At 42.6% G+C, this 68,609-nt stretch overlaps 1 protein-coding gene and 2 pseudogenes across 1 annotated transcript; all 3 read left to right on the top strand.

Moving 5' to 3' along the window:
• The first annotated feature begins 30,259 nt into the window (after window positions 1-30,259).
• On the top strand, window positions 30,260-41,899 carry LOC128467877 (ryanodine receptor 3-like). Its single transcript, XM_053449610.1, has 7 exons — window positions 30,260-30,328; window positions 31,398-31,487; window positions 39,104-39,246; window positions 39,759-39,821; window positions 41,059-41,134; window positions 41,383-41,506; window positions 41,641-41,899. Exons 3-7 carry the CDS (start codon window positions 39,220-39,222, stop codon window positions 41,807-41,809), a joined length of 459 nt encoding a protein of 152 aa, XP_053305585.1. The 5' UTR covers window positions 30,260-30,328; window positions 31,398-31,487; window positions 39,104-39,219; the 3' UTR covers window positions 41,810-41,899.
• A 5,108-nt stretch (window positions 41,900-47,007) lies between these two features.
• Window positions 47,008-59,251, top strand: LOC128468020 (ryanodine receptor 3-like; annotated as a pseudogene).
• A 3,816-nt stretch (window positions 59,252-63,067) lies between these two features.
• LOC128468017 (ryanodine receptor 3-like) lies at window positions 63,068-67,935 on the top strand (annotated as a pseudogene).
• Window positions 67,936-68,609: the final 674 nt, after the last annotated feature.

Raw genomic sequence — 68,609 nt, 5'->3', positions numbered from 1 at the left:
TACTTGCTGCTGGAAAAGCAAGAGTTCTGTTACATTTTTATTTTTTTTTAAGAAAACCTACGTGTCCATTGTTGTACAAATTCACAAAAATGTATTTGTTGTTGAAATTAAATATGGTGAATGAGAGAAATAGATATCTTATTTGGAAAGGTTGTTTTTTTTTTCAAATCTATAATAAATTATTGTGCTTTTTGTAACCAAAATGCTATTAATTATAAATTCCAATGCGTGTTTTACAAATTGTTGTTCACTTACCATGATCTCACAGAAAAGACTGTCAAGCAGGATGTTAAATATCTCTTGTGCTACTTATACATTGTTTTAAAAGACTGCATATGAACATTCAGCACTAGAAGTTTAAATTCTAATTTCTAAATAATAAATATTTCTAAATTATTAAAAATATATTTAGGATGAAGTGGAAGTGTCAAACATGTGATGCTGTAGCAGTGTCACTCCTCCTAGATACAGCACAACAGAATGCAAATCGTTATATTCATATCCATAAAATATATAACAATGTCATATGTATAAATTATAGGAGTAAATGTAACGATTGGATTTAATCGGTTTACTAAGGAATAGTAACGTATAAAATGTGATATTCAAAAAAAATCAAATATATGTATATTGATATAAATCATTATTTGTCTCATATTTAGTGCTTGTTCTGGCCTATTTTGAGTTGGAGTCCACTTCAATGGTGTTATTAATTAAATATTTATGATATAATTTAATAATATGATTAAAAGGTTTTGGTAACAAACACTCATATGCACTTCATATTTGTACATGGCCATCACTATAGGTTATTTGGGCATTGCATAATTACATTTTCTCACTCAGGTGTATGAGGACATCACATGGTTAATCATAATGATGAATGTCTGGGTGTAGACAGCACTTGGTTAACAGCCTGACTCAGGTTACAAGCTTTACAGCCCTCACCCTGCAAAGACTGGACTCTGTTGGTGTTGCAAAGACAACCACATGTACAAAATGTGCAACTGTGAGTAATGCAAAGTGTATTTACTATACAGTTTAATTGTATTTAAGACGATTCCATGTTCAAGCAGCACTTAGCTAGGGGTGGCAACATCATTCCTCATTGACACATTTTTTAATCACTGCATTTTTTTGAATAGTAGGTCTATTTGTTAAATCCCAACATGGAAGGGCTGTCAATGGGCAAGGGGGCATCTGGGGGCCTTCATTGTTTCCTGCACCCCCAGTATTCTCCAATAGAGACCCTTTAGGTTTTGGGGTGTAACAGGAGGGGACAAAGCTTTACACAGACCTATTTTATTTCACTTTTGTTTACAAGTTGGTAGCTACTTGGGTAAATGAAAGCATCCAAAAGAATAATGATGTTATTTAGACAATGCGATATATAATAACATTCTCTGCTGTTATCATTCACATTATTGTGGCTTATATGGCTTATCACAATGTGATGCACTCATACCCAGCAAACATTCTGAGCTCATCAAAGGAGCAATGAGGGCCACAGTGATTTGGATCTAAAAGAGGGACTGTGCCTCCGAAAGCAGGGTACTTGGAAGATATGCTATATGACTGTGCTGTATTATATTGACATGGAACTGCTGCCAAGCTCCATCAAAGCCTCCTAATTTGACATATCCATACTTGACCCTGACATTGATGAAATATTAACTCTTTTATAGTCAATTGGGAAGATTCTGTGTGGTGACATTCCAAATGTGTTACTTGAATTGTCATTATTCAAAGATACACTTAATTGAGTGATTCTAGGATTGGGGCAAAAACCCTGAGGCTCCAGGTATCTGATTGGTTGGGCAAAACTATTATCAAATCAAAAATTTAAAGGGAAAACCTTATAGTGCGCATGACATACATTAACGTTGGTCAACATATCTGGCCAGGTTTTCTCATCCATTGTTAAAAAAGTTTCTACAATGCATTGTATGCAAATTATATAAATACACTTTTATTTTTATTTTTATCCGTCAATGATCTTTAGACTTTTTCTTTATATGGTATCAAGACTGAGCTATTATGATGATTTTTCAGTATAAAGCACTGTTAGTTAAAAAAGAATCAAATGAATGTTGAATTGCCAAAACTTCACAATTCAGACATAGTTGTGTTTGCTGTAATTTTCTGGGAAGAAGCAATAAAGGAGTATATTTATTGAATTCCAATTGATACCACAGGTTTTTTTGATGAATGATGTCTGATTTAACCGCAGTGGTAAAAGTAACATTTAAATCTATGATTACCAAACTGAGCATTAATGTTAGACCGTAGTCAGTTAAAATTAGCATTCTGGTCAGTGGAGAATATAATATTTTGTGCGTTAGAAAATATTTGTCAGAGAAAAGATGGAGTATCTGCCCATAATTTAAGGCTTAAAATTCCTTGTTTATATTAAAGAAAAAAGGTCATTTATTTTCAACTGAGTCCTTCAGACCCGTTATCCTGCTTCAGAATCTGTTCAAGGAACATATCTGCAAACCGTTAACATGAATTTATTTGGTAAACTGGGGATTAAATATGCATTGTAATGGTCATGGGGCACTGGTTTCTCCTGTAATGTGAAATACTATTACGAGCTCAGTACCACCCAACTGTCCCAATTATTGGCACTGTCCTGCCAGGATGCCCCGTTGTCTCAGTATGCGCACATCGCAAAGCACATAAACGCTTTAAATGTCTCATAGTCCACTGTGATCTTCTATATTCGTGATTTAGGAGTACTTTCCCCAGGAAGCTTCTACTGCAAAGAGGACCATGCTGTTACACTACGCATGGTTAAATATTAAAGACATTTATATATTGTTAAATTGAGAAGATATTCAGGATGCAATTCTGCTTTATGCAGTTCCACCTCACCCTTCATACATTAGAACGTTTTGGTTTAGTAGTGAGATCTGTAGCTGCAATATATTCCTATTCATCATGGACAGTCTCGCCCAAGGTCTCTGTTCTCTTGTCCACTGGGGCAAATCCCAAAAGTGCTAAAATATTTATTGTTATATCCCTTACGAAAAAATTACTGCAGTTTTTCTGAGGTAATACTGCAGTTTTTGGACATGAAAAAATTGCAATACTGCACTTTTACTGCAGTATTACTGCACATTTACTGCACATTTACTGCATTTGTACTTCACTGTACTGCAGTTATTTTTGTACGGAAGTACAAATGCAGTAATACTGCAGTAAAATTTTAGTCTGCCACTCTTCTATATACATACAATCCCTTACCAAAAAATTACTGCAGTTTTTCTGAAGTAATACTGCAGTTTTTTTGGACATGAAAAAACTGCAGTATTACTTCAGAAAAACTGCAGTAATTTTTTGGTAAGGGATTGTATGTATATAGAAGAGTGGCAGACTAAAATAAACCAATTAGGTTGAGATGGCTCTACTCACATTATTTCATGAGGAGAGCAAAGATGGAGTGTCACATCTCTATGTGGATGGTCTTGATTGATGTCACGTTCATTTTGGGTGTGCTGGACAGGGGGAGCTACTATGAGCTGGGCAGACCGCAATAGTAAGTAAAAATTGAGGACTGAAAATTTGAGGCATTTTTACAGACTATCAAATGTTACTGTGGAATGAATGTGGCTACATTTCCATAAGCCTTTTCTGAGGATGTTGGTTTTTTTAAAGGGTTGTTTCTTTCTTTGAGCCTTCAAGCTATTTTTAGTCATTAAATCCTTACTTTTGTTGGCTCTGCTCTGATTAAATGCGTAATGGTTGTTTTGTCAAATTCTCCTGTGATTTCCTGGATGTGGTAACTTTTTACTGTACACCTAAGGGTAGATTAGAGGAACAGATTTAAATGTATCATTTTATTATAAAAGCTTGGGTTTTAAACCGTACAATAGAGCGTGGTAATTTACAGACAAGAACAGACAGGATTTAAAAACACGTTGGTTCACATGCACATTAGCAAATGATCAGACAGATATAATTCCAGGAATATATATATATATAGTTTTAAAAAAATAAATTATAAAACATTACTATTCTAAAGCCTTGTCTTATCCAAGTAATATTCTAGATTATAGGTGGGAGACTATACCTCCCATGATGGTCAATTATCATAAAGATGATGACAGTTCATAGATTTTGGGGTTCCATTTTTTTTTGAGATTTACAAGGAAAGACATCGGGTGGAAGGATTGAGGCATTGGGGTCTCAAGAGGAGGCTTCTCAAGAGGAGGCTTCTGAAGAAGGTATGCATGTGGTAAATTAGCAGATGCAGAATTTATTATTACTTTCTGCAGAAAGATCCTCCTTTCATTTTAGAAAGACACGTTACCAACTTTGAAGTGGCATGAAGAGACAGGAAAAGGGGTTGCCCGGCCCCCTAGAGAGACAAACCCCCATCGCAGTTGTGACCCATGTGTGTTTGGGTGTTGGTGTGGTAGAGCCTGTCTCGGTGTGTGTGTGTCTGGGTGTCGGTGTGGCACAGCCTGTCCTGGTTTGTGTGTCTGGGTGTCGGTGTGGCACAGCCTGTCCTGGTGTGTGTCGGTGTGGCACAGCCTGTCCTGGTGTGTGTGTTCGGGTTTGCCAATTAATAAATTCCATTTAAAAAATCTCGTCACCTCACACCAGGGGGCTCTTCTGGCAGCAACCAATGAAGAGCAGCTGCCCTTTATTGGTTGGTGCTTGAGGGGGCCCAAACACGAAGAACGTACACAAATATTCGCCCAAAAAGAACACAGGAACGGGCGAATATTTGTGGAATACGAAGGTTGTTTTTTTTTTTTTTTTTTTACATGAAGACTTGACCGGTGCCCAAGTCTACCTTAGCTGTAATTATTTTGTCCAAATTGTAAACCCATCTTGATAGAATATCGGTACAATTCAAATATTTTCCATCTAATTTTGGGCAACCTTATTTTAAAATAGTGATATTTATGTATATTTCTTCTTAGGGAAACAACTATCATGTAACACTGTTTTTTGGATTACTATGCCCCAATGCTGACATCTGGTGGCCAACCAAAGTTTTTTCCCCACTTAAAACAGTCTAGCTTTGGGAATGAGTATATCTTTAAGGACCGTAGAGGTCTGTTCTATGCTGATCAATCTACCACAAGGTATTTTTTAACCATTTAAATGCCAGATATTTCCCTCTGACAAACTACTATATTTTCTTATATAAATCATCATAATAGCCCTTTATATGTGTTTTAGCTCTGTTATAAAACCATTCTTCTAGACTTTATCCTGCTACCCGTGGTAAACAATAGAATAGCTCAGTCTAAACCATGTGGCTGGACACTGACTTTTCATTAGCTATGGGATAAGGATTTGCAGATAAAAAGTGAGAGAAAACTACGCTTTCATAAATGCCGACATACATTATTGTAAAAAAACAATGGATTTATTGCTCAGATTTCTTTTCTCAAATGGGACTTTCCCCTTTAAAAATCATTAACTGTTTCCCACAAACCATATGAACTACTGTACATCTTGACATGAGCATATCTGCTGGTAAAGCTAGTCCTGTTTTATCTTCTTGTAAAGTAATGATTTGATGGCACTGTCCTGTACCTTGTTAAATTGACGGGTAATATTTTTACGGTTATTTTTTGAGTTATTTTTCGTGTGGTGTTTCTTAGTGGTTTTTATTCTCCCCTTACAGTAATCTATTAACTGTTGAAATAATTAGTTTAATGCAGAAGTACCCTACAAATGCTCACTATTGAATGATGGGGACATTTTTAAAAACTGAGGCCAAAATAGCTTAATTGTAGAAATATCCGGCCTCAATTAATATAATAAAATCATTTTGGTTTAATCTGATTTATTTATAATTGTGTTACAAAAAATATATGGTAGTGGGGCTACAAAGCCATCTTGCGACAGAACCCTTGGCTCACTAAAAGGGAAGAAAGGGAAGGAAATAAACAACATTAAAACTTTGTTTCACTTTAACAAGTTGGAAACATTGGGTATGCCGCCATTTGCATGTAGAGCAATAAACTATATTGGGGTCCCTAAGAATGCATCACAGTATCTGCATATGATAACAAAATAATCACCACGGAACGTCAAAGTTCTTGAAGAACCACTAGATGTCACGATTGCTCTACATGTATCAATGCATTTTTAGCAAAACGCAGCACCATTTCAACAGCTTCCTTTGTGCATCTGTGCCATTACGATCGCATTAAGAACCTGGCAGCCAGAACGGCAGCTGCACTAAATATTGGCGCTAATAAGACACACAATTCATGCCGGTACTTAGTTATCTTCTAGACAACTAGAAAACTAGCACATTGCAGAATACAATGAATAATGTACAAATTATTTTGTTATCATATGCAGATATTTCAGTGCTCTTGTTTGGAGTAAAAGAAGCATCTAAGTGACGTCGGTAGTTGGAACTAAGAGAAAGTTCCTGCAGAATGGTCATTGATGGGCAACTTTGATTGGCAAGGGCTAGACAACCATGGACAAGAAGCAGGACAAAAGGAACTCTAGAGAGTGGAGTGAGGATTTAATAATTTCCTTTTATTCTATAATAATTGCTGTTGGTAATGCCGCTATTGGCTTTTTCTGGTGTAATCTATTGTTTTCTTATGCTACTAAAATAATACTTGTGCAGAGAAGGATAGGAAACGTAACTAGCTTCTGCAGAACAAATACATGCTGTATTTCTGCTGCAAGAGTACTCCCTAAAAGAATCATCCTAACCCTTTTTATTCAGTAGACCCCATTCTAAAGGTTTATAGTCAGCATTGCTATTGAATAGTAAATGGTATCATGCAGTGCTTTTGTTTTTTTCTAAAAAATAAATGAGTCCGAGACACACTAACTTGCCATTAGACACACTTTCCCTAACATACAAATGTAGAAATACAGTTGTGTGAAATAAAAAGTGCTCCCTCTTCTGGACACGCATCCAGACACTCAACACTAACACACATGCTCACACATACTAACATACACACACGCATACCCAGATATTCAAACTAACACAACCAGACACACACTAACATACCCAAAGAAAGACACATGCTGACACACTAACATACCTACACACTAACATAGCCAAAGACATATGCTCACACACTAAAATATCCCCCACACTCACGAACCTTACCAGACACAAACATACTAATGAGAGCCGTAGCTAGCTCCTTTTACACCCAAGGCAAGAATGGAAAATTGTGCCCCCAGCTATTTTTTAGAGGTTATTTTTATTTACACTGCCCTTACACACACCAGTCCATAAACACACATATACACTGCCCCTACATACGACTTCCATAACACCCTGCCTTTACACACACCTGCCCATTAACACACATATACACATACCCTGCCTTTATACACACACATATACACAAACACCACCTTACAAACATACAAATACCTACACTGCCCTTACACACACACTGCCCATACACATACACTGCCCATACACCTACACTGCCCATTCATACACCAGCTTACAAGCACACACATATATACACATAAACTGCCTTTACACATACCTGCCCATTAACACGCATATACGCATACACTGGCCCTACACACACTGCCTTTACACACACATGCATATAAACACACATATACACATACACTGCCCCTATACAAGCCTGTCCATACACACATTTATACACATACACTGCCCTCCCACTCCCCTGCCTTTACACACACGTATACACACACCAGCTTACAGACTCCTACACTGCCCCTACACCTTCACTGCCCTCACACCAGCTTACAAACATACACGTACACAGCCCTTACACCCCTTTCTCCCCCATCTCTTACTTTTCTCATCTTCTATCATCCATCATCTTCTATCTTCCATCCTGTAATGGGAGCGCGAGGTCTGTCACTCCGGGCCTCTGCTTTAGTGCGCCCTCATCACAATGCGCCTGCTATTGATGCAGAGCACAGGGGTGACTTCATATGATGGCGCTCTGCATCATTTGCCGGTGCGTAGTGATTAGGGAGCACGGAAGTAGACCTTGTGCTTCCTAATGTTGGGCCGGTTAGAGGGGTTTTGTGATCTCCCAAACAAGACCTCCTCCCCAGACCAGCGCTGATGGTACCTGGGTGTGCACTGCCCATGAGGACGCCCGATGAGCAGGGCTGGTTGGGGGAAGCACAATCGTGCAGTTGCCTCAGCACTCCCCTGAAGACCGGCCGAGGGGAGGTGGCCTCTCTGCTTGCCCCTCCCCTATAGATACGCTACTGTTTTTTAGGGGCTTTGTGGTGAATCACATTGCAGGCAGCAATGTGCTTCACAACAAGGCCCCTAGAACACTGGGCCCCTGGGCAACTGCCCAGTGTGCCAAATGCTTTTGGATAGCAACTTTAATGTTGGGCTGGTTAGAGAGATCCCAACCAGTCCTGGATGCTGCTGCAGCTGCTGATCGGGCGCATGTGTGCCCCCTCGCAGCAACGCCCGAGGCGAGTGTCTCTCTTGCCTCACCCTTCCTACGTCCCTGATACTAATATACGCAGACACCCATAAGACACATACCCAAAGACAAATGTTCACACACTAAAATACTCACACCCATTAACATACACCCACACTAGCATACAGACAATTTCACTAACATACCCAAATATACATGCTAATACACCCAGGCACCCATTCTAACATAGCCAAAGACGAATGTTCGCATACTAACATAGACAGACACACACACGCACGCACTAACATACCTATGCAGATAATCATGCATACACTAACATATGTAATATACAGCCACATACAGAGAATCAATAGCACATGGGATATGTAGACATATTTAAAGATCAGAAAAAATGATGGCAAAGGTCATTTTAAAAGATATTGTAAAACATTTTTTTTTTAAGAATGACATTTTCTATATGAGAAAATCAATAGCACATAATGGCCTCATCAAGGGATCAGTAAGTATATTTAAAGATCTTAAATCGGAAGTAAAAAAAACTTTTTTTAATCTTAATAGATCTTAAATATGAATTAAACATTTTTTTTAATCCTAAAAGATTTGGACAATTGGAACACAGAAGTCTAAACTGAAGTTTTCGTGATACAGAAATGTGACCTATGTATTGTGTATGAAGTCAAACAATACTTAAGAAGTGTTTGTCATTTTTTATTAACATTTATTTCGTTTATTCACATCCTTTCTGCTGAGTACATTGAAAAAACATTTTTACTTTTTGCTGAAATTAAATATGATATACCGTGAAAGAGAGAATGGGCATTGTCTATTTTAGTTCATGGGAACCTAAGATCAATACAACAAACTTTGAACACATGAAAGCATATCATTTGACAGTCCTTGGTTTTACCTTAGATTCAGGCTAGCTATTTGCTTATCCCTAGCATGTTTAAATTCCCTCTGTTTTTGCATCTACCACTTCTGCTGGGCGGCTTTTCTACTTATCTACTGCCTTCTTTGTAAATTAAGAAACATGTAGATACTGTATGTTGCAGCAGTCATTGAAATAGGTGACATTACATACGTTTTATTTGTTGTTTGCATCTCTGATATTTATCATCATCTTTGTTCAGATGAATCAGGCATTTGTTGCAAGTTGTTCTTCTTTTAAGCAGGAGGTAAAACATATCCTGCACTACTTGTTTTTAAAATTCTACTTTCTAAATAATAAATATTTTAGAATCAAGTGGACATTTCAAACATTGGATGCTACAGTGTCACTCCTAGATACGGCACAACAGAATATACATCATTATATTAATATCTATACAAGCTATAATAATTTACTATAATATATAGTGTGTGTGTATATATATATATATATATATATATATATATATAAAATTTATATAGGAGTAAATATGATTTCATTTAATTGGTTTACCTTTAAGGAATAGTAGATTATAAAATGTAATATATAAAACAAATCATATGTATATTGATACAAATCATTATTTATCTGATGTTTTATGCTTGTTCTATCTATTCCATTTTGAGTTGGGCTCCACTTCAATGGTGTTATTTAAAGTTTAAGATGAGCAGGCAAAATTAAATATTATATAGCTTAATATGAAAAAGGTTTTGGTAACAAACACTCATATGGGGACGTACTAAACAGCATATTGGGGATGATGGGATGATTGGCTGCAACTCTCAGCACTATCAATAGGTGTCAGTACACATTTTACACTCATGGTAAATCAAAGTATGGTATGTTCTTTTAGGTAGTTCTTGATACTAAATTGCAATGAATACATTGCAAAAAGAAGCTGCAAATGTTTAACTATTTACTTGCTGAAATATATACAGTTTAATAACGGAATCATAGTAAATTCTATAGAAATAATAGAAAAAGGTTATGTAATCAAAATATTGATTTAATATGGTACATGTATGTGCAACACCATATGTTACCTGTTTTGATTGGCACAATATGGGAATACCGTATTGGCTTGGATATAGGCCGCCCCCGTATATAGGCCGCACCCTAAAAGTTTGGTGCTTTTTTAAAGAAAAAGTTTTTTCCCCGTGGGAAGTGCTGGCAGGGGAGGCTGTCTGAGTGTATCGGGGAGTAGGATGCAGGTCCCCTGCACCGCTGCGGGGGATCTGTATCCTAACCCCGCTGCCTGCCCGGCGCCCGGGACATGCAGTCCCGGGCGTCGGGCGCTAGACCCCGAATATAGGCAGCACCCCCACTTTAAAGATTTAAAGTGGGGGGAAAAAGTGCGGCCTATATTCGAGGCAATACGGTATATATTTTAAACATGGGGATTATGGGTGGAATATTATAGTTTCACATGCTAAGGAACACATTTGACCCATTTCTGATAAGAATATGGGTATAATATTTTTTTACATGGGGATTATGGGTGGAATATTATAGTTACACATGCTAAGGAACATATTTGACCCATTTCTGATAAGAATATGGGTATAATATTTTTTTACATGGGGATTATGGGTTGAATATCATGGTTACAGATGCCAAGGAACACGTTTGACCCATTTCTGATAACAATATGGGAATTTTATTATTTTTACATGGGGATTATGGGTGGAATATTATAGTTACACATGCTAAGGAACACATTTGACCCATTTCTGATAAGAATATGGGTATAATATTTTTTTACATGGGGATTATGTGTGGAATATTATAGTTACACATGCTAAGGAACATATTTGACCCATTTCTGATAAGAATATGGGTATAATATTTTTTTACATGGGGATTATGGGTTGAATATCATGGTTACAGATGCCAAGGAACACGTTTGACCTGTTTCTGATAACAATATGGGAATTTTATTATTTTTACATGGGGACTATGGGTGGAATATTATAGTTACACATGCTAAGTAACATATTTGACCTGTTTCTGATAAGAATATGGGTATAATATTTTTTTACATGGGGACTATGGGTGGAATATTATAGTTACACATGCTAAGGAACACATTTGACCCATTTCTGATAACAATATGGGTATAATATTTTTTTTACATGGGGATTATGGGTGGAATATTATAGTTACACATCCTAAGGAACATATTTGATCTATTCTGATAAGAATATGGGTGTACTCATTTTTTTTACATGGGGATTATGGGTGGAATATAATAGTTACACATGCCAAGGAACAGATTTCACCCATTTCTGATAAGAATATGGGTATAATTTTTTGTACATGGGGATTATGGGTGGAATATTATAGTTACACATGCTAAGGAATACATTTGACCCATTTCTGATAACAATATGGCTATTAATATTTTTTTACATGGGGATTACGGGTGGAATATTATAGTTACACATGCTAAGGAACATATTTGACCCATTTCTGATAAGAATATGGGTATAAGATTTTTTTTACATGGGGATTATGGGTGGAATATTATAGTTACACATGCTAAGGAACATATTTGACCCGTTTCTGATGAGAATATGGGTATAATATTTTTTACATGGGGATCATGGGTTGAATATCATGGTTACAGATGCCAAGGAACACGTTTGACCTGTTTCTGATAAGAATATGGGAATTTTATTATTTTTACATGGGGATTATGGGTGGAATATTATAGTTACACATGCTAAGGAACACATTTGACCTGTTTCTGATAAGAATATGGCTATCAATAATTTTTATATATGGGGATTATGGGTGGAATATTATGGTTACACATGTTTAGTACCTTATTTAACAAGTTTCTGTTAAGAATATGGCTACAATTATTTTTCTACATGGGGATTTTGGGCGCAATATCAAGGTTACACATGCCATGGAACATAATTGACCAGTTTCTGATAAGAATATGGGTAAAATCATTTTTCTACATGGGGATTATGGGTGGAATATTATGGTTACACATGGCTAGTGATGTATTTCACTTGTTACTGGTAAGAAAATGGGTATGATGAATTTTTTTCATAGATATTATGGATACTATGATATGATTGCATGTGCCATGTAACATATTTGATCTATTTCTGTTAAGAAAATGGTTATAAATGTTTTTCTACATGGGGATTATGGGTGAAATATCATGGTTACACACCCTTAGTAACATATTCGACCCATTTCTGATAAGAATGTTGGTATATTTTTTCTACATAGGGATTATGGGAGGAATGGCATGATCAAAGGGACACATTTGACCTGTTTCTGATAGGAATATAGTTTTAGATATTTTTTACATGGGGATTATGGGTAGAATATCATGGTTACACGTGCCCAGTAACATATTTTACCAGTTTCTTTTAAGAGTATGGTTATAACTATTTTTATATGTGGGTTGAATGTCAAAATATTTTGTTTGTGTACAGTGCAAAAAAAAATAGCGCAAAATTTTACCTAATGTATTTTCCTTTTTGTTTGCCATATTTGGCATAAACCATGAAAATCATATTCTTTTTATCTATGTCCAAACACCATAAAAAGAATAACTTTCTCTGAAGAGGAAGTATTTTCATGAGTAAGGTACCAACCTATTCAGTGGCGCTGTACAACTTGTCAGTAAGTTATGAGGGTCTGGCCCCTGCGCAGTCTGTCTGTTTCCCAGTGTAGTCCTGACCAAAACCAGGATAAGGTGGAAGTGCCCACTGTAGATTGCAAGCTCTTTGGGCTCAGGCGTATTGCATTGTGTGGTTACAAAGTATTCATCTAGTAGAACTAAATCCAAAGCCTCTGAGAACTCATCCACCAAACTGGGGTGAGGTGATTGTGGGTGACTGTAAAGCTGCCCTCACCTGCCTGCTCCAGGTCACATTGTGTGTGTGTGTGTGTGCATGTGTGCGTGTGTGCGAGCCCATGTGTACATGTATGTCAGTCTGTATATGTGTGTGAGCGCGTGTGTGCATAGAGGAGGAAGAGGGGATCAGCTGGTTAGTGACAGGGAACGGTTCTTTCTAACAAGGAGCCTAAAAGTGATCTGAATAAGTAAAGCGGGCTTGCCGCTTCCCTCGACATATCAGGCAGTCGTTGACATTGAAGTCCGGCATCAGACATCCGTCTCCAGCCTTTCGTGTTTAATTGGCCGACCCCGGGGCCCCTTGCTGGATTTTTCTTCCGGTGCCGTGTATTGGATTGGGGCAGAGTGTCCCCAATCGGCCCCCTTATTACCTGATCTAACAGGGCAGCCGTCGGATCTCCATCCGCCCATTATGTTACCCCACCAAAGGTGCCCCCATGGGGAAAAAAAAAAAAAAACTGCACGCCCTTCCCACAGGCCCCCCAGGCAGACCTCCTTCTGCCCCCCCCGGTTACCCATACTCCCTTGGAAGATACTGTCCAGGTATTCAGTGCAGGGATATTGGGGGCAGCAGCCGGGGGATGCCGGAGGTCCATCTGAACCTCAGGTGGCAGCTTCCTTTGTGTATAAAGCTAAGGTCCCCTCGTGTAGACTGTGTCATGTGTGTGTCTGTACCCCCAGCTCCTAACCGACTTATGGCTCTGGGGTAATAAATGGTACATTAGAGCGCCCACAAGCCCCTCGGTACCCACCAGGGGAGGGCTGGCAGCGTAAAGGGCTGGGAGGCAAGTCTTGTCAAGTGGCCCATTGCGCCACCAAAGTGGCTGCGAGCGACATTGAAAGCGGCCATCGTGCGGCAGTCACTCCACCGGCGCCTAATGAAATTAAAGCGGCCGGCGTGCACGCACCGCGCCGCCCAATGGCCTTGCCTCAGTTCTTCATCCCACCCCTTTGAAGACGCGGGACGAAGAGCTGAGGCACGGCCATTGGGCCTGACTGCCGCATGACGCAGGGGCGTACCTACAGTATTTGGCACCTGTGGCAGATCCTGTATGTGGCACCCCCCCATCCTGGGTGATGTCATCGGCCACACCTGGAAGCCAAACAAATTTATTTCTCAGACAGGACAAATAAGGACCTGAAATAAACCATATCTCAACATGTACTAAACCCAGTTACTTTTCCTTCATTCCTCAATGGTTCTTTATTCTCTGTTTAATTTTAAAGTGCAGCGTTTATATGCCTTTTTATTTGAACTGTTTATGTCTATTATTGTTTAGGCATATATTTAGTTATTTATGTAGATAAACGAGGCTATGAAATAATTCCCTTACGAAAAAATTACTGCAGTTTTTCTGAAGTAATACTGCAGTTTTTTGGACATGAAAAAACTGCAATACTGTACTTTTAGTGCAGTATTACTGCACATTTACTGCAGTTTTACTGCATTTGTACTTCACTGTACTGCAGTTGTACTGCAGTTATTTTTGTACGGAAGTACAAATGCAATAAAGCTGCAGTACATTGAATTACAACTGTAGGTTTGCAATATAAAAAAAAAGTGCAGTAAAACTGTAGTACAGTGAAGTACAAATGCAGTAAAACTGCAGTAAATGTGCAGTATTGCAGTTTTTTCATGTCAAAAAAACTGCAGTATTACTTCAGAAAAACTGCAGTAATTTTTTGTAAGGGTTGGCGTGATACTGATTGTTTTTCTTCTTGCAGGACAGAAACCAACGTCCAGGACGAGCTGGACAGGAGGACCGGCCAACAGGACACCGTGTCAGGCAACGCTTCTTCTACAGAGAACGGATCTCCCCAGACAGCTTAAAGCAGAAAGCATCGAATAAGACGTATAACGATCGGACATTCTGTATGTTGGTGGAGAAGTCCCTGTCAAGTGAAGAGTGACTCTAACCTCTCTACCCCCCTAAAAATTAGAGAGGTGCTGCGGCATTGGGATCCGTCATCCCGACCCACCGTGTTTATCCCAATGACATTCGGATGGATAGAAAATCAACCATGTTGTTTTGCAGATTTCAGAGGGCTTCCAGGGACCCTCCATCAAGACTTGAGGGTGTTTTGTTATCAGTATATAATTACCTATTCATTAAAACCATTGATGGACATATTAATGAATTAAAGAAACCTTGCAGAATTTGGTAAATAAATGCTGCGGCAAATTCAATTTCCAACCGCGCATGGCTGCGGTGTCATTATTGGCGTGGTGTCATTTTGGGGGATCTCCTCCAGGAACGGGTAGTGGAGGGGTCGTTACAGCAGAAAAGCTTGGATGTTGGAATAGAGGTTTGCTGTAAGTTTGGGTGAGGCATTTGTCCCCCCCCCCATCCTGCCACACATTTGCTGGTTATTGCGGGAATGAAAGGGTCTTGTATGGGCAATTTAGGACTTCTTTTATGTTGATTGTCACGGACGAAAGTAAAAATGCATTACAAATAGACTCATCGCCCACAATGTGCCCTTTCAATGTGCCCGCTTTATACCGCTGGCTCCCCCGCCTTCCCCGTTATACCCAGTGGTCTGAGCGTCACTGGGATTTGCTGCTTCAGTGTCACTTTGCGCTGGTCTCAGATTTGGTTTGCTCTCCCATGTATTACAGTATGTATCAGATATTTGATTCAATTACAGCTCCCAAAATGACAGGGACAGCAAACATAGCGTCAGCGTGCTGGGGAAACGCTGCCAATCGGTGACCCCCAAAAGAAAATGAAAAGATGCCAATTAATGTAAAGCCTCAATTCCATATGTTCAGATCAACTAGAGGAGACGGAAGCCCTGGTTTTAAAAAGAAATACGGAAGTAGCTGGGGTCCTGGGCTTTTCCTCTAACCCGGTATTGGGATTGTTTTATTTCCTTACCTTGTAATGATTTTCCTTGAAAAGTCTATATTTTTAACAGAACATCGCGTAACACTTCACAGTCCTTGGTCCTGTTACAGAGTAGAAACCAGGCGGGAGCTTCTTAACGCTGGTATAACTAAAGAGGAGGGTGTTTCTGGCTTCAATAAACAATCATCGCAGTAACCCCCGTCTGCGTGTGCTTATTTGTAATAATTTCAGAATGTGACGGCGTCAGGCTGTTCGTTCTAGTAATAACGCTTCTTATTGTATGGACTGTAAATAACTCTGCTGAAATTACCGTATTTGCTCGATTATAAGACGAGGTTTTTTTCAGAGCAAATGCTCTGAAAAATACCCCTCGTCTTCTAATCGGGGTCGTCTTCTAATCAGACCTCAAATAGAGGTCTGATTAGGAGACTAAGATCCAGATCCCCTGCACCGCTGCAGGGGACCTGGATCCTCCTGTCTCACCCCCCCCCCCCATACACACACTTACCGGTGCTTCGTTCTGTATTGCCGGGGCAGCGATCCGCGCAGCCGGAAGGAGGTGGAGTTGGCAGCGGGGGTTTGTCTCCGTCCGTCGCGTATACCTTCCCCCGGCTGTCAGAGATCAGAGTTCCCCGCACCGGTGCGGGGAACACTGATCTCTGACAGCCGGGGAAGGTATTCGAGACGGACGCAGACAAACCCCCGCTGCCAACTCCACCTCCTTCCGGCTGCAGCAGAAAGAGACGTTAACCCGCTGCCCCGGCAAAACAGCATGAAATTGGAAGCACCGGTAAGTAAGTAAGTAAGTGTGTGTGTGTGTGTGCGTTAGTGTGTTAAATGGGGGCATAGGGCATTTCTGGAATGCCTTATACCCCTATTTGCCACAATGGCACTTAGGGGGTTAAAAAGCATATTATGGGGCAGAGTGGCATATAGGGCATTTCACCTCCCTATTTCACTCTGCCCCATAATATGCCTTTTAACCCCCTAAATGCCAGAGTGGCATATAGGGGTATAAGGCATTTCTAAGGGGGGTAAAAATGCCTTTTAACTCCCTTAATGCCACTCTGCCTCCTGGAATGCCTTATACCTCCCTATATGCCACTCTGCCCCATAAAATGCATTTTAACCCCCTAAATGCCAGAATGGGATATAGGGGTATAAGGCATTTCTGGAGGCAGAGTGGCACATAGGGGGTCAAAAGGCATACCATGGGGCACAGTGGCATATAGAGGGTTAAAAGGCATATCATGGGCCACAGTGCCATATTGGCGTGGCAAGCCTGGGGGCAGATGTGCGTTACTGGGGGACAGGTTGGAAAATACAAGGAAATAAAAATAAAAAAAATATTTTTCTCAATCATAGCTTTTATTTAAAAAAAATAGTTTACATGAATTAACATTTACTGGTAAAACTTTTTTCCTATAGGGTCGTCTTATATTCAGGCTTTTTCTTTTTTTCCTAAGTTAATATTCAGATTTTGGGGGGTCGTCTTATAATCAGGGTCGTCTTATAATCGAGCAAATACGGTATATGCACCGTATAAATGATGATTATGTGTGTATCGCCCTCTTGTGGTGGAGTGGAGTACTGATTCCTATAATGTAACTTTGGTTATGTTATGGGGTTAAATATTCCCTACAGTCATATTGGAGGATGGCAATTCAGAAATGCGTCAGTGTTATATTATATCACCCCTCCAGGGAACGTGAGCTGGGTTTAGACCGTCGTGAGACATGTTAGTTTTACCCTACTGATGATGTGTTGTCGCAATGGTAATCCTGCTCAGTACGAGAGGAACCGCAGGCCGCAAGGACCGGTTCGGGACCGGAGCGCGGACAGAAGGGGGCCACCTCTCTCCCGTAGCGCACCGCACGTTCGTGGGGAACCCGGTGCTAAATCATTCGTAGACTACCTGATTCTGGGTCAGGGTTTCGTGCGTAGCAGAGCAGCTACCTCGCTGCGATCTATTGAAAGTCATCCTTTGAGCCAAGCTTTTGTCCGGGCAACGGCCAGCGACCGTGCGGTGGTGGCGGGGTGCCTTGCCGGCTCGCCCGGTGCGCGAGCAACTTGGCCGGCCGGCCGCCTAGAAACTTGTCTGGCGGCTCGCGCAACTTGGCCTGCCGCGGCGCGGGCTTGAGGCCGGCCAGCGGCAGAGAACACAAGTCAGGTGGCGGTCAGTCGAGGGGGCTTAAGGCTGGTCGGGGGGGGGCTTAAGGCCAGCGGAGGGCTTAAGGCTGGCTGTCTGGCAGGCAGGGTACTTAAGGCCGGTGGCAGGCAGGCAGTCCGGCGGCAGGGGGCTTAAGGCTGGCAGTCCGGCGGCAGGCAGGGTATTTAAGGCCGGTGGCAGGCAGGGGGCTTAAGGCTGGCCGGCGGCAGGATGCTTAAGTCCGGCGGCTGGCTGGCATGGGGCTTAAGTCCAGTGGCAGGCAGGCATGGTGCTTAAGGCCCGCAGTCAGGGGGCTTAAGTCCAGCGGCAGGCAGGCAGGGGGCTTAAGGCTGGTGGCATGGGGCTTAAGGCTGTCTGGCAGCGGTGGTTGGGTGTGGAAGCGTGTTTTGGTTGCCCTTTATTCATTTGCTCTCTCTCTCTCTCTCTCTCTCTCTCTCTCTCTCTCTCGGTCACTTGGCTGCTTACTTAGTTCTTTTTAATTTGTTTTGTCGCAGGCCCACTCCGAGGTCTGAGATCCAGAGCTGTTTGCAAGCAGGGCAGTTGTTGGGCTTTTCACCTCTTCACTGCTGCAGACTGCGGAGCTCAGGTAGGCCTCTCTCTCTCTCTCTATATATATATGTATATAGATGTAGAGATATTGTTGTGAATCCTGCCGACTACGCCGATTGCTGGGAAAAATCATTAATTTCCTAACAGATGTGTATATAGATGTAGCGCTGTAGACGTAGCGCTGTAGATATATAGATATGTATATAGATGCAGAGCTGTGGATGCAGAGATGTCGATGTAGAGATATGTATGTGGATGTAGAGCTGTAGATATAGAGATATGTATGCAGAGCTGTGGATGCAGAGATGTCGATGTAGAGATATGTATATAGATGTAGAGCTGTAGACGTAGAGCTGTAGATATATATGGATATGTATGTAGAGCTGTAGGTAGATGTAGAGCTGTAGATAGATGTAGAGCTGTAGATAGATGCAGAGATGTCGACGTAGAGATATGTCTACAGATGTAGCGCTGTGGATATATAGATATGTATATATAGATGTAGATGCAGAGCTGTCGATGCAGAGATATGTGTGTAGACGTAGAGCCGTAGATATATATAGATATGTATATATAGATGTAGATGTAGAGCTGTTGATGCAGAGATATGTCTACAGATGTAGAGCTGTGGATATATAGATATGTATATAGATGTGGATGCGGAGCTGTCGATGTAGAGATATGTATGTAGACGTAGAGCTGTAGATATATAGATATGTATATAGATGTAGATGCGGAGCTGTCGATGTAGAGATATGTATGTAGACGTAGAGCTGTAGATATATAGATATGTATATAGATGTAGATATATAGATATGGATATAGATGTAGATATATAGATATGGATATAGATGTAGATTTATAGATATAGATACATAGCTGTAGATGTAGAGCTGTAGATGCAGAGATATGTCTATAGATGTAGAGCTGTAGAGCTGTAGGGCTGGTGGATAGATATGTATATATATATATATTTATATATTGTATGATATGGGTCCGCTGCCTATGTACGTTTTGGGGGGTTTTGTGCACAAAGTCCCGGCCGTTCCTGGCACCACAGGTTGCTCGCGGCCGGCTGGAGCTGTTGCTCCAAGTCCCGGTTGCTGGCCGGCCAAGTTGCTTGAAAATACCCGGAAGCCGACGAGGCCGCGGCTCCCGGGAACCTGCCGCCGGGTAGCGGGGCGCAGCGTTCCGTCCCGAGCTCCCCCGACCTCGCAGGCGCCTGCCCGGACCGTCCGCGAGCCGCCCGGGGCAGCCGTGCCGTTGCTCCAAGTTCCCGGCCGCACAAGTTGCTTGCGGCCGGCTCGCGCTGTTGCTCTAAGTCCCCGTTTTTGGCCGGCCAAGTTGCTTGAAGGACCCTGGAAGTCAATGGGGTCGGATTAGCGTGCCGTGTCCGACCCGGGCTCCGTCGATCTCGGCCTGCCGGACCATTTTCGTCCCGGTGGGGTTCCTCCTTCGCCCCGGCCCGCCAGGGGCACCCGGCACCCGATGGCGGATTGTTAGGGGAGCCGCTCAAGTTGCCCAGAGCCGGCTCGCGGGTGCTGCCGCCGCTGCGGCAGGCAGGCGGGCCCGGGGTCCTCCGCCCCGGGCTTCCCCGACCTCAGGCCCGGGTGCCGCACAGGCGGTCCAACCCGCCCGCGGGTAGTCGGCTGAGGGTTCCGACCGGGGCTCCCCCGACCTCGGGCCGCACACCCCGGGTGCCGCACCCCCGGTCCCGGCAAGGTCGCGGCTCCCGGGAACCTGCCGCGGCCCCCGGGAGACGGCCGAGGGTTCCGCCCGGTGTCCCCCCGAACCTCTACCCAGGTCCTATCTGATCCTCAGCCCACCTCACAGACCCTTTAAATTCTGTGTGCCTCCTTAACCCAAACACACCCTCTTCCTTTAAGGAGCAGTAGGGCTCTGTGGGGCCAGCCCAGGAACTTCCCAGCTACACCGGCCTGTGATTGCCTCTGCTCCCGATGCCTCCTCTCCAGAGGGTGGACAATACGCCCCCCTCTTTTCTCTATACCTCCACGGCAGGCAGAACAAAAAGGCAATGTTCGAACATCTTGGCTATTTGTTGGAAAACAGCAGCGTTGGACTGGGTATGATTTGTCTAGAGAACGATTTGCGACTTTTTAATGTTTGTATTTGTTTTGGGCTTGATATGGCCACACACGGTGACACTCTGTCGCTACCACAATATAATTACAGTGTTGCTATACATACAATGTAGTTCTCATGTACAAGGCTGTGTAGGTTCTCTTACTTTATTTGTAGTTGATTCTCACACTCTCTGTGAGGTGAAACTGCAACTCTCTTGCCAACTCCTTCATTACTGAATAGAACCGCAGGTTAGGGCTGCAACAACTAATCGATAAAATCGATAATAATCGATAATGAAATTCGTTGCCAACGAATTTCATTATCGATTAGTTGAATCGATTATTATCGATTATAAAATGAGGGTTTTTTCAGAGCAAACGCTCTGAAAAATACCCCTCATCATATAATCCGTTTGAGTGACTCACAGCAGCAGCTCCTACTTACCAGTCCCTCCCTGTAATCACTGTGACAACTGGCCCCGCCCCTTCCTTCTCCCAGAAGGCCAGAACCACATGGCTGTGCCACTCCTCTAACTATAAGTATAAAATTAATATTTGGGCTCGTGAAAGTAAGAGGAGGTGGGGGTTAATTTAGGGGCAGCTATGGTTAATGGGGGTGTTTAGGGGCAGTTATGGTTAATAGGGTGTTTAGGGTTAATTTAGGGGCAGCTATGGTTAATGGGGTGTTTAGGGTTAATTTAGGAGCAGTTGTGGTTAATGGTGTGTTTAGGGTTAATTTAGGGGCTGTTGTGGTTGACACGGTCTTTAGGGTTAATTTAGGGGATGCTGTGGTTAATGGGGTGTTTATGGTTAATTTAGGGGCAGTTATGGTTAATAGGGTGTTGTTTTGATGGGGTATTTAGAGTTAATATAGGGGTAGTTATGGTTAATGGGGTAGTTATGGTTAATTTAATGATGAGGACTGAGGGTTAATTTGATTAATTTAATAAAGTTAACTTAAGGTGCAGTTAGAGATAAAGGGGGGCCAAACTAAGGGGAATCTAAATCCTGGGGGCAGTGAAGATTAACCCAGTACTTATTTATAAAAGTATGGTGTCAGTGTGCTGTGAACGGGTCTGTGACTCTATGAGGGGACTATGAGATATCTGGGGGGTATAAGGCATATCTGGGGAGGACGGAGTGACATATCTGGGGGTATAAGGCATATACATTATATAAGGCATATGTGGGGAGGGCAGTGTGGCATGTCTGGGGAGGACGGAGTGGTGTATCAGGGTGTATAAGGCATATCTCGACCACAGTGGCATATCTGGGGGTAGAGTGGAGTGGCATATGTGGGGAGGGCAGCGTGGCATGTCTGGGAGGCAGGGTGGCATGTCTGGGGAGGATGGAGTGGTGTATCAGGGGGTATAAGGCGTATCAGGCACAGTGGCATATGTGGGGGTGGAGTGGCATATGTGGGAGGCAGCATGGAGTGGCATATGTGGGAGGCAGCGTGGAGTGGCATATGTGGGAGGCAGCGTGGAGTGGCATATGTGGGAGGCAGCGTGGAGTGGCATATGTGGGAGGCAGCGTGGAGTGGCATATGTGGGAGGCAGCGTGGCATGTTGGGGAGGCAGCGTGGCAAGCCTGGGCTCAAATGTGCATCAATTGGGGGGGCTGGTTGGGAAATAAAGACAAGAAATGCATTTTATCAAAGTTTTTTTTATTCTGCTGTTTGTATTTAACATCATTTGTTTATTAAATTATTATAAATAAATGAAAAATTTACATTCATTTTTTTATCCGATTAATCGACAAAATAATCGGCCAACTAATCGATTATGAAAATATTCGTTAGTTGCAGCCCTACCGCAGGTACTTAATAAACCCACATATCATGGATTCAAATATTTGTAAATGTTGTATTGAGCACCTCTCTGCTTAGAGGTGTTAAGCTCAGTAACACCATGTCTTTGTAAAACTTTTGTAAATTGATGTATTCTCTATCCACTGTGTTTTGCTGCAGCTTCTCCATCAATGAGAGGCTCCACACCAGGAACCAGACCTGGAGAAGCTAGGGGCAAAATCATTGCAGAACATGTGGAGCTGCAGTGTGGTGGCAGATATACAAGAACTCAAGACGTATAAACGCTATAATATAAGCACCATGCAATAAATTCACGTGTGGGTGTTGATCTTTTCATCACACAAACTTCACTGTGCCTTAGCAACAAGTCTCTCCAAGAAGGGCTGTGTAGGCCCTGCATATTGCATAGTTAATGTTGTAGGGGTACTTTGAAATAATTTCATTGATTAGCTATGTATTATCTGAATAATCAACAGCTTCAACACATCATCGGAACTGGATCAACTCATCCCCATCAAAGCTGTCCTCTCCTATTGTCTCACTCCCCCCTCCGACTAGATTGTAAACTCGTGAGAGCAGGGCCCTCTTCTCCTTTGCACCAGTTTGTTATTGTATGTGTTATTGTATGTGTTTCTAAATTTTTCCACTGACTGTAACAGCACTGCTGTAATTATATGGGGCCAGCTCAGATCTTCTCATTTTAGTTGTCACTTAATAGTAGATTATCATGGTGACATGATTATCAACTCCTCTGCAGACCCAAACTCTAGTGAATACACAAAGCCAGGTGAGAGACTCTCACCTCTAATGCCTCTTAGGGCCTTTTAATGCGGCCCTCAAGATGATGTGAGGAGTGTCACTACATTTGCTTTTTTATTTTTATTTTTTTTTAAACCGACGTGCACAGGATGGAAACGTGACACAGGAAAGGACATATTCTAAACTCTAATTTTACATTAATATTATTGTAACTATGTTTTTTCAATTCACGTTTTCATGAAACATTGCGGTCCAAAAATGTTGAACACAATCCTCAGACACATTGCGTAAGAGAAACTGATACACACGGTGTCCCTTAGGTGTATCCTAAGTTTTTAAGCGTTCTTAATGTACACCAAAGACTGTGGCATCATGGAAGAAAGTTGTTTTCCCGTTCACATCATTCCATTCTAATTATGGTTTGTTGTGTTATAAAGGAGAAAGTTCACAACATTTCCTCCTCAAGACCAACTCTTCAGTACGCTACAGATCTGTGTGAAATGTGGTCAGTGTCCCAAGAGCCCTTATATGATTCCGTTAGCCTTTACGTAATACCGTTACATCTGAGCGTATAGATAACGTTATAAACGTCCATGTACTCCACTCACACACTCGCCGAAAACGTCTGTGACACTGCACCTGTGTATTATTTCAAATATTTTGAACGTTTGAGTTGAGTGCAGCACGTTTGCAGTCCCCTGAGTAGCAGCGCATCAGGGAGCCTGATCCCCCACTAAGGCGATCTACCCCCTGCTCCCGAACCTGGCCCTTCTCCAGCAAAAGCACAAGTTATAGGTAGTTTTGAATTACTTTGAAAGCTGCACAAGGTACAAGGCACTTCCATAGTTCATTTCTGACAGCTCTTATCTGACTTCTCACTAAACATGCGCCAGGACCAAACCCTCCTGAGGCTGATACGTTTTTGAGCCTGTCCATAAGACAGAAAGTGGGAATTGAGTGCTTCTTAGCTGCCATTCAGTGTCAGCGATATGACTTTTGTGCTAAGAACATGAGGACGGATGACACAGAACAAATATTTATCCCTCCAGGTGGTGACTTACTTGGCAGGATGTGGACTTCAGAGCTGTCCGATGCTTATAGCCAAGGGGTACCCTGACATTGGGTGGAATCCCATTGAAGGCGAGCGCTATCTCTCATTCCTGCGTTTTGCTGTTTTTGTGAACGGTAAGTACAAACGGCCACCATCTCAGGTTGAAGTTACAATAATGTGTTAAACTGTTATCAACAGTTATACGGATATATCTATCACATCATCATGTGTATATATATAATATTTACTTATACGTGCATCTCCTTTTCTCTGCAGCCTTCCCTTGTAATAATTCTGTTATCAGTATGTGTTTAAGGTACTTACACTGCTTGTGTAATCATTCAAATATAGTGACCAGGCATGATAGTTTTAAAAAGGACATGCTTTCTGCAGAATTACTCTAGTTTAGTTGAATGCTTTTGACTATTGATCCTTTTCTTCAAAGAAGGCAATCTTATAAGCTTGACTGTACTTTGGTTAAATGATCATATGCACAATGTAGAATGGAACATCATTCATGGGATGGCTGGAGGTTTAATCCGCTTTATGTGTCGTATAGACAAAACCTCTCCCATTGCTATGTTTACATCTCAGTGAACGAGCAGGTCCTCTGGTTCACACGGTCGAGGCCTTAATTAAAACAACTGTAATTGTAAAAAATGGAGTGCTAACCCTACAATATTAAACGCATAGTACCCCCTTCCCTCATGTACATGTTTATGGTCAAATGTGAAAGCCTTGTGGTACCACCTCCCACCAGCTTGTCATGCAAGGTATCTGCCAAGGTCATAAAAATGGCGGGGCTGGCCCTGATTCAGAGTATCTTTACCTCCTTTCCAGTTATTGTTTCCATTGGATAGTAAGGTGCTACAGTAAAAGCTTTGTGATGGGCATTTGAAAGGAAAGTGCTACAATAAAAGCTTTGTGATGGAATTTTCAAGTGTTTGAAGAGCCTCCTCAGCATGGCTCTGATACAAGATGTTTCATGGAACATGAACAATGCAGCGTGTGCTTTGCGGATTTTCTTCAGGATCATGAACAATGTTTTCTTTTTATGAACATCTTAGTTAATGTCATTCTGGCAAAGGCTTCATGTAGTGTTTATGTACGTCCTTCTCTGTAACCGCTTTATTTGTGCTTCTTAGCACTCATTGGATTTTGCTGTGCATTGGACATCAGTGAGTAAGTGGGGAATCAAACCCCACACAGTAATGACCTGGATCCCCCCACAAGAGGGGAATGACAAGTATCTTATCACAAGTTGTGATAGAAGACAAAATGGCCTGCCGAAAAACCAGTCACGCAAAAGGTCTTCTAGACACTGTCTTCCCTGTGGTGTTTTCAGTGCATGCACATAAAGCTCAGATATTGGTGATTACTGGCCCCGGTCATTGTTGGCCAGTGTAACCCCCATCCAAACACTACCATGATGCACTCTCAGGTTAGAGCCCTCTGGCTTCATCTGATCGAAGCCTAAAGGCCAAAGGACCAAGCGCTGCCCCCTCCCGCAGGTAACGCACCAGATTTTAGCCCAAAGCCTGTTGACTTTCTGTTAAACTGAGCGGCAGCTCCACAGGGCTGATGCCCTTGAAGTGACGAGCCCGTAGCATCATTACAGATGTTTGTTATTTTCCGTGAGATAAAGGGTAATGTGCAAAGGACAAACAAGTCAATGTGAGATGTTAATATATGCTGCGATGACATTCTGAAAATAATGTCATCTGTTTCATTGTGTTTAATCTGTGGTAATAGAGTTAGCGTTTCGTAACTTTAATAATCGGAAATAATAAACGGAAACGCTATCGTTATTGTATTATGCAGGTGATGTGCACATTTTTTTTCTTTTAACATTTTTAGTAAAGAAGTATTATAGAAGAGTTTGAACGTTTACATATATCGATGTGCTGTCCCTATTATTAGGATTTATTATTGTATTTAATATAATCAGTCACCAATAGGAAATATTTAAACTGAAGATATAGTGGTTACAGAGTATTGGTTTCTTCCTCTGCACCATGAGCAGAACCATCACAAGACCGTGTAGTATCTTTTTTAGCTCCAGCTTTTACTTTTTGTGGATATTGTGTCCATGCCAGGCGGACACAACGTATTCTGTAGATGCGATATGGGACCTGCCGCAGTGAATCGTACTCTGTGTTCTTCGTCTTGTTTAGTTTTCTCATCTAATTATCTCTGACAGTGTAAATGTTCTATCCCAGTAGCACACCTGAGGGCAAAGCTCCGTTACAATACTGGAGCTCTCCTGAGCTTTTGCATATTGGTAACCAAGCACCGCTTTTGTCTTTCTTGTTTACCAGGTGAGAGCGTGGAAGAAAACGCCAGCGTGGTGGTGAAGCTCCTTATCCGATGGCCTGAGTGTTTTGGGCCATCGCTGCGAGGAGTGGGTGGAAATGGTTTACTGTCGGCGATGCAGGAAGCTATTAACATCTCTGAGAACCCGACTCTGGACCTTCCTTCTCAGGGGTATCAGAGGGAAGTGTAAGTATCTTGTCCTGCTCGAGAGGCCGCTGTTGTCTTTCACAAATCTGCTATTCCAAGGCCCCCTTCCCACTTATTAATTCCTACTAAGCTTAAAACCAAAGATAAAGCCCTCAATAAACCCATTCATCTTAGGTGAGGGAGTGTCCAACAAAAATGTACTCTTTAAGCCCCGAAAAACCACCCTCTGATTGTCTTTTTTTTCTTCCACATAACCATATTATCGTATATTGTTTTAGGGTCGAAGAAGATGAAGAAGAAGATGCTATAATGTCTTTCTATTCTGCGCTTATTGATCTTCTGGGACGTTGTGCTCCAGAAACTCACGTATGTAAACCAAACATGCCAGTGGTATTCGAGATATGGGTCGTCATGTAGTACCAGATATGGTCCGTTGCAATCTATGAGGCTTAATAAGTGGCCGCGTTGACTACATTTGTCTTCTTTTTTCCAGTAGCCTTTGTTCTGGAAGGCATTTAGTTGTATGGGGCCAGTAATGTCGTTGGAACAGCAGCCATATTTTTCATTAAGGCAAAATGTTAATTGAAATAATTTTGAAAGGGGTAGACGCACAGCATTTGCAGTAATACAAGCAACAATTACGGTTTCATCTTAATGCCTGCCTAATGGCAAACGTTGTGTGTGGAGAATGCACCTGTGCGCTAAACATCGGGTTCATGCTGTGCCCGCAGTTGATCCAGACTGGTAAAGGTGAAGCTATTTGAATTCGATCCATCCTCCGCTCGCTGGTACCCACAGAAGACCTAGTGGGGGAATCATTAGTATTCCTCTAAAGCTGCGAACATACAATACAATACATCGTCAATCATAAAAATAATATCTACCATATTGTCTGGGTTATAGTTTCCTACGTGTTATTTTTGGTCTGTATCTGTGTGTCTAAAATCTCATGAATTTTGGACCGAGGATATGAAATAAAGTCAGTTTTACGTTCACTTATCCTTCTGGGAACAGCGAATATTCTCCACCCTCCCCCCCCCTTTAGCTAAAAGTGGATCCACGTTGAAAACACTTGTTGTGTCTTGGTCTTTGTAGTGAATACTTTATATTTGTTTATTGTCCTTAAACGTAATACGCAAATACAGAAAATCTGTATGAAATAGAAATGGAATCCAATACTTTCCCAAACAAAGAACCACCACGCTTTGAAAAATGTCAAGAGCGTCAATCAACCAAAGGGAGAGTCTACAAGAAAGCGGTTATTTTAAGTTACTCTATTAGTTCACTAACTTTGTTTATAAGTGGGGTGCTTTTTTGTTCATGCCTTGTATACTTTTAATCACACGACGTTCTAAAATAATGAAACCGGTCTTGTCTGGCGTAGGGTAGCATGGGGATATATTTGGTAGATTACCGCTAACAAGAGAACACTTTTCATTTTGCAGCTCTTGACAAACCATTAGGAACAATGTCGGAAATATTACTGCCTCCCCTCGCTATGGATTGGCCTCGGAGGAAGAATTACACTTGACGGAGAAGCTGTTCTGGGGAATTTTCGATTCTCTCTCTCATAAGGTATTTCCACTACCTATAAAGTCTCCTCTTAAAGTGGATTTGTCTTTAGCTTGTCTAACAAGTTAATTCTGTTTGCCAATTCAGAGCCTCGACGTTATCCTTATTTAGTGATTTATTTATTTTTTATTTTGTTTTTTAGGTAGGAGCTGTATTTAAATGACAGCCAAAGATTTTCATTAAACTCACTGAAGCCAAGCAGAGCAGAAAAGATTACTTTTTAATATACGCTGCTTTAAGGCTTAAATTGCCACAATACATAATCATTACAAAGGGTGACATGTTGCTTTAATAATTTGGTTATGGGGTAATATGGTGCATATTCCAATAAAATATGACAATAAGATATGAAATCATTATTCTGGCAGTTCGGTTATTTTAAGAAAAGAAACCACAGTTTGCTTTATTGAGCCAATCATGATCTATCAGAAGCGTTCAGCATGGTTCGGCTGTAGAAAGAGAACGCGGGGACGCACAGGGCCCAAAGAAACGAGCAGACGATAACGTGTAGCTACTATAACACTAGAGCCACATAGTGTCCAAAATAATATATATATATATATATACACACATATATACAGCCACATAATACTGTAATGTAGGCATGGGATTTATTTTGTCCTCATTGTATGTACACAAGGGCATGAGGTTCTGTCCATCAAGGCTATGTGTGTTCTACAACTTGGGATGGGATTTCTACAGAAAATGTTATTTCGGTCGGTTTAAGATAGCAGCTCTGAAGTGTTTGCATAAAATAGAATCATCATAAATGAATCTTATTGCTAATAATTATTATAATTATTATTATTACTACACAAAGAGGCATCAGAAGAACAGATTTGTTCTTCTCTCTCCATGGCATGTAGTGGTTTTTCCAGTTTTGAGTCTCTTTTTGTGCTGCTTTCCTTTCTTATACTATCATCGGAGTTGATCATTAGCACAATGAAAAGGTCTCATGATTGTCTCGCATGTTCTGATTTGGGGCTTGATGCTCAGACTCATGGTCTTGTTACTAAATGTTTTTCTCCCGTTGCTGTTGTGACCTGGCTGTGTTGCCGTCACTAACCATTTGCATGTTTTTCTGTGGGACTTTCCAACCAGTTCCTATCTCTCCTGCAGAAGTACGATACCGAGCTCTTTAGAATGGCAATGCCCTGTCTCAGTGACATTGCTGGCGCTCTGCCGCCAGATTATGTTGATGCCAGAATCAAAGCAACTCCAGAGAAGCTGATGTCGGTGGATTCAGAAGGAAATTTTGACCCCAAACCCATCAATACCGCCAAGTAAGTTATCATAGTTGAGCTGGAAGAGATGTCGAATTACATTGGGTTGAAGCATGGAGTTTGTAGAGATGTCCCCGCACAGTAATTCAGTTTTTTTTTTTAAGAAAGTTAAAGAAAAATACTTAGAAACAGAGGAAAAAGAAATGGTGTTTGTATACTATACACATAGAAATACCTTTGGGTATTATATATCACTTTAAATGTAATGCATTTTAGAATTCAGCAGTACTGAGACACCGGGGACAGAAAAGGATCAAAGACTCGCAGCGTTTCTTCAACCCTCCCAGTCTTTGGGAGAAGGTTGAAGAAGAGAAACCACAGAGGCGATCTAAATCCAAGTTTCAAGATGGTGATTGAGAACAATGTCAATGTGTCATAGTAAAGACTGTTGTGTATATCGATGGCTCTTTGTTTTCTTGAATCTATATGTGAACATTGCTTTTGTTTTACAGTCTCGCGTTGCCTGAAAAGCTGGAGTACATTGTCAATAAAAATGCAGAGCACTCCCATGATAAACGGGCGTTTGACAAGGTAATGCTTGCGTTAGGCGCCGAGCTGATTAAAAGGTGCCTAACGTTACTATATCGCTTGATCATTGCTAATTATCTAATTTAGGTAATGTTAGCCGGAGCAGAAGTAGCTCACGTCTGAGACAAAATATTTAGTTTTGCGTGGCAAATTAATGTTATGATGTTGAAATGTGGTTTATGTAGGATATACCTTGAATTTTAGTAGAGCTTAAATACTAGCAATAAAAATGAAGCAGGGGACACATGGGGGAGTTTTATATTCAAAGGACATCCTATTATGTGCAATTTTCATTGTTTGAGCGGGGGAACCTGGTGACATAAAGAATCCCATTATTAAGAGTGGAATAACAAACAGGGACACGTATGCAGAACAGTGACATGTATCCTTCTCACACAGGTTCATTTCAATTAAAATAAAAGATTATACTGGAAAAAAGCGAAAAGCAGCCGTCAGGAGGTGCTCAGCGAGAGACAGATAACCTTATGCATTTTAATCAGAACGAGGGTTTTCATTTCACTTAGAGCTGTTTAGCTTGCAGCGCATTGTCACCTATTGCTTATACATTCAGCCACCGATGCACGGAGGCGTATTATTATTATTTATTTAGCATTTTACAGATTTACACTATAACAAAGGGGAGGTAGAATAAGGTCAGTCGTATAATAAGTACAGTAGTCAAGAAGTACAATATACATTACCCCACAGAAGCAAGGGGAGCTTGAACTACCTCTAAGCCACATCCTAGAGAGAGTACACGATGGGAAATTTAGCAAAGGTGCAATCTTATAAAATGATCTTGATTCATGGTATCTAAGTGTTCCTGTTATCCTGGATGCCCACAGAAATGCTTCTATTACGTTTCAAAACTTTCATGGTCAAATTTACCTTCATTAAAGTCTTTCATTTCAGATGACCTAGTTTCTTGAACTTTAGTCTTTGCAATCACCGCTCAGCGCATAAATTCGATGAACTGGGGAGTCAAGTCCCCATTTTTGCCCAGTCCGATAGCTATTCTTTGGTGTTAAATGTCTTCCAAGGTGCTTAGCATTAGGCATTGTTTTTCTTTCAGATCCATGGTGGGTGGAAATATGGATTGTCCCTTGACGAAAACATGACAACTCACCCTCTGCTGCGCCCCTTTAAGACGCTGTCTGAAAAGGTAAGTAGAGATCCTTAGACCACTCGATCTACATTAAACAATTGAAATTGTTTTATCTTTTAATATTTAATAAACGTTATAGCACCACATGTGAGTTGGGCTCATCCCAGCAAAGAGTATAATGTATAAAAGGCTAGATCAGTAACATCCAGCACACCGCAGAGAAAACACAAATAATATGTAACAAAAAAAGGGAAAGTGATCCAAGCGGCTGCGATCTAAGGCTGCTCTGGGTTTAAATCACACAAAAATAACAAACCTCTCTGAGTGGCAGGATTGTCTTGGTTTGGTCAGTGTAAATTGGGTAAAGGAAGCTTGTATTACAGGCCAAGCACTCTGCTTAACCCTCTAAGGGCTTGAATACAATGCAATCCAATAGGAAGAGAGGCGGTAGAGGAAGACACTGATCAGCACACAGACACAGAAATGGTAAAAGTCACTTGAATCAGACAGGTGTCATTTATCTTCATGCGCGAGGCTCCGTACTTGCGTTTCTTGGAAATGTTAGCTCAGGGGGCAAGCTTGGCTGTGAGCTGATGGTTTGTGAAGGCTGCGCGGCCGCATGCTTAGATCTGATCACGATGAGATGTCACAGGTCTTTAGGTTTAGAGAGCGGTTTTAATGCAACTCAGCACTTTCACCAAAGCACTGCACTTGTATGCCTCTCAGGTACAAACGTTGCTTTTTTTCTGTGAAATATATTTCACCCAGGCAAATTCAGATCAATATACCATGCAGCTGTTATACTATATTTTATTTGATGTTTCCATTCTTCTACAGCAGTAATGTTATCCCTTGCTATATGAATGTTCTCTTTTAATTCTTCGGAAATGTGTTATTGTAGTGTTGACGTAAGTGCATTATGAATGCGCCAGCCCCAGAGAACTGCTTGTGTAAGATAACTAATGGTTAATTGAGCCCACAATTCTAAAAAAACATCTCATATAGCCATCTATACAAAACGCAGGGTCATCATAGCCTTCTATAGCTGGGCCCGGGACTGAAGAGTCATTGATATGAAATGGTCCGATGAATAGAGCTTTTGGGGCTGGAACCCATGCGTATTGTGACTTTCTGCCTAGTCAAGAGTAATGTGTAATGTTGTAATAAACGTCTGGATAGCCATACCTCAGGAAGAGATTCATTTTGAAAACGTAGCAGAATCTTAGTCAGGACAACTGGAAACAACTGATACGTAATGTGTAGCCCATCATCTTCTAACTGGAAAACATCAGCATAGTTAGTATTGTGGAATTGGTGTGTTTGGTGGCGTTACCTTTATAGAACGGGAAGTTCCGAGGGAGAGAGGGAGACACTATGAGATGGACAAGAGGTAAAAGAGAGACAAAAAAGGCAAAGCGCGTGTCGTGCTATGAAGTCTTCTTTCCTTCTTTGGACCTCCACAATGCATGGTAAGAGTTCTTCAAGAGTTTACTGCATTATACTGCAGGCAGACATTTGCGATGCAAAGACAGTATAAGTGCAGCATAGAGTCAAGAGAATAAACCCTGAAAAGCAGTATTTACAGTGAGAAACGCGGCCGAGGCGGGAGGAACCTGGACAAACACCAAAAAGAACCCACAGGCTGTGACATCCGGAGGCAGTGGAAAGCAGCCAGTAGCTTAATCTGGGTTTGTTCTGTGTAATAAAGAAGAAGTCATTTATATAATAATCTAGGAGCCAGCTAAAAAAGTTAGGAGCCAGGACGTTTTTTTGCTCTACACTCACACTTTGCCCCAGCCCCCACAGTCTCACATTTTACCCCAGCCCTTACTTTGCCCTGCACTTTGGCCCTGCACTCAGTCTCACACTTTTGCCCTGCACTCAGTCTCACACTTTTGCCCAGCACTCAGTCTCACACTTTTGCCCAGCACTCAGTCTCACACTTTTGCCCAGCACTCACACTTCTGCCCTGCACTCACACTTTTGCCCTGCACTCACACTTTTGCCCAGCACTCAGTCTCACACTTTTGCCCAGCACTCAGTCTCACACTTTTGCCCAGCACTCAGTCTCACACTTTTGCCCAGCACTCAGTCTCACACTTTTGCCCTGCACTCAGTCTCGCACTTTTGCCCAGCACTCAGTCTCACACTTTTGCCCTGCACTCAGTCTCACACTTTTGCCCAGCACTCAGTCTCACACTTTGCCCAGCACTCAGTCTCACACTTTGCCCAGCACTCACACTTTGCCCAGCACTCAGTCTCACACTTTTGCCCAGCACTCAGTCTCACACTTTTGCCCAGCACTCAGTCTCACACTTTTGCCCAGCACTCAGTCTCACACTTTTGCCCAGCACTCAGTCTCACACTTTTGCCCAGCACTCAGTCTCACACTTTTGCCCAGCACTCAGTCTCACACTTTTGCCCAGCACTCAGTCTCACACTTTGCCCAGCACTCACACTTTGCCCAGCACTCAGTCTCACACTTTGCCCAGCACTCAGTCTCACACGTTTGCCCTGCACTCAGTCTCACACTTTTGCCCTGCACTCAGTCTCACACTTTTGCCCTGCACTCAGTCTCACACTTTTGCCCTGCACTCAGTCTCACAATTTTGCCCTGCACTCAGTCTCACACTTTTGCCCTGCACTCAGTCTCACACTTTTGCCCTGCACTCAGTCTCACACTTTTGCCCAGCACTCAGTCTTACATTTTTGCCCAGCACTCAGTCTCACATTTTTGCCCAGCACTCAGTCTCACATTTTTGCCCAGCACTCAGTCTCACACTTTTGCCCAGCACTCAGTCTCACATTTTTGCCCAGCACTCAGTCTCACACTTTTGCCCTGCACTCACACTTCTGCCCAGCACTCACACTTCTGCCCAGCACTCAGTCTCACACTTTTGCCCTGCACTCAGTCTCACACTTTTGCCCTGCACTCAGTCTCACACTTTTGCCCTGCACTCAGTCTCACACTTTTGCCCTGCACTCAGCAATCACAGTCCTGCCCAGACATACCCAGGTTCCAGCATGTACTGGCTGACTTGGCATGATAGGAGTACATGCTGAACCCCCTGTGCCATGCTCCTCCCCCCACTTACATAACCATGCTATCACACACACTCATTCACACACACTCATTCACCACCCTACCTGCACTGCAGATCCCTCACACGCAGACCTCCATAGGGGCCCTGCTGCTTCTCTCTCTGTCTCTCTGCACGAATTTCTCTTGTCCCGCCCACTGGGAGGAGGAATGGAGCAGTCATGTGACGTGAGATTAATTCATGTGACTCCTCTGGTTTCCTGCTTCCCGTGGCCGGCACAAGTGACCCTGCTTGCACAGTAAGACGCACAGTTAAAATGCGGGGATTGTTTTCGGCCGTTTTTTATTTTTATGTCGGCATTTTGCCGAAGATGTGTTTCGCCACCGGTTTGGCTCACCAACACCTAGGCGCCAGGACAAAATTATCAGTCGCTATGGCGACCTGCGCCTGTGATTTGCCGAGCCCTGTATAAATAATAAATGCCCTGTCTCCCTTCCTGAGTATTGTAAAGTTAATTTGAGATGTTGTGCAGGGCAGCTAAACCCCTTCACCTGTAATAATACCAACATAGCCGTCTCTACAACAGACTGATATATCAGCGGCTGGGGTTCGATGCTGAATGTATTGAGAGTGTGCAAACATGTGCCGTCTTTGTGTTTGCTCCACCAAGCAGAGCCGGCCTGAGGTGTTCCGGCGCCCTGTGCGAACTACTCCTCTGGCGACCCCCCTCAGTCAAACTACCCCCCCTGCCCCTTCAAACTACCCCCCTCTGCCTCTTCAAACTACCCCCCCTGTCCCTTCAAACTACCCCCCCTGTCCCTTCAAACTACTCCCCTCTGCCCCTTCAAACTACCCCCCCTCTGCCCCTTCAAACTACCCCCCCTCTGCCCCTTCAAACTACCCCCCCTCTGCCCCTTCAAACTACCCACCCCGCGGCAGCTGCGGACCCCCTGGAGTGTGGCGCCCTGTGCGGCCGCACAGGTCGCACACCCCAAAGGCTGGCCCTGCCACCAAGTAACATGTAGCTTTTTGTTACACGGGTACCTTAACCGCAGAGCAAACACTTTCCTGAGAAAATGAGGTTTCTGTTACCTACAAACATTTTTGTAATTACACAGAGTCTGTGAGCGCATCTTATTCCCAGCCACCGAAATGCGTGTCTAATTTGTTTCCATGGTGCGAAGAAGCTAATATAATTATGGGAATCGAGAAAATATTAAACTAACTGCAGCGATAAGATTAGCTGCGAGATAATAACATAACAGGAACCTTGTCCGAATCGGACTATTCTGTGGGGCATAACAGCAGGGACAGCAGAAGTGCTTTTAACAGGTTCAGGTTAGGTGTTCCTGGGGGTCGGTGGTTTTCCATCAGACATATAAAAGTAATGATTACGTAGTATGAAATGTAGCGATGTCACCTCGTGACGGTCACTTTATGTGAATCATTAATGTACTTGGGAATGGCAGGGAAGTCGGTCTGCCCCGGGTGCCACTCTAAGTGTCTCCTTACCTTCTCCGCCGGCTGCTTCCATGCATCTCCTTTCCCGCAGCTCCACTTCTTCTCTTGCCTCTTCTTCTTCTGTCTTCTTTCACTTCTCTGCGTTATCACCTCCGCTGACCGGGTCTCCAGGAGTACTACTGCAAAAGGGTGCACACCGTGTGGAGAGCCTGTGAGTGAGAGTGTATGAGTGTGAGTAAGAGTGAGCGAGAGTGCCAAACACTGTATGTGCGTTAGTTGAATGGTTATGTTTGGAGAGAATATGGGTGTCACAAATGTGCTGTTATTTGTAGAAAATACCCCTATGAAGATAAAAAAAGGCACATTGTCTACATAAGATAAAGGGAAATGTGGGGCTGTAAATGGTAATATTAATAATTTATTACCAGCAAAACCAATTAAAATATCACCTTTGCTATTATGATATGTTTCACTAATATAAACTACATTCTAGACTGTACTAGAGTGGAATAGAATGCTATTCTAAGTCATTCTGGCTAATCAACTAGATAAACACTTTCTCTAGAGAATAAAATAAGACTGCAAATAAATGCAATGTTTACACCTTGTAATGTTTGTCGTTTCTGATTAACAAATGCAGGGAAAACTGGTAAAAAGCTGTAGGTAATGCAGAGCCTGGAAGGGAGATGCCAGCTGAGCATTAGGTGTGAGACAGTAAGAGCAGATAAAGAAGCCTCCATGACCGACATGGGAGAGAGCGGCTCTGGAAGACTTCCATGAGTGGAACGCGAGAGCGCACATCATGCCGACAGCCGACATGAACACGTTTCAAGGGCTGCTTTATCTTGGCTCAGGCAGCCAACACGTTGCTTAAACTTTCATATAGAGAGTCACGCTACAGCTGCCAGTCACATGTCAGACTTACACAATCTTCAAATGAGTGGAGAAATGATAAAAAAAAAATCTATATATACTGTATATATTATTATTATTATTATTATATAACACAGATTCCATAGCACTGCAGAATGAAAGTATCCAGATAAATCTGAATGGAGACAGAAATTGCATTGGGGCCTGCTCTTTATTAGCTTACATTTTACAGATGGCTTTGGTTTTGTGTACACTATATACACTTGTATACACTATAATGTATTATATCATCCAAAATACAAGACATCACAATGATTGGTAGGCTGTAAAAGGGCATCCCTTCTCCTGGTACATAGGGGATCAAGTGATTATTAACAAATCCGCAGAGAAAAGCTGGCCTGCGTTACAGAAATATAATAACATATATAATATAATATTTTTTTTTTATTATTTTTTTAGAAAACATGTATTTATCTATTTGTACTTTTGGCATTGCAGTAAAATATTTAGTCATGTTTGTTTAAGTATAACCACAGAGATCTTCTTCTTCACCTGAAGACTTCATTTCCTACAAATTCATGCTCCGTTCCAATACATCGGCCCTCCATCTCTCTAAACAAACATATTTCATTTCATTAATCACCTCTCTTTCCCATAACCCTAAACGTCTATTCTCCACATTTCACACCCTTCTCAGGCCCACAGCACCTCCCATGCCCTCCAACTTCTCTGCCCAAGAGCTTGCCACCTATTTCAAAAACAAAATTGACACCATCAGGGACAACATCCTCCCCCATAGTGTCAATCATATGGTACCTCAACCTCCCTCCTCACCTGAATCCATCCTCACCTGCTTCAGCCCAGTTACACCCTTTGAGGTTTCCAAGGTCCTGTTGTCCTCCCACCTCACCACCTGTCCCCTTGACCCTGCACTCACATCTCCTACTCCCCCTGTCTAGTGCCTTTACCCCAACCCTAACCCACATCTTTAATCTCTCCTTTTCCTCTGGTGTATTCCCATCCTCATTCAAACATGCCATCATCTCCCCCATCCTAAGGAAACCTTTCCTTGATCCCACATCCCCATCAAACCACCGTCCAGTTTAACTTCTCCCGCTAGCTTCCAAACTGCTGGAACGATTCACTTACAATCAACTAACAAACATTCTCTCTTCAAGCTCTCTACTTGACCATTGACAATCCGGTATCTGTCCACAGCATTCAGCAGAGACTGCACTCACTCAAATTACTAACGGCCTCTTCACAGCTAAAACGAAAGGCCGGTTCTCACTGGTTATTCTCTTGGACCTCTCAGCAGCCTTTGACACAGTCGACCACCCCCTCCTCCTCAAATCCTCCATGCGCATGGCATCCGTGACACGGCTCTTTCATGGATGAAATCCTACCTTTCTAAACGTACTTTTAGTGTCTCGTTTACTGGAACTTGCTCCTCTCCCCTACCGCTATCTACTGGTGTTCCTCAAGGCTCAGTTCTTGGGCCTCTGCTATTCTCCATCTACACTTCTTCCCTCGGACAACTTATTTATTGTGTGTCTTATTGTATGTGTTTCTAAATTGTTCTTCTGACTGTAACAGCGCTGCGGAATCTGTCGGCGCTTTATAAGTAAATGTAATGTGATTTTCTCTGACTCGACTGGTTATAATAGAGCAGACGGTGTTTAATTAGCAGTATCAGTGTAGAGATACATCGGCACGTGTATTCGTGAGCCCTACAAAAGGCACGCAATTCAAGAAGATAACTACAAAACATTACATACTTAAACTACATCCCTTATCATTAAAATGTATTTCTCCTATACATTTTCCTAGCAGCACATTAACCATAAACAGGTCTTATTAAAGGAAAGGTTCAGACCTGGGTATAAATCTAACCGAAAGTACTATTTTGGATTTATTAGATTATTTCCACAACGCAGCTATTCATGGTGGTGTCTCTTAACATGCACTTTACGTTATATGCTATGTGCAGTTATATTGTTGTTAGCTCCTAGTTAGGGGCTATAATATGATTGCTTACTACAAACGAATGTGATGTTGGAGCTCTAGGACACGCATGTTCGAGTGAAATGACATTGTTACTCTCGTTTTATCCTGTAAGCTCTGTTTGTAATTGCCTCATTGCTCTCGCCAACGATCAGAATTGAACTGTGATATTTCGTAGCTGCGACCTTCCAAAAAGCCCAGTTTTATTCAGTGAATATTTATTGAACCGCCGCAGAGTAGAAGTGTCTAACGACTCTAAAGACCCGGTGGTCATTTATCTCTGTCTTTCAATAGGAGAAAGAGATTTATCGGTGGCCTGTCAGGGAGTCGGTGAAAACCATGTTGGCGACAGGCTGGAGCGTGGAACGTAGGAAGGAGAAGCCCTGGCACTGCACAGGGAAAATGAGAAGATGCGCAGCATGTCCCAGGCCAGCCAGGTATACGAGCGATCAAATGTATGTTACAAGCAGAATCATATCCCAGGTTACACTCAGAATGGCCAAGTCACAGATACGCCACATTCTAGACTACATCAGTGACTAACCAATGGTATGCCTATATATATATCAAAGGGAGCTGGCTTGGGTGGAATGTAAGAAGTAGGCATATTGGTTTTTAGCCTACATAATCACAGATTTCACATTTGAATTGCAGTAATAACATGCAGACAGGTCTACAAGCCAATTCTAAATTCTGTTTTATGGGTGGTAATGTGTATCTTAGCCACAGCCTGCAAGATTAGACTTGTAACGGACTGGTCTTGTATAGATCAAACCAAGCACTATGTCCAAAGATCACTAGCCAACGGTGAATGTAATAACTGAGGAGAAAGTGAATGCATGCATATGAAAACTAGAGATGTACTATGTAAGACTCACGTAGTCCATAGAGTTAACCTATGCTTTGATTGTTTATGATTCGAACATTCTGTCTGATCTATGTTTTGCAGGGAAATGGTTACACTCCTGTCCCAAACGATCTGAGCAATGTTGTCCTTTCCAGAGAGCTCCAGGTTTGTGACCCCGTTATAGTTTATTTCTTTTCTCCAAACTGATTTTGCCCATCTGATCTGGCCATTACTCCCTGCTAAACTCTATATTCCGGATGGCCATATACCTATGCCAGGGGTAGGCAATCTTTGGCTCTCCAGATGCTGTGAACTACATTTCCCTTGATGCTTTGCCAGCATTATGACTGTAAGAATATTATGGGAGATGTAGTCCACAACATCAGGAGAGCCGAAGATTGCCTACCCCTACCGCACTGGCCAGAAAGTTGTTCCAGTTATCTACCACCCTCTTAGTGAAATCCGGTTACTTAGTTAATGAGGTTGAAAAAAAGTAATCTGCTGATAAAAGGTAACGTCTATGGAGGAACAGATTTCATCGGCATTGCCGTAAATAATCAACTCAGTGTGGTGATCAGGGAAAGTCACCCAAAATATCACATGACTGACAATAATGGCCGCCTCCAGGTCTGCAGACGAAGGTTCCAAAGTTTAATGGAACAAAACCAGACGAAACATTTTTTTTTGTGTTAATGCCGACCGCCATTACTGTATTTTCTGGATTTTATGGTGAAGGAGAAAAATATTGCCATTATGAAAATCAGACTTAACATTTTATCACATCTAAAAATCCTCTAGTTTTAGACTATGGCCTCCATCTACCACTACTCTTCTTCAGAGCTATACATGTTGAGATCCTTTTAGTATATTTTTTATTTTAATCCAGCAAACGATTCACCATTTTCGTAGAATTCCTAGACAAATCAGAGTTGCTGTCAGAACATGTTTCGGGGCTTCACAATATATGTATGTATGATTAATCGTCAAATATATATTTGTATGTATGGATGATAGCCCCCAAAAAACAAATTGGATTTGATGCAGGATGACTTGGGTTTGGGAGAACACTATGGGCAGTGACCTAATAAGGCGGCGTTTCTCGTTATGTTTGAAAACTGAGATTAAATCTTCCAGATTGGAATGTTTTCCTCCGTGAAGGTTATTTGTCAAAGTTATCTGACATCAAAAGTGAGACAAAAAACCCTCACCAAAATTATTGTACATAAAGAGATTTATGTATCTTGGAGCCTTACTGGATTTTTCACAAAATGATTAAGGAAACCGGTCGTTCGCTCTGCACAATGTTTTTTTAAGGCTGTAGTGGCCTATTTTTTGATCTATGCAGCCATTAAAATAAATAATTAGCTTTGGTCGGTTGTCTCTGCTTCCACCGCTTTTGCAGGGAATGGTTGAGGTGATGGCTGAAAATGATCATAATATTTGGGCCAAAAAGAAGAAACTAGAATGGGAGAGCAGAGGTTGGATATACATTTGTTTAAATGGTGCCTGGTTTTAAGAATAAGGGAGCAATCGTGTCCTCGGTTCTAACAGTACATAATGTGAAATGTAACTAATCTTTATTGAAGGCTCCGCTTTGCATTTATTAGTGAATGTGGCTTTACTGTACAAATAGGAGCACCCAATACCGAAAATGATCATTTACAGAAAGGGAGAACCAATGCAAATAATCGGTTCGATGAATGAATTGTTGGTTGTCGGTCTGCAGACGGAGGGAGCCATCCATTACTTGTGCCGTACGACACCCTAACAGCCAAAGAGAAGTCTCGAGATCGGGAGAAAGCTCGGGAGCTTTTTAAATTCCTGCAAGTAAACGGTTACGCCGTATCCAGGTACAGATGCCGCATTTAGCGTTCTGTAACCTCTCTACTTTTTTGTTCATATAATCATTTTATTATTATGCATTAAATAAGATGCACATATTATTATCTTTGCATGATATGTATTTTTATAATATTCGTTGCAGGGGATTAGAAGACATGGAACTAGATGCTTCATCCATGGAAAAGAGATTTGCCTTCAAGTTCCTGAAGAAGGTTCTGCATTATGTTGACTCTGCACAGGAGTTCATTGCTCACTTAGGTAAGATGTGCCTAGCTGGCATGGTTTGGCATGGTGTACACCGTGTATATTGAGTGAAAGCATTGGGCAGGGATTTTAGATCTGCTATCTGAAATACAGTAATAATGCTTTTATTCCATTGTTTATTTCAATCATATGGCTCCTCTTAGATCCTGTACCGAGGACTTACAATAAATATTATTGTCTAACATTTCTATTTAAAATGTACCATAACAGCGGAAAAATCAAAAAATATCTCCACGAGCAAGAAATCAAATTTTTTGCTAAAGTAAGTGGTTTTGAAACATTCATAAATGTTTTCCCCTTGTTACGGTTGTTTGGAACGATACATGAGATATTAATAACGATATATTAACCCTTGCTGCTTGAACTTTCATTGCCTATGGGATTGAATACATCTGGAATGGTCATACCATATTTTGTAACAGAGGCTCAAAAATTGCTCACATCATTTATGAAATTATTCATACCGTAGCACTCCTTGTTTACATCCTTGGTTATCGTTAGAGTGAAGATGGATGAAACTCTATTTTCCTTTCATTTGCTCATACCAGGTGATGTTTGTCAGCATCCAGGTAAATCCAGCGTGCTCTTGTTTCCTGTTCTAGGTTCTCCTTCCTCTCGTTGACCAGAACTTCAAGAATCACGGTCTGTACTTCCTCTCCTCCCCGACCAAAACCCTGAGCAGCAGCAGCAGCTATGCATCCAACAAAGAAAAAGAGATGGTGGCGAGGTAGGTGGCAATCGTGTGGTTTCTAGATGTATAAAAAGTGAAACCATCACCTCTTTTAAGGTTTTTAAACATAATTCGTAAGAGAAATAAGCAGAATAAACCTGCATAAACTGTTGGCACTATATAAATAAAAGATAATAATAATAATAATAATAGGGTCTACAGGTCCAGAGGCCTAATACAGTCACCCATGGATTCATTAGCAATCTTCATATCCAGGTTTGCGTATTGATGAAGCGATGCCGCTAGACATGGCCACGTCAAAAACATGCCAAAAAAACAACACTGCACAACTGTTCTTTGTGCGCAATGGGAGTCACTTCAGAAATATCCACTCAACAATATCCAAACAAATTCATTTCCCATAGAGAATGGAAGGCCCAAAACTTCCAAACTCTATATTACATGTTTAGTATTTGTCTAATTCGCCGTTCTGTAGTTCTAGGAATGCCAGATACAGTGGAGGGGATGTGTCCGGAAATGCCACACTTGGAGGGACTGATGAAAGAGATTAATGATCTGGCAGAGTCTGGAGCCAGGTACACCGAGATGCCCCATGTCATTGAGGTTATACTCCCCATGCTGTGCAATTATTTGTCCTACTGGTGGGAGCGGGGAACAGAAAACGTGCCAGAGAACGTTAGGCCTTGCTGTACACTTCAGAACACCTGAGCGTGATCCTCGGCAACATCCTTAAGATCATTAACGACAACTTGGGAATCGATGAGGCATCGTGGATGAAAAGAATTGCGGGTGAGCCTGCGCACAACTTTCTTTCTGTTCGCAGTTAGTTAAACATCTTAAACTAGAACATCAGTTTGAGAGGTTTCATAGAACACATTAGAGGCAAATCCGGTAGCCGACACAATCACTGATTATCTATCTTTTTTTGTTTTGTTAATCTCTTAACATATTCACATTACATCCAGTAACGTTATAGTCCAAGAGATTGTGCCATTAGAATCATTTCATGGCTTTACTGATCCAAGCACTGGCTTTCCAAGGTTTTAGGCTTTGATGTGGCTCAGTACTTGACACCATCAGTGGTCCTCTGATCCCCTCTTACAGTGAAGACAATGACGAATAGTTTTCAAAGAAACAGTTACTCAAGTGAACGTTGGGGGGACATATCACCGTATTTATAAAGTACCAGTGTTAATTCCTCCATTAGCAACCCGCTAAGTATGTGAGCATATGCTTTGTCCCCCTTAGACGAACTTGTGCCTTGGATTGAACCTCTATGTGCAGAATAGAAATCCTGGAACCATTTTGAAAAATGTTCACCCATTCTTCCAGATCATGTGACTAATCTTTAATGTCGGTGCACTCGTTCACAGTCTATGCCCAGCCGATTATCAGCAAGGCTCAGCCCGATCTCCTAAAGAGCCGTTTCATTCCAACCCTGGAGAAACTGAAGAAGAAAGCAAAATAAAAGATTGTACAGGAGGAGGAACAACTGAAAGCAGACAGCAAGTCAGACACTCGGTAGGCAGAACTGCTGATTCTGGATGCAGGGATCTGTATGCCTTCTACCCAACGCTTATCCGATATGTGGACAATAAAAGGTACGTGGAGGGGCTTTCCTCGATGCGACACAAATACTTTATGCGCTTAAAATCTTTTGTTTTTACAGTTCTCTGTCTTCTATAACTCAGGTCCAACTGGCTGAAAAAGCCAGATCCAGATTCAGATGAGCTCTTCCGAACGGTGGCTGAAGTGTTCATTCTGTGGTGCAAGTCGCATGTAAGAAATCTTTGATTACGTTTATCTTACATGGACAATGGGCTGGACGAGCTCATATATGTAAATGAAGTTTTCAACATGACTGCAGCACACATTTACTTTGAGGGTAGCATTATATGACCATGCTTGACCATTTTTTATTAGAACTTCAAGAGAGAAGAACAGAATTTTGTGATTCAGAACGAAATCAATAACTTGGCATTTCTAACAGGGAACAAGAAGAGCAAGATGTCAAAGGTAAATTTGTTTGAGGTGCTCTATAGATGTCTATAATATGACGTGTCTGCTCGGGGTATTGGTCATATACATCTGATGTATATAATCCTCCCAGTTCCCTTTCATATACATTTTATATATAAATATATATATGGATTCTTCATAAAGCCTTTTATTAAAACTAAAATGTTGCATGGATGAGTAGATTACATTTGAATTATTATCATTTTGTCATTTGCATTAAATACCAGAATTATCCTAAAATCAAAATACCCAAGCCCTATGCCAAACAGTTATAAGCTGCCGTTGAGACGTATACAATGCACAGTATTAGTATAATGGGAATAAAATAATAAAACTTGAATATGCCATTTGTGTTTCATACTCAGCATGACACAGATTGGTACATGCAGAAAATCTTTCATCACCAAGACATTTTATTACAAACGATACTTACGAGGATCTTGGTACTGAATGCAGAAACATCACACTTTATGTCTGAACTTTAACTAGCTCATAGTTTAAAAGATTTGGAAACGGGGAACCAAATATGTATTGTTAATTGTCCAGCTAACAAGCCAAAGGACACGGGTTTAACAGACTATGGTCACCGTAGGTCATCTTTACTGTTGCTGTTCACTTGACTTCAAACCACCTCACAAAAGACTAAGGCGTAAATGGTTCATTTTCCATCTGTTTACTTACTGTCTCCTGCATGTTTCTTTCACACAGCCCATACAAGTGAAGGTACAGCATGCGCGTGAGCTGTCTGTAATAGCTAGCCTGGCTCATCCATTGATATGTTCCTTCAGTCCTAGCAGCGGCGTCACCAAGGGTACATTGCAATTTCCGCAGACGCGGTTATTATTGAATCGCGATGGACTTTCTCTTTAGAAAAATAAAAAACTCACAACAGGAGCCATCTTCAGGCCTAGCAAACTTTTTGGGAGCAATTTCCATTTCTACCAGCTGAGCCCTAGTGCTAACTGCACACAATCTAGCCTTAGAATTCTTCTCGTTCTTCTTTAGAATTACCATGTTTTTATGCAAGAACCTTTTTTTTGTATTTTTATTTAAAAAGCAAGTGTTACAGGATGATATTTAAGTGTTTTTTTGTAATTCATTTTAGAAATTTGTTTTGCATGAGCTCAGAATTATATATCCCAGATCAACCAGAGGAAGCAATCTGATCTTTAGTGCTGCATAATGTGCAATGTTATTTCCGAACCTTATGCTGTTAAATATAACTTGTGGGATTGGATCCTTCTGTGCTTTAGTACGGTACTGGACGAAGGAACTTTATTTCCCAGTTAGACTGTCCTTATACGCCAGGAAGGTGTTTTGGTCCATTCAAAAACCAAAAAGCCCTTGTGACGCCACTGATGTAGCGGTACTGTGTCGCACAATCGTAGTCCGTTTCGTGGATCGCTGTTGTAGAAATTTGTTGAAGGCGCTACTGTAAGCAAAGCTTTGATGCCCAACAAGCCTAATTCCATCGGAGCTGGCGGTTTTCACGGATAAGTATTATACAGGGTTAATCAGAGAGGTATCTCCAACCATGTAAGTGGATGTTCTTTAGTCTATATGCAGCTCCATCCTCTCCTATATTATTGCTCATGGCTGTGTTATACCTATAGCCACCTTTACTGTGTCCAACACCCTACTGAGTTCTTATTGTACTCATCATTGCTATATGTAAACCAGCTGTATAGAGATTCAGCCCTGTCTAAAACATCTAAGAACACACAATTAGATGTCTGGAGCAGCCCTACCAGAAAAGATCCCACCTAGGGCCAGTCAGTACCATCTGCAGCCTATTAACACCTGACTATGCTGGGATTACCCCAAGGCATGTCCTAAAATGATGATCCCTGATAACAAGGATTGTAGGGTCTAGGCTGCTTCCCCTGCAGACGTGATGTCTGTGACAGACAAACCATGCTTGTGTCGCTCAGAGCTTTGACTTGCTGTCTTAAAGCAACAGTCCCTCTGCGTTTTACATTTGAGTCTCTAGGCCTTTTGCTTGTAATTTTTGTCTCCGCCGTGTAGGGCCGTAGCTTGTCTTGGCCATTAATTTATTAAAAATATCTATAATTGTCTGTTTCACAGCCAAAGCCAGTGTGCATATTGTGTGCTTTCAGGAAACACACAGAATTGCCTTTAATCCACTGTTGTGCTTTTTAGCATTCTAGAGGGACCGCTTCTTTACATCTAAGATCAATTATTTGACGTGCCTTTTCCATGAGTACTTCCAGTGTAATATGTTCAGTATGTAATATGTTTCACCCGGTGTCAAATCTGTAGCTCCATCGAGTCTCCAGTCTCTATTGTGTATTGTCACTTGTGTATTGAGAGTGCTGATGTGATTGCAGGCTGTATTTTTTTTTAAAAAAACGTGGGTTACGCAGAAAATTATATAAATGTCCATATGATTGATACAAAATGATTGCCCAGGACAGATATCTTTTTCTTATGGATGTTGTTAGTGTCCTAAGTAAAATGTGTTTAAGCAGTTTGGGATGAGGAGGCTCGGTTTGACGTTTGCAGGTTTACCGCGACATGTCTGCGCAACGGTGAGTGATTTATCGACACGGTCAGTGATGTCCTGCAAATGTCATCAGGTACACCCAGTGTTCTCTCTACACTAAGATCACACAATGATCTAGCAAATAGTCATGCCAAGGAGCAGCTTCAGCCTTTTAAATGCCACGGCTGTTGTAAGGCAGCTGCGAATCAGACATTTTAGAACGTCTATCGGTGCCCTGCTTTGCGTTATTTACATCCGTGCTGAGAAGTTAAGTTGGGTGTTATGGTTGAAGGAGGGATATATGAAATTGTGACAGAAGAGCGTGGCGAGGAAGTAGAATTAAATGCGGGAGTTATTTAAGGTTTACCAAAACCTTTTTGTCAGTGTCTGATGTCGTTCTTCTCGTCCGCGTGTCGTTTGACGCTAACCACCCTTTAATGATGTCACAATGATGTAAAGGCAGTCAAACCAAGTGATTTACCTGTCGCCGATCCTGTTAAATGCTCCTGAAATGTCATTAGCCTGTTTGATACATTCAAAGATTGTTTTACAAGTATATATATATTTTTACAGAAAGACACAGATGAAGAAGCGAAGGAACATTTCCGTGGTAATCTTCACCTACAGGAAAAGGTAAAGTCCCTAGATTAAAGACAATTGGTAAATCTGTATGGGGAAGAGAAAACTTTTTAAAAGGAAGATTTATAAGCACCTATAGGAGATTTTAAATCTGTTTTCCTAAACATTTACGCACCCTCTTCAACCCATATGTTCCCGCATTCACAGCGAGCTTCCAATTCCTACTAGGAACTTTCCTTGCTAGTTAACCTAAGGCTTCTCGAGATTATCTTAAAATGTACGGAGGTTAGTTAGTTAAAACTAATGAAGTATGGCAATTATTTTGGCCAGTAAAACTGACTTCTAAGGGAGTTTGCTTATTCCCGTCGTAAGACTTGAGGATAGTGCTCAAGAGAACTTGTGAGAAGCCTCACAGTAGCTTCACTCACATCTGACGTCCCCGTCTCTTCACTCCACTCACATCTGACGTCCCCGTCTCTTCACTCCACTTCCCTCCATTATCAGCACTTCTTTAGTTGTGTATGAGGAACCTCTTGCTGATACTGTATTTGTAGGGTTGGCTCTTTGGCTGCCGAGGTGTGTTCAGATTAACTTCTCTCTCCAGCTTCATGTACTCCCTGTACGCTCTTTTGGCTGATGCCTAGCGTTCCTGTAACTTTGTTGTCATTGTTTCTGGGTTTCATGTCCCATTTTGCCCTTGTTTCTTTGGCATCTTCCACGATAACACTCTACCAGATCACGTTTGTAGCGTTAGACGATTGGACGTTAGTCTTTGTTATCGCGCCTTCCTTTTTTTAGCGCACATCTGGGTCCAATTAATTTACTGTTCCTTGTTCTGATGTACCGTAAATTCCGGCGTATAAGACGACCCCCAACTTTTCCACTTAAAAAACTCCCTCGAACGAACCGTGCCAACAGCCATTGTTATTTTAGGCATTTAATGCATTTCTCCAATTCACTCCTCATAAAAAAAAAAAGTCTTGCCGTCCAGCTGGTAGCCCCCGGAGGTGTTTGTAAGACTACGATCCTGTCCAAAAGCCCAATATGTTTAGTGGTATTATTACATGGGTAACTAATAACCCCCAGCCAGTGACTCCCCTTCTGGACAGCGGACACGCGGCACTGATCTGGAGCACTGGCGTGCTGGCTGAGGGGCACGTCCAAAACCCACGTGACTGTATTATCGGCGCTTGCCGCGATCAGTCTCCGCACCCGACGCATTTCGCTTGGCCGATAGTGTGGCGCGCGCGTCTCCTACCTTATGTTTTTGCCAGCCGCAGGCTTAGGGGGATGTGGGATCTGGGTTACTGAGACATGTGCGATATGTCATGTAGTGTTGTTGCTAACAGCAGGATTTTCAGACATGAGCCCTTTAGTAAATATCCCAGTCGATATCGTTTCCAGTTTGCCTGTGAGCTTTATCGCCGAGTAACAGCAATGCCGGTCGTGTGCACCGCGGAAAAACGATTTGCGCTTTGTCAATTTTCTGTGCAATTTCACATTGTGATCCGAGCGTTCCATCCACTGGCTTAAGTGACCATGGATATTAAGTGTCGGGGAAGAGATGTTAAGTCCCAGCTGAACGCCAGGTGAATTTACTGTACTGAAGCTTCCGGCGGCTACGTCTGTCAATTAAACAACTCCCAAATAACCACCTTCCGTCATAGAGGGAGAATCTAAACGCCGATACGTTCCCGGGGAACGGCCCAGGGGGGGATGCTTTCATTGATGTGTCTGTGATCGTGTGCATGCGCTTGCCTCTTCCTCTGTTTTGGTTCCTTTGATCTGCCAAATGTAATTGTTGTCTGCCTGTGATAATGTATTGTGGGACTTTACATCCGCACAGTGATTTGGGTCACATTGTGCTGCGATAATCCCTTAGAGAATGTGTTGGTTGAACAAATGCTTTAAGTACCAAATGTCATGTTCCTCTGGGAGGGGGAGGGGAGGCAAGTAACGTCACCCAACCCAGTCTCCTTCTACGTTTAGTTTGTCGCCGGCAGTGTCTCTCTCCGTTTATCTGTTATACATCAAACAGCGCGTCAAAGTGTGGTGTTGTTATTCCAAATGACCCATGAAATGGAATTCTGCAATGAAAGCTTATCAGTAATGCTGCCGCCCAACATCGCCAACATTATTAACAATGCCAGACTTTATGGAAATAAATAGGGGAATTAAGAATCCATCTAAGTGGGGATTCAAGGTCAGTTGAACTCTTAGAAGCACGCATTCACCTAGTTAAGAGTTATCCTGTGTTATATTTAACATTTATCACATAACTGACCCGTTGTGATACATTATTGCAGTGCGTGGTATTCGACCGCTCGTGTTTCTAGGGCCTGACTGGCCGACCCGGATAGTGGGCAACTTCCCAGTAGGCTGGCGGTGCCTCATATATATAACAACAACAACAACTATACGCTGTGCGAATTAAACAAATGAGCAGCTGAATAATAAATGGCGGTGTTATGTAACATGCGAGGTTTCTGCTTACGCCGATATTTGTCTTTTGTAAAGTGTTAGAGTAGGTGCATGTGAATCTATGTGAGTCAGGAGCAGGCAGGCTTCCTATATCCATGGGGAGGCAGAGTCTCTAGCGGTTAGATAATCTACAGAGCATACAAAGATCACCTTGCTGTGACTCCTGTATTGTGTGTAAGTATGCAGTGTTGCAGTTGTGTGTGTGGGTCTATATATACACACACACACATATATATATATATATATATGTATAGTAGTAGAACATGGTGTTGCACATCGTTCTGAGCAGGAGGGCCGGGATGTGACATTATAAGCTGGCGTTGGTCACGGAGGACAGCACAGTCCATTACTGACACCAGCCAAGGACAACCTGTTTCCCGAGTTTCCAAGTTGTTTACAAAGGTGACAGTAGTAAATATGCTGAAATCTAGCCAATGTTTCCTAGAAACCCCTAGGCTTTAGAAGCTGCTCCCCTTCAAATTCTCTCCTGTTTATGGGCGATATAGTTCCAGCCCTAGCAAACCATAACAGTGATCCATTCCAAATATGATGTGTTCACCTTAAGGAGGACCTTTAAAAGTCAACAAGTGTTGTGTGCAGCTTTTGTTTGTTTGCTTATTTAGGTGATCCACAAATACGGCAACTTGTACGGGGCAGACCGAATCGCTGAACTTGTGGGTCTGGATAAAAACGCTCTAGATTTTAGCCCGGTGGAAAAGACCCAACCCGAAGAAGGATCCCTCGTGTCATGGTGCGTACATTATTGGTATCTGTAGGCCAAACAATATGAAAGACATTATCCGTTCATTTGAATGGTAAGCACGGAAGGCGGGCTAGGACCACGCGTGCCAAATGCAGTACAAATGCTGGCGCGTCTTCATAATTTGCATGAGTCGTTAGCCCAGGGATCTGGCGCGGTTACAGCGTTTGCATAGTATTGACCTCAAGGTGACTTTGTGAAAGAAATCTCCATAAAATATAAAATGAAAGATCTCGGCGGAGGATGAAGGAGTCTTCCTTGGCTGCCGCAATGTATGTCAAAGTTAGCAGGGATATTAATCCTATGTACATGCGCAGGATCCATCACTGGTTCTGCAGCTGTATTTGTAACGCATTAGAGAGGACAGGGCTGGATAAATGGAGGTAATGGTAGAGTTGTTTGCGTTGTATTTGGCATTTTGTTTCTGCAGTCTCACACTTTTCCCAGTCCTGCAGGTGGAACCGGGAGACCCGCTGCCTTCATTTCATGAAACTAAGGGACAGGCCTGGCATAGAACCCAAATCGGAAAATACCGAGCTATCTCCAGGCGGGCAACTTACAGTACAATTCAGTACAGTCTAAAATGCACGTCTCGTCTCTCTGAATAACAGCAGACTGTCTCGTGCAGGTTGAGCTCCATCGATATGAAGTATCCCATCTGGAAACTCGGAGTCGTCTTTGCAGACAACGTATGTATTGAAACTCGGGGGGGGGGGGTTACACGAGTTTAGTTGCCAACTGCAAAAGCAATGGGTTTGTTTGACAGCAAACATTTCTTTCAGTCTTTCCTTGATCTCGCCTGGTCCACGACCATGTCTATCCTCGGGCACTACAACAATTTCTCCTTTGCTGCTCATCTCCTGGACATTGCGATGGGATTCAAGACCCTGAGAACCATTTTGTCTTCTGTTATGCATAATGGAAAACAAGTGAGTCTAAAACCAGATGTTTGGGGCAGCCACGTTGGCGATTGATCTCCTTTTACCTAATTCTAATTCTGTCGTGACCACGGCCCTAGAAAACACGACAGGAGGTCAGAGCGAGCCGGTGCCACTCGCATTACTCAGACGGCTGCATTAAGCCCGAGTCGTTTCACCGTTCAAACGGCCTAAGCCAGGCGTGCTCGTGAATAGCCGTAACGTGCGTGCCATAAGTGGGAAGTCGTAACATTTACAAGCTGTTTGCAAAGCATTTCCGATAATAGCCGCAGATCAGGCAGTAATTATCACGGTGTGCACTAGAGTCTAACTAGAGTCTAACGCGAGGTTTGATGCCAGAACGCCGTCCAGGTATGCTCTCCAGCCTTGCGGGCAAAGCATTGACAGGCTTCTGTAAAGCATGGCGATCGATTCCAAATGCTTGGAATGCTAGCAAAGTGTATTTAGTTTGAATTTAGATCCAGTCAAATTTTAATACTGTTGATCACCACCTTGCTTCTCTAGGCATTTTAGATGCAGCTCTCTCCTGGATCTCCTCATATCTGTCTAGCCGTTCCTTCTCTGTCAGCTTCTCTGGCGAGACATCGTCGCCCCTTCCACTCTCAAGGTTCAGTCCTTGGCCCTCTGCTGATTTTTCTTTATATTTCATCTCTTGGCAAACCAATCAAGTCATTTGGCCTCTAGTATCATCGATATGCAGACTTACCTGTCTTCTCCCGATCTCTGTACATCTTTCATGTCCCGTATTACCAATTGCTTGTCTGCTATTTCTTCATGGATGTCACAACGCTACCTGAAAAGTAATCTTTCTAAAACTGAACTCGTTATCTTTCCTCCCTCCATCTCCACCCCAGAACCTGAATTCTCTATCACCATTAACAACACGACTATCTCTCCTACTAACCAGGCCCGATGCCTTGGGGTCATCCTCGGGGCTTGGCCTACTATGGAACAGAGCGGGTCAGTTGTGTAGGGCGGGAATTTTGAAGAGGCCCCAAGCGCATTATTTCTTATTGTTTTTGTTTGTTTAAGCGGAGGAGAGAGAGAGAGGTGCGCCTAGTGGTCTCTCCTCTGCGAGCCCTCTAGCTCGTTGCTGGCTTGTAATGCTGAGTGCTGGAAAATGACGTCATTTCCGTCTCTCAGCAGTAAAGCAGTGCGCACCGTGGCAGAGCAGGGAGACGTGACGCAGGACTGCTGAAAGGTAAGTGCAAAGGGGGGGGGGGGGTAGATAATAGGGAGGGAGGGAGAGGAAGGGTAGATAATGACCCCTGGGGGGGTAGCTTTCAACTTTGCCTCAGGTGGCGTTATGTCTTGGGCTGGCGTTGGTCATCCTTTCGTTTGTCCCTCATATTCAGTACCTTGTCAGATCCTGCTGCTTGCACCTAAGAAACATCTCTCGCATCTGCCCATTCCTCACCCAAGAATCTACAAAAAGTCTGGTTCATTCACTTATCGTCATTTCCCGTCTTGGTTACTGTAACACTTTTCTGGTTGGCATTGCAGTGTGTCGACTTTCTCGCTTCTACAGTATGTCCTAAATGCCGCTGCTAGGCTTATGTTCTTTGCATGTTGCTCCTTTTCTACTTCCCCTTCTGTGAAACTGTTGACTGGTTTCCAATGACCTTTAGAATGACATTTCAAGTCCTTTTCCCATACATGTGTGCCCTCATAAGCAAATACTCTCCTACTCGATCCTTATGGTGGGGTTGGCTACATTAGTGACAGGAGCAGGTGGGATTGGTCACATACATGTTGTGGGAGTGGCACACACACACACACACACACACACATTGTGTCCTTTCCCTCAGAAAAAATGTCAAGATGACAGCGTTGTAATAAAAGGAAGGAATGAAGTAAACCCATAAGAAGTGTTAAAAAAGAGATGCTTTGCTGCTCTACCCCCCCTTCCCTATACACCCCAGCTAGTGTACATATTAATATGATTACCTCATTTATAATGTCCCTGAGTGTGAGTGTGAGTGTGTGTGTGTGTGTGTGTCATATGTGTTTGTTATTGCTATATATAATATTGTGTTTGTTTGTATATGTCTATTATGTTTGTTTTCCTATACTGCCTTATATGAAGTGACCTAGATTTAATCACATATCCTAGAAATACTTGATGTATTGAATGCTGTATCACCATAGCAAAGCACAAGTAGCAGTCCTGGCTGTATTCTTTGAAGGGGTGGATGAAGGCCAAAAGCAATGCTTAAGATGTCGTCCACGCTTCCTCATTTGTAACCGCTGACTTACATTGACAGTTAAGACAAGCAGATATTGGAATAGTTATCATTGGCGCGCAGCGTGATAATGGAAAGCAGAGATTTGGCTCGGCCTGGCTGCCTTAGGGTACAGCGTAAAGAAGCCGAGGGCCGGTTGTACGTCTTGTACCTGACTGAAGTGCAGCTCGGCACTTACTTACTTACACCGATGGCTTTTTTTCTTGCAGCTGGTACTTACGGCGGGACTTCTAGCTGTTTGTTGTTGTGTATCTTTACACGGTGGTGGCCTTCAACTTTTTCCGTAAAATCTATAACAAAAGCGAGGATGAGGACGATCCAGATATGAAGTGCGATGACATGATGACGGTAAGGGCACAAACGTGCACTTGTCGCAAATATGCACCCAACTAACAAATGCTGGGTGAGTTGAGCTGAAATGACAACGAAAGTAGGGTGCGTCATTTATCAACTTTTTCTTGCAGTGTCCTCATCTTTTCCACATGTATGTGGGGGTGAGAGCCGGAGGTGGCGTCGGAGATGAGATGGAAGACCCCGCAGGGGATCCGTATGAAATGTACCGTATCGTGTTTGACGACGTCAGTTTCTTCTCCTTTGTAATTATTCAAGGTCTGTCCAATGCCTGCGTTCCCCTTATTCATGCCCTAGTTCCTTCCTTTTTAACCAATAGCTTGGTTTACCATCATGATGACTTTTAGCTCTAACTAACTAATGAATTAACTGCAATGTGATGTTATTAGGTGTAGTCTGTTTTGTCATACTTCCCAAATGTGTAACCTTCGAGTAAAGTCTAGTTAATTGAGCGTTTGTGAACCTGATCCTCAGTAAAGGATGTAACACTGTATTTGCTGGATTCCAAGGTGATGTTTTTCCCAGAGCAAGTGCTCTGAAAAATACCCCTCGTCTGAAAATGGGGGTTGTCAAATAGTTCTTACTATGAGACTAAGATCCAGAACCCTGCAGTGCTGCAGGGGACCTGGATCTTTGTGTCTTATGCCCTCCTCCCAACTTCCGGGTGCTTCTGAGTCTCCTGTGTGTTGTCTGGGCAGTGTGTAAATGTCGTCTACGTGATTTGCTGCAGCTGGAAGGAGGGGCGGTTAGTAGCGGGGGTTGTCTGCATCCATCGGCGTAGACCTTTCCAGGCTGTTAGTGAGGAGAGTTCCTGGCACCGGGGGACTCTGATATCTGACAGTTGGGTAAGGTGATGGATGCAGACATCCCTCTGCTGCTAACCGAGCCTCCTCCCAGCTGCAGCGGAAGTTGTCTACGTGAATTGCATAGAGCTCTACAGGTTGGGGTTGTGTTAATCCTCTCTATGCGCCTGTGCCTCCAGATTAAAAGGGGTTAAAAGGCATATAATGGGGCAGAGTGGCATTAATGGGGGTTAAAAGGCATTTCACAGAGCACTCTGCCTTTGGAAATGCCGCCTTATGCCCTCCATTTAACACTCCCTCCCTTTTCCAAACTTACTGGAGTCCCCTGGTGCTTAGTCTGCTATATGATTGAGCGGAGGTTTTCTACGTGAATTGTGTAGAGCTCTACACGCTGGGCGGACTAAGTACCGGGGACTCAGAAGCAACGGTAATTTGGGGGGGGGGGGGGAGATAACACAGTAGGATCCAGGTCTCCTTCATCAATGCAGGGGATCTGGATTTCAGTCTCATAATCAGACCTTTTTGAGGTTTGATTATAAGACGACCCTGATTTTTAGAGGAGGGGTATTTTTCAGAGCATTTGTGCTGGAAAAAACCTTCTTGTCTTATAATGGAGCAAATATGGTGTAGGTTTTCTTAAAAACAAAAGAGTTTGCATAGTTTACATGAATGCACATTTTCTGGTCAAACTTGTTTCCTATAGGTTTGTCTGTTGAAATCGGAATATTAATCTAGAAACGAGAGATAAAGCCAATGCTTTATCTCTTGTTTCTAGATGAATATTTCGATTTCGGGGGGTTGTTTTATAATTGGGCAAATATGGTAATTCCTAGATTGGTGCCAGCTGTGATGCAAGTCCAAATGTTCTTTATTAGAGGGTGTTTGTTTGTTTGTTGTTTTATATATAGAAAGTGTTATTGGTACAAGCGGTTGTATCACTGTAGTAAGTAAAGCAATAGTTTAGTGTAAGTAAGTAAGAAGTAAAAGTAAGTCAGTCCTTCCTAACTAACGAACAAACAAAACGAAACCTAGCATTGTTAGCTATTGTGTCTTATTATTAATGTCTAGATGTTTGGAATGGCCCAATCCAATGAAATGGGTTGCTATAGTTGATGTGTGTATGTTGATGTGTTTTAATTGGCAATGTCATGTTCATGTTCATTTGTTTTGTGTGTGTTTTGTTCAAACAAACCAACCAAACCAGGTCTAATCATTGATGCCTTTGGAGAATTGAGAGGAGATCAACAAGAGCGTGTCCGAGAAGATAGATATGGAGGTATGACTTTGAAATAGTAGCTTCAAGGGACAGGCGACTTGGCCATATAGCCTTAAGGTAGGGGATTGTTGTTTCCAATATACTTTGATTCATGCTTTTGATTGAAGAAAATACAGCGACATAGCTGAGCATGGGTTGTATGACCAAATAGATGTACATTTTGGAATGACTCTGTGCATTTTTGGATCTGTAGGTATGATTAGATAAGAAACTAACAAACATACATGTTTTGATGGTGTGTATGGGGGCTGGAGTATAATTTGAATAGTTTGTTGATGTAACTAACTAACTAAGTGAGAGTTAGTTCAACTATATATGACCTTGGCTGTGCTCAAGATGGGATGGTGATGATATGTAAGTGATATATGTCTATCTGGTGGCCAATGTGTCAGCATGTATGATATGCTGTATTTGGCTTATTGACTGTATTTCTTAATGAATGTGGTCATATCATGATATATGTTGTGTAGTGTAGTGTGGTGTTAACGGACTGCAGTGTCATGGTGCATGTGATGGTAGCCGTCTGAGACTTGTGGGCATACAAGGGCTAATGTGTATTTTGTATTTTTAAACCGATGTACTATCTTTGTATAATCCTGTCATGTTTATTGTTGCTGCTTCCTGTGTGCACTGCCATTATCTTGCGGCGATGGTATTGATCCTTTGTTGTGGTGTGAACTATTGTATTGTATTAATGAAATGCCTGAGTTAATTTCCTTATGTTAACTTTCCTTTTGTATACAAAGTATTTTGTTGTTTGTAGTGTTTGACCCACCCCTTGTTTTCCTATATAACCTTGTCTGCCTTGCAATAAACAGAGAAGTCTTCCCCAAGAGTTTGGTGTGCGTCCATTTCTTTGGGGGGGGGGGGTTGTGGCAGAGTCTTGGGATCTTTCAGCATTGAGCTTAACACTTGGCAGCCTCTGTAAAGGCTGTACTTGGAGGCAGAGGGATTAATACATGCCTTCCTATCCAGTGGTTAAAGGAGTTGATGCCTACCCCAGCTCAGGTCTACTGACCCTTCAGCCTCGCTCCACAAGTTTCCTCTACTGAGACCAGCATCCTAGGGGAGATACAGTCACCGACTTGACCCTGGTCTCAGCAACACTCCTTTCTAGACGATACATCCTGGGGGAGAGGGTGCTCCAGGTATCCGTATTGTCACGGAGCACACACACAGAGATGCACTCATTGTTATGTAGCAGTGGGCGCGATTGGCGCACTGGGCAGCTGTAGGTGGGAAGGTTCCCCTGTCCATGGTGCTGAATGGTGTGCTGTAATATTTATTTTTTTATTTATGTATGTTTGTATGTATGTATGTATGTATGTGTCTAGCTGTAATGCAGATATAGCGGGAGAGAGGCAGCCACGTAGATTGATTGATTGATTGATAGATAGATAATTTGCTACCTGGAAACAGTTGATGGATTCCAGGAATATGGATATGTGTGTGTGTGTGTGTGTGTGTTTGGGTGTCTGGGTATGTTGAGGAAGATGCACAGTAAGAGACCCAGGTAGTTACCTCTTCCCACTCCCGTATTCAGGATGTTACCTGTGCTGCTACCCTCGTGTGGGATCCTCTTACCCGTTGAGTCAGACTTTCTGCCTCGTACCGAACTTTCCAAACCTCTCTGAAAACCCACTTGTTCAGGGAGGTGTACGATATTATAGTACTCCCAACCTTCATCCTAATTACAGCCATTGGAACAAATGAACGGCTTCAACACATGAGAAGCAGATCAAGTCATCCTCACCCAAGCTGTCCTCTCCTATTGTGTCAGTCCCCTCAACCACTGGCTAGATTGTAAGCTTGCAAGAGCAGGGCCCTCTTCTCCTTTGCACCAGTTTGTTATTGTGTGTGTTATTGTGTTTGTTTGTTTGGTTATAAATGTTTGTAATGAATGTAACAGCGCTGTGGAATAGGCTGGCGCTTTATGAATAAATGTAATGTAATGTAGATGCTGACTGACATATATGTATTGTGACTGACAGGCAGACACTTTTATTATATATACCCAGACAGACAGACACACACATCCCCCAATGGTCAGGCAGACACACAGTAATATTCACAGTTAGTTGTTAATATTACATTTATTGATAGTGTGCTTGCAGATTCTGTAGAGGTGTTGTTGTGGTCAGGAAGGCAATGTAGAAATACATCTGTACATAGAATAACAAAGTGCCGCAAAGGGCTCTGCTCTTGTCAGCTTACAATCCAGTTGGAGCGGGAAGTGAGAGAATAGGAGAGGACGGGTTGGGTGGGGATGAGTTGATCTGGTTCCGATGATGCGTCAAAGCTGTTGATTGATTGATTGATCGCTTGATGATAATTATGATGGTCGGGAGTACTGGGAAGGAATGTTGTACGCTTCCTTGGGCAGGTGGGTTGTCAGAGAGGTGTTGTGTTGTTGACGGTTGAGTACGAGGCAGAATGTAAATCTGAGATTTAAATGAACACCATTTTCTATGAAATATGCATGTTGTTGTAGACACTTTTGCCAACGTAGACGGGTCTTGTGAATGATTTCTTTCTCATCCTTACGTAACGAGATAACAACATACGTTTACCCGTCTGGATGCCAGGAAGATATTGACTCTGTGTAAATAGGAACTTTGTACCTTAGTCTGTGTTTGATATGGAGTAGTTGTAGCCACTATATGCTGAGTGTAACATTTTACTTAGCGAATGGTTTTGTAGCAGTCTACCTGAAATAAACCCGTTCGGAATGTGTCTGAATGATTTAATTCTTCCAGATATCTGTGTTTGCAACTCTGAAGGTTCTGCAGATTTACTCGATAGCTTCCGTGAGGCTTTCGGCTCAGGAGAGGTGTCCCCTGTATGAGGTGGGGTGAAACATTTTCGCAGTAAATAGGCAAGTAAGTCTGAGGGAACGGAGGCAGGGATGAAATGATCTAGGTGCAGTGTTGAGGATGGATTGAATTGGTGGAAGGTAGGAGAGTGACTGGATGTGAGGAATGAAGGTGTGAGCAGAGGGTGAAAGTGAGGGGGTGAAGTGAAAGTGGACTACTTGTTAACAACAACGGTAATAGAGATGATAGAATGATATGTGGCAGGAGCAGATGGTGGGTTTTAGAGGAGTTGAGCTAAAGGCAATGTGAGGCGATTTGTGATAGATGGAAGGTTAGTGGAGGTAGGTGAGGGATAGGTGTTGAGACAGACACATGGGTATTGGGAACATTTCAGAGGGTGTAGGCTTACCTGTGTTGGTTGGGGCGTGGGGGGTGCTGTTAGGGTTGCTGGGTGCCTTACTTGCTGGGTGTCCCCCTCCTGTGGTTTCCCTCCTGTTGTTTAACTCCTCTTTTAACTCGCCACTTCAAAAGATGCCACTTCCAAAATGAGGACACTTCCACAGGGTAGGAGGCACATGGAATGGAGTGACAGATAGACAGATAGCTAGATAGCTAGATATATAGGGTTGGGTGTGTGTGTGGGGTGCTGCTAGGGTTTCAGTGGTCTTACTTGCTGCTTGCTTCTTCTTGTTGCAGGTTGATGGTTGTTACCCTCCCTCCTGTGGTTTCCCTCCTGTTGTCCATGTAGGAACGTGGCACGTGGCTGTGCTCATGTGTTTTTTTGGCAGCCAAACTTTATAAGGTTCATTGACTCAGGCCCCATTAGTTCACTGCAGGTCATTCCTACAGCGTCTTCTCTTTTATGAGGGGCTCAGAGTAATCGGCCACCAGGGATTTTGTTGGGTAGTTCAATCGATGGGATTCACGTCTCCCTCCGGAATCTGCATTGGAAAGTCTTGTAGTAATTAATCGGGTAAAAGGTAAAATGCCGACATGGTTCCTTGTCTGGTGGACGATTGGCAAATCAATTAGATCTGAGGTTAGCTTCTTACTGGCTTTTATGACATTTATCATGACCAAATCACTTCTTATGTTCTTCAGTGAGGGTCACTACATTTTGTCTCTTAAAATGTGTTATTTGTGAGTTTACATTTTTAATGGTACATTACATTACAGTACATACATTACAAAGCATGGGCTCCTGTTAAGATGGAAATGCAGATCTAATGCTTACTCTGTTACGTCATTTCCAAGTGACACGCGTGTTCCTCTAGTTGAGGAGGAAAATCTAGAATGTCACCCCTTCACTGCATGAAGTTCATCTGATAGAATCCAGAACCTTGTAATGGGAGTCGGATCAGGGCAGGCCACGCAGCCCCGGAGAACGGCCTAATGCCTGAGATCAGCTTGGTATAACAACACTGAACATACTAAGGAGCACGCGGAGCCGGCTGTGCGGTGCGGATCTGCGGCTTGCGTTCCCATGATAACGAATCCCGTGTACGAGAAATGACCCATTCCTTGTCGTGCCTGTTAAAGGTTTTAATCGGGAGACACGTTTATCCCAATTGTACTTGGTATGATAGCGAGGAATGATACGGGGACATTTGCCCGGGAGGTTTTCTTGAAACCAAATGTTAACCCCTGCAATGCCACGAATGTGTCATACACAGTTGTGGCATTGAAGGGGTTAATGCTGTGCTGTCGCTCTCAGGGAGCGATCAGGCAGCAGGGGAGGGTTGGGGCTGGTGTCCACCCTCATGTGGAGACCGAAGAACCCTCTCCCCTGTCCCTGAAGCTGCCTCTGGCAGCTGGGACTCAATTGCTGGTCTATAGACCAGCCATTGCAGGGGGGAGTCTCTGATGACTGCTGTAGGCTTCCATGCTTGTGGGGGCTCATTTTTGCTGTTGCTGGCCTGCCTGGGCTTCTAGGCAGACCACCAGCAGCAGAGCCCCGTACAAAATGGGAATTAACCCCTAAATGCCGCGATTGCGGCATTGAAGGGGTTAACGCTGCACTGTCGCTCTCATGGAGCGATCAGGCAGCTGGGGGGTGTTGGGTCAGGTCCCCACACACGCAACTGCGTTTTCAGCCTACAGGCTCACTCCGTGGGAGTGATCTCAGACTCAGGGGCGGGCTCTGAGTGGCTGTGCTGTCTGCCCAGACTCCTGGGCAGATAGCAGCAGCAGCAGCGCCCCCGTGTGGTGACTCAGCCTCTTACATCCACAATTTTTTCTGGATGTAAGAGGCTGACAAAACCTAACAAAAACAAAATTCTCTGTCGCCATGGCGACCTGGCGCCTGGGATTTGTCGAGCCCTGGATTAGCATGACGTCACTTGGGATGTCGGAACAGCCGAGTGTTTGTGCGTTACTGGTGTTTGTAAAATAGAATAATTGCTTACGAGTGGAGCGACGAGTGGAATACAGATTTTCGCTTCGTTTTGTGTCGTTCTCTTACATTCTTTGAGTGTTTGTGTTTACGTTTGTGAGGTCCTTCTCTATATCCTCATTTGCGGGTGTATTGTTTGATCCTCGGTTCCTGCGCTGTTCCCCTTTCCCCGTTGTCATTGTTGACACGTCTTTCCGCAAATCTTTTCTCTACATTGCCAACAACTATTTCATCAGGAACATAATCCCAAGTAATAAAACTGTGTTAAAATAGTCACATGTCGGGTTGGGGTTGTATTTTGAAGGTTATTGTGTATAAATATGCGTGTGGCTATGTATATATGTATATGTGTATATAATCTCCCCACGTAATGTGGCACACCAGTGCTTAGGTATCTCACAATCCTTCTACAGCTTAGATTTGGGGGAAAATATCACTTCTTTTATGCACAAAATCTTGTCTGAATTCATTAGTTTGGCCGCAAAGTTCTGGAGCCGCCCTGAGATATTGAAGATGCGCTGACAGCAATGCTAACGGCGCCGATCTGTGTCTAGTGAAGTCCCTACCTTGTGATTACAGGCAGCAGAAATTGCCAAAGAGCAAGAGGACAACCTGAAGGCCGAATCTGAGAAGGCTGAGTACGCTTCTGTTGTTTGCTTTGAATGCTGATTATTAATTAGATAAAGGAGAATTACATTAAACGGACTAACACGCTTTGAATTTCGTTAACTTGCTATCAAAGCATCTGTCTCCCAAAGTACTTCCAAGAACAGAAAAAGCTGATGGAAAATAAGACACGCACGTCTGCACTTTAGAGATGTCCGCAGCACTTTATAGGTGCCGTTATGTAGTCTATTCTGTGGCCAAGCACACTGGGGTAAACTGGGTATGGATACATTAGGGAAGGAGGTCCCTGGCCTGAGGAGCTTCCAGTCTAAGTAAGATTATACCTAGATTCTGTAAAAAGCATAATTCTTCCAATGAATCCATTTTGCTTTAGCGCTTTTGGGCATCCTTAACACGTTAATGAAAAGCCGGAACAGGAAGGCTTTTCAATCTGTTGTATTGAGGCTCAGAACATTATTATAACTCTGGCACGACGTGTAATAGTGGGACATCTACTTCACTAACACCTGGGAAGCCATCTGTTGGCTATCCGGTGTCTGAAATATATCGGCACTTCTGCCTGTATTAGGTTTTGCGAGACTTAACAACGCCTTGGCACGGATGACTAAAATAAGTAGTAATGTGTTTGACTAGCTTGGGTCCGCCTGTTAGCCAAAGCCTTTGTACTCTGTACATCAGCACCTAATCGTACAATTATTTTCTCAGCGTGGAAGACGGTGAGAAAAAGGACAAAGCTAAGGCAGAGGAAGAGTCTGAATTTGTTGAAAGCAAGGAGGGTCAAATCGAGAAGAGAAGACGCGGCCAGAAGAAAGAGGAGCCGGAAGCATTAATGGCAAACTTCCTGGCCGGCTTGGAGATCTATCAAACTAAGATGCTGGTAAGAGGTTATGATAATATTCTTCATCAGGCAAGAAAACTGCCAGCTGGGCGTGGTTCTTTGTTGTGCTTCACTTTTGTGTAGTTCATTCCTACAATTCTGAGCGTTAATGAAGCATTATTTTGAGGTGTAAGTCAGGCTTTACCCACCACTGTGGGTCCCGGCTACCAAGCCTTTTAATCAACTTCAAAGAGTGACTTTGCACGGTTTCACTAAAGGTTGAAATCCAACGTCTGGGTCATAAGAATCTGTCCCAGCGAGTTCCCTGCGGGCTCAGGCCAAGCCAAAACTGTAGTGATGTTCAATAATAGTCTACACATACAGGCACTTTTATCCGTCCCCCCACCTCAAGCTCACGTGACGTTTTCATGTAATAACAATGAATTTCTGATCAATTCCTGTATGGAAGCCGAAACGTCTCCTTTATCTCAGGTGACACTTTAGCGTTTGTCTTCTTCCGTACAGGGCACTTTCATTAGACTGTGCCATTCATTTAGAAGAAACAAGATTCCAAACATTGGTCCTGGTGTCGAATGATGGGACCTTACCCCGACTATAACGTTTACTATCTAAAATGTAGAAATGCGTCTTGCGTGTCTTGCCGCGTGGCTTTGAGCGTCCAAACGTTCTAATCGTATTTTTTATTCGCTGAGAGGGAAAGGAAGATGATTTAGTGTAAAGAATGAAAAGATTAGCCCAGCGCAACATCTGCTTCTGAGCTTTATCTGAGCTCCACGACTACCGATCCTCAGAAGACAAAGCGAGGGCTTTGTCACCCCTTGCCTAATACAGACGACGGCCCATTTCTTCCATTACATTTCATTGGGATTTGTGATTAGCAGCCCAGTTTGGGTAGACTTGGCCAACATATATCTCTCGTTCTATTCCAATTGCCCCCATAAAGCCACGTATGTCTGATTTCATGTGATCTGGTATGGTTTAGTAATAAAATATATATGACAGGCGGTTAATTCCGGTGCGTACAATAGAACGCCAGAAACTGAATGTCTTACCCTTTTTTCTTGATTTCAGAACTACCTGGCCTGGAATTTCTGTAATCTCAGATTTCTGGCCGTTTGTTGCTTTTGCCACTAACTTCATCCTGTTGTTCTACAAGGTAAAGCACTCGCTAGAATACGGTCTCTTTAATGTTTCTCTGGTCGTCGGTCAAAGTGTGGTAGGAATAGAATCTTTTGTGACATTCTTCTTTAATTCTTTTCCTGTGCGAAGTCTCTTTGAAGACCAACATTTCAGTGCCCGTTCCCCATACCGGCTTTTATCGGCTCTTTTACACAGCAGCTCCTCGCCGCTTTCCCCTGTACGCAGCTCGTTATGCCGCTTAGCCGGCCGAATGCGTGGCAGGAGGGGGGTGAACAATGACATAGATCCTTTTTATTTTTATTATACTTTAAACTTAAAGCCAAATGTTACCTGTCAAAGTTTTTGAGAGCATTCATTCATTCATGAGCAGGAGGGCCGGGATGTGACATTATAAGCTGGCGTTGGTCACGGAGGACAGCACAACCTGTTTCCCGAGTTTCCAAGGACAACCTGTTTTCCGAGTTTCCAAGTTGTTTACAAAGGTGACAGTAGTAAATATGGCGAAATCTAGCCAATGTTTCCTAGAAACCCCTAGGCTTTAGAAGCTGCTCCCCTTCAAATTCTCTCCTGTTTATGGGTGATATAGTCGCAGCCCTAGCAAACCATAGCAGTGATCCATTCCAAATATGACCTTTAAAAGTCAACAAGTGTTGTGTGCAGCTTTTGTTTATTTGCTTATTTAGGTGATCCACAAATACGGCAACTTGTACGGGGCAGACCGAATAGCTGAACTTGTGGGTCTGGTTAAAAACGCTCTAGATTTTAGCCCGGTGGAAAAGACCCAGCCCGAAGAAGGATTCCTCGTGTCATGGTGCGTACATTATTGGTATCTGTAGGCCAAACAATATGAAAGACATTATCCGTTCATTTGAATGGTAAGCACGGAAGGCGGGCTAGGACCGCGCGTGCCAAATGCAGTACAAAGGCTGGCGCGTCTTCATAATTTGCATGAGTCGTTAGCCCAGGGATCTGGCGCGGTTACAGCGTTTGCATAGTAATGACCTCAAGGTGACTTTGTGAAAGACATCTCCATAAAATATAAAATGAAAGATCTCGGCGGAGGATAAAGGAGTCTTCCTTGGCTGCCGCAATGTATGTCAAAGTTAGCAGGGATATTAATCCTATGTACATACGCAGGATTCATAACTGGTTCTGCAGCTGTATTTGTAACGCATTAGAGAGGACAGGGCTGGATAAATGGAGGTAATGGTACAGGAAAAATGTCATGATGACAGCGTTGTAATAAAAGGAACGAATGAAGTAAACCCATAAGAAGTGTCAAAAAAGAGATGATTTACACTACAGGCATTGCTGCTCTACCCCCCTCTTCCCTATACTCCCCAGCTAGTGTACATATTAATCTGATTACCTCATTTATAAGGTCCCTGAGTGTGAGTGAGTGTGTGTGTGTGTGTTTATATATGTCTATTATGTTTGTTTTCCTATACTGCCTTATATGAAGTGACCTAGATTTAATCACATATCCTAGAAATACTTGATGTATTGAATGCTGTATCACCATAGCAAAGCACAAGAAGCAGTCCTGGCTGTATTCTCTGCGGTGGGTATTATTTATTTGAAGGGGTGGATGAAGGCCAAAAGCAATGCTTAAGATGTCATCCACGCTTCCTCATTTGTAACCGCTGACTTACATTGACAGTTAAGACAAGCAGATATTGGAATAGTTATCATTGGCGCGCAGCGTGATGATGGAAAGCAGAGATTTGGCTCGGCCTGGCTGCCTTCGGGTACAGCGTAAAGAAGCCGAGGGCCGGTTGTACGTCTTGTACCTGACTGAAGTGCAGCTCAGCACTTACTTACACCGATGACTTTTCTCTTGCAGCTGGTACTTACGGCGGGACTTCTAGCTGTTTGGTGGCCTTCAACTTTTTCCGTAAAATCTATAACAAAAGCGAGGATGAGGACGATCCAGATATGAAGTGCGACGACATGATGACGGTAAGGGCACAAACGTGCACTTGTCGCAAATATGCACCCAACAAACAAATGCTGGGTGAGTTGAGCTGAAATGACAACGAAAGTAGGGTGCGTCATTTATCAACTTTTTCTTGCAGTGTCCTCATGTTTTCCACATGTATGTGGGGGTGAGAGCCGGAGGTGGCGTCGGAGATGAGATGGAAGACCCCGCAGGGGATCCGTATGAAATGTACCGTATCGTGTTTGATGACGTCAGTTTCTTCTTCTTCTGCTTTGTAATTATTCAAGGTGCGTCCAATGCCTGCGTTCCCCTTATTCATGGCCTAGTTCCTTCCTTATTAACCAATAGCTGCTATGTTCCTATCTTCCAGGCAAGGTGTAATGACATATGCTCAGCTTTAGCTGGTGCTTGAGTACCTTACCCAGAAGTGGAGGTTTACCATCATGATGACTGTTAGCTCTAACTAACTAATGAATTAACTGCAATGTGATCTTATTAGGTGTAGTGTGTTTTGTTATACTTCCCAAATGTGTTACCTTCGAGTAAAGTCTAGTTAATTGAGCGTTTGTGAACCTGATCCTCAGTAAAGGATGTAACACTGTATTTGCTGGATTCCAAGGTGATGTTTTTCCCAGAGCAAGTGCTCTGAAAAATACCCCTCGTCTGAAAATGGGGGTTGTCAAATAGTACTTACTATGAGACTAAGATCCAGAACCCTGCAGTGCTGCAGGGGACCTGGATCTTTGTGTCTTATGCCCTCCTCCCAACTTATGGGTGCTTCTGAGTCCCCTGTGTGTTGTCCGGGCAGTGTGTAAATGTCGTCTACGTGATTTGCTGCAGCTGGAAGGAGGGGCGGTTAGCAGGGGGGGATGTTTGCATCCATCGGCGTAGACCTTTCCAGGCTGTTAGTGAGGAGAGTTCCTGGCACCGGGGGACTCTGATATCTGACAGTTGGGTAAGGTGATGGATGCAGACATCCCTCTGCTGCTAACCGCACCTCCTCCCAGCTGCAGCGGAAGTTGTCTACGTGAATTGCATAGAGCTCTACAGGTTGGGGTTGTGTTAATCCTCTCTCTGCGCCTGTGCTTCCAGATTAAAAGGCATATAACGGGGCAGAGTGGCGTATAGAGGGTTAAAAGGCATTTGTGGAGGCAGAGTGGCATTAATGGTGGTTAAAAGGCATTTCACAGAGCACTCTGCCTTTGGAAATGCCGCCTTATGCCCTCCATTCCATGGTTGTATCACTGTAGTAAGTAAAGCAATAGTTTAGTGTAAGTAAGTAAGAAGTAAAAGTAAGTCAGTCCTTCCTAACTAACGAAGAAACCAAACAAAACCTAGCATTGTTAGCTATTGTGTCTTATTATTAATGTCTAGATGTTTGGAATGGCCCAATCCAATGAAATGGGTTGCTATAGTTGATGTGTGTATGTTGATGTGTTTTAATTGGCAATGTCATGTTCATGTTCATTTGTTTTGTGTGTGTTTTGTTGAAACAAACCAACCAACCAAAACAGGTGTAATCATTGATGCCTTTGGAGAATTGAGAGGAGATCAACAAGAGCATGTCAGAGAAGATAGATATGGAGGTATGACTTTGAAATAGTAGCTTCAAGGGACATATAGCCTTAAGGTAGGGGATTGTTGATTCCAATATACTTTGATTCATGTTTTTGATTGAGGAAAAGACAGCGACATAGCTGAGCATGGGTTGTGTGAGCAAATAGATGTACATTTTGGAATGACTCTGTGCATTTTTGGATCTGTAGGTATGATGAGATGACAAACAACAAGAAAGTAAGAAACATACATGTTTTGATGGTGTATGGGGGCTGGAGTATAACTTGAATAGTTTGTTGATGTAAGTAACTAACTTACTAAGTGAGAGTTAGTTCAATTATATATGACCTTGGCTGTGCTCAAGATGGGATGGTGACGATATGTCACTTACATCCCATCTTGAGCACAGCCAAGGTGTGATATATGTCTATCATCTGTGGCCAATGTGTCAGCATTTATGATATGCTATATTTGGCTCATTGAGTGTATTTCTTAATGAATGTGACCACATTCATTAAGAAATACAGTCAATGAGCCAAATACAGCATAGCATATCATGTCTATCATGATATATGTTGTGTGGTGTTAACGGACTGCAATGACACGGTGCATGCGATGGTAGCCGTCTGAGACTTGTGGGCATACAAGGGCTAATGTGTATTTTGTATTTTTAAACCGATGGTCTTTTGTTTGTTTAATCCCGTTATGTTTATTGGTGCTGCTTCCTGTCTGCACTGCCATTATCTTGCGGCGATGGTATTGATCCTTTGTTGTGGTGTGAACTATTGTATTGTATTAATGAAATGCCTGAGTTAATTTCCTTATGTTAACTTTCCTTTTGTATACAAAGTATTTTGTTGTTTGTAGTGTTTGACCCACCCCTTGTTTTCCTATATA

Source organism: Spea bombifrons, chromosome 10, assembly GCF_027358695.1.
Source record: "Spea bombifrons isolate aSpeBom1 chromosome 10, aSpeBom1.2.pri, whole genome shotgun sequence".
Taxonomy (NCBI): Eukaryota; Metazoa; Chordata; class Amphibia; order Anura; family Pelobatidae; genus Spea; species Spea bombifrons.
This window is presented reverse-complemented; position numbering and strand designations above follow the sequence as displayed.

Excerpts from the sequence above, each read along its gene's own strand:
- LOC128467877 (XM_053449610.1), top strand. The coding sequence starts at position 39,220 with ATGCGCAGCATGTCCCAGGCCAGCCAG. Across the intron at positions 39,822-41,058 it reads TCCTTTCCAGAGAGCTCCAG|GGAATGGTTGAGGTGATGGC; the intron begins GTTTGTGACCCC and ends CCGCTTTTGCAG. Across the intron at positions 41,507-41,640 it reads AACGGTTACGCCGTATCCAG|GGGATTAGAAGACATGGAAC; the intron begins GTACAGATGCCG and ends TATTCGTTGCAG.